General features: G+C 41.7%; 2 protein-coding genes and 2 pseudogenes across 2 annotated transcripts; 1 reads left to right on the plus strand and 3 right to left on the minus strand.

Annotated features, from left to right (window-relative positions):
- Positions 1-6,200: 6,200 nt before the first annotated feature.
- Positions 6,201-7,295, minus strand: LOC127683621 (TD and POZ domain-containing protein 2-like; annotated as a pseudogene).
- A 6,041-nt stretch (positions 7,296-13,336) lies between these two features.
- LOC127682233 (TD and POZ domain-containing protein 1-like) lies at positions 13,337-14,401 on the plus strand. Its single transcript, XM_052178618.1, has one exon. It carries the CDS (start codon positions 13,337-13,339, stop codon positions 14,399-14,401), a length of 1,065 nt encoding a protein of 354 aa, XP_052034578.1.
- A 12,614-nt stretch (positions 14,402-27,015) lies between these two features.
- LOC127683622 (TD and POZ domain-containing protein 1-like) lies at positions 27,016-28,101 on the minus strand. The gene has a single exon (XM_052180932.1). It carries the CDS (start codon positions 28,099-28,101, stop codon positions 27,016-27,018), a length of 1,086 nt encoding a protein of 361 aa, XP_052036892.1.
- Positions 28,102-62,946: 34,845 nt separating this feature from the next.
- LOC127683623 (TD and POZ domain-containing protein 2-like) lies at positions 62,947-64,027 on the minus strand (annotated as a pseudogene).
- Positions 64,028-72,089: the final 8,062 nt, after the last annotated feature.

Below are 72,089 nucleotides of genomic sequence, written 5' to 3' on the forward strand. Positions count from 1 at the left end.
ACAGAGATTAACACCCAGACATTATGCAGAGAGAGACAGAGACATTGGAGAGACAGAGACAGAGAAAGATCTTCATACACACAACTGTAAATGAGATGTTTCCCTTAAATCCATGCCCTCATAGTTCAGAGAGCCCTAAGGAAGACGATCAGAAGCAGGGAGGGAGACACAGGGAATGGAGGTTCTCAGGAAGACAACGCCCTTTGAATCCCCTTTAACTCAAAGACACTGAGGCAGCAGTCCCATGGCCTCCATGGATCTGTACCAGCTGTCCTTTTCTGATGACAGACAGAAATGTAGAGGATCCATGTGGGAAAGGACGTGGGAAAGAACAAGAAGAATTGAGGGAAACACTACTCACTCAGATTATACAGTATTAATAAAGAATTCATGCTTAATTAAAGAAGGAGGAGGAGGAGCAGATGCCTGGGGAGAAAATATAGTAGTTTTCCAAAACTTTCAGAATGAGATAAGAAGTGTTTCTAATTAGAGCTCCTCTGGTTATGTTTTAGTGCAATGCCATTAGGGACATTAAATTCAGTGGTAACCAAATATCAGGAAGAGAGAATAAAATAAAATACATAAATGTACCCTTTTTGCTCATATTCTTGGTGTCTTAGTCAGGGTTTCTATTCCTGCACAAACATTATGACCAAGAAGCAAGTTTGGAAGGAAAGGGTTTATTCAGCTTACGCTGCTGCATTGCTGTTCATCACAAAAGGAAGTCAGGGCTGGAACTCAAACAGGTCAGGAAGTAGGAGCTGATGCAGAGGCCATGAATAGATGTTCCTTACTGGCTTGCTCCCCCTGGCTTGCTCAGCCTGCTCTCTTATTGAACCCAAGAATACCAGCCCAGTGGTGGTACCACCCACAAGGGGCCCTCCCCACTTGATCACTAATTGAGAAAATGCCCCACAGCTGGATCTCATGGAGGCACTTCCCCAACTGAAGCTCCTTTCTCTGTGATAACTCCAGTCTGTGTCAAGTTGACACACAAAACCAGCCAGTACACTTGGCTGGTTCTTCCAATTCTGAGAAAAACCTTATCTACCTCCTGTGGATCTCTATTGCCTCAATCAATGTTTTAGAAAAATGGCTTACTTCATGTTTAGAGTGTTGTTTCTGCATGCCTATCTGCATGTGTGCTACCCACAGAATCCAGAGGAGGGCACTAGATCCCATGAAACTGACAGCTAGACTTTTGTGAGTTGCCCATTGCTACTAGGAATGAAACCTGGTTCTATTGACTGGCAGCCAGAGCACCAAGTGCTCAGTCATCTCCTCAGGCCCTGTCCCATTTGATTCTGATTACACACCTGTGGTTGTCCTCAGCATGAGGTCGAGTTGAAGGGAAACTTGACAAGTGAATTCTGAGGAATCTGGGATACAGAGCTAACAGAACACAATCTCTTCTTTCAGGTTCATCCTCTCAGCATCAGTCTTTGGAATGAGGAATTCAGCCTCTGTCCCTATAGTTTCTCCATCTTCCCACACAGTTGTGTCCACACCATTCCCTGACTATTACTAATATTGAGAAGTTTGGGAGTCCATGAAAATATTTTATTGTCTCCTCTATTGGAAATTTTTGCAGGTTTTTGTATCTGCTGACTAGCTCTATCTTGTGTTATTGGAATTAAGAAAAAATACCATTCTGGCATAATAAATTACATTATACTGTGTAATTTAAAACCATGGAATTTATTCCTACAGTGTGAAGGTCAGGAAGGATCAACACATGCATTTCTTCATAAATGATACCTGCTCTAGGGATATAATGGTAGAAGAGCCAATTGGCAAGGACCTCCTCACTTCCTTTATACTCTTTTACTCTTTATATGGTAGAAGCTCGACAGTCAAGGCAGGCCTCAAAGCCATGGTTAAGCAGGACTTTCTCAATCTCCAAATCCTTGCTCGATCAGAAACATGTTGGGATTCCTGGATTGAATTTTTGTATGAGAGTACTTTCCTATACCTAAGGATTAGCATATCACAAAATCACCTTACAGAGGCCCTGCTTTTCTTTCTTTTTTATTGAAAATGAGTTTTCCACACAAAATATTCAGATTACAATTTGCCTTTCCCCATCTCCTTCCAGTCCCTCCCCATCTCACTACTCACTGTACTGCTCAGGTCTCACTCCTTCCAGTTAGATGACAAGCAGAAAAACAAAACCAGGATGAAAAACAAAGAAAACACACATGAAACTTACATGCACTTACACACAAATGCATAAAGTCAATAAAACACAAAATCATGAACCAAAACATAAAAGCAAAAGTGTAGAAAAATGACTAAACAAAGCATATGAGAGAAATTAAAAAGTACAATTCAGCATTTGTGTAGGCCATCAACTCCTTGAGAGTTGGCCTACTCTTAAATATTCTTTGTATAACCAGAGTAAATCTGCTGGAAAAATAATTTTTCATTTCCAGGCAGTTATGAGTTAGAGAGAACATCTCACTCAGGGATAGGAGATAGTATAAAATTCCCCGATTCAGCTCCGGCACCTCCGCTAGACCCATGCAGAGACATATGTCTACCCTCATGTTAATACAAATAACAATATTTGACTTCTTCCTTTCTAATTTGTATACCCTTGATATGCTTCAGTGGTCTTATTGCTCAAAGACATCAAGTGCCCTATTTAATAGGTATATATACAGAGGAGACCACCTTACCTTGTCTGGATTTTAGTGGAATTTTTCAAGTTTCTCTCCATTTAAGTTGATGTTGGTTGGCTATGGGCTTCTCTAAACTGCCTTTTTTATATTCAGTTACATCCCTGTCTCTTGGGACTTTTGTCAAGAAGGATGTTGGATTTTGTCAAAGGCTTTTTCTGCATCTAATGTGATGATTGTGAGGCTGCTGTCTCTCAGTTTGTTCACCTGGTAGATTGAAGATCTAGTGCAGAAGTTCCTGTGCCAGCTGTACCAGCTACTCCTATACCAAGCAAGGTGGAGAACACCACAACAGGTGCAGCAACCCTTTTCACCTGGTGACCTACAGAGTCTAATTCATTGGGAATGCTTTCCCCTGTGTGGGAGGTTATTGGGGTAACTACTGTGCCAGGATACAAATATCAGATGATACATTTACAACTAGGGAATGTCTGCAAGGGGTAAGTCCTGATGCACAAGCCCACCTATCATCCTCTGGAAGCAAGAGGCACTCATATTCTTAATTGGTAGGAGTTACAATGAAATTGCAGAGATGTGAACGTTCTGAGGATAACTGATTCCCAATACAGAGGCTTTCTTCTGTTACTGAAGGGTGAGCTTACCTCTCTCTGAATGCTGCCATGTACACTGAGTACTTTCTGTAGTCTGTGAATAGTTTCCAGGGAGAGCTGTTCTATCATAGTAGGTGGGCTAGGCATTTAAGCATAACCAACAGTCCTATGTCAAATCAGGACAGGAGGAGTCAATCATCTGGAACAAGCTTTCATAAATGCAGGGGTCATGATTGTGGAGTGGGTTGTTGAGACAGGAAGCGAGTAAACTTAGTGACACTTATGTTAGGGTAGGTGTGGTCATAGGCAGAGGCTAGGGCCTGAAGTCCAGCCTTGCAAGGACTTTATTGGGCCCAATAGCCAGCCAGAACCTGTCTAACAACTTGTTGGATAGAGAAGAGAGTATTTCTATTGCTTACCCTGGAATCTGTATGCATACGTAACTCCTTTTTTTGTACATGCTCTACATCCCCAAATATAGCCTGAATCCCATCCAGTGGCCTGTTTTCTTCTTTCAGTGAAGCTGAGTGTCAGGTGGCTATAAGGTGAATATGCATGAGAGAAGCGTGAAGGTTTTTCTTCTTTTTTTCTTTTCTTTCATTGGATATTTTCTTTACTTACATTTCAAATGTTATCCACTTTCCAGTCTCCCCTCTGAAAACCCCCTATTCCATTCCCCTCCCCCTACCTCTATGAGAGTGCTCCCCTACCCATGCACCTACTCCTGCCTTCCTGACCAGGCATTCCCCTCTACTGGAGCATAAAACCCCCACAAGACCAAGAGCCACTTCTCCCAATGATTTCCAACAAGGCCATTCTAAGCTACATATGCAGCCAGAGCCATGGGTCCCTCCATTTGTATTCTTTTGTTGGTAGCCCAACTAGCTTGATGAAATCAGATTTTAGTGAGAGTCCCAGTAGAACCTGTGCTTTCATAACCCCACTGTGCACAGTAGTAGTCCGAAGCTCCTTCACAGACTCTCTGATGGACCTGATGCTCTGGGTGCATGTAAAAATATTGTTTTGACAGGTATTTTCTCACAGAGGGGTCTAACTGGTGATACAACAAATCTTCCAGGTCAAACTATAAAAATGGGAAGCAAGTTTCAGGTGGGGGCCATGTGGCTGGCCTGATGGATGAGATAGTTTAGTCAAGGTTAACAATTATCCAAGTGAACATAAGAGCCTGATGAAGACGGTCTGTGATGGTTGTAAGATGTCAGCATAAAGGGAGCAGAATTAGGAATATTGAAGTAACAACTTCAGCAGATCAGCTGAGCGTGGCATGACTTTCCATTGTTCTAGTGCTAATTCCTTGGGAACTTCCTCTCACTCCAGGCAGGCTGAACATGGGAGCAGTGTATCCATGCCTGGATTCTATTCACTTTAACAGCTGAACAGCTATAGGAAGATGGGTGAGAAGGTCTTGTGATCCACTTGTTTGGTGCTTTACAGGACAGAAAAAAAAAAACCACATCAAATTTCCCACTATAAATCTTGGAATAGGATTGGGGAAATAGTAAGTGGGAAAGCAAAGGACAAGTTTTAATTCTGCCCTTACCCTTCTGTTACCATGGAAAGAGTGACACTTGTGTTAGCAGGGGTGCAAGCTGTACTTAAAGCCTGGGGCAGAGCATAGAGTTGGGTAGGGAGGCTAGAAGGGAAAGATCTGTGGCATCCACAAGATATAAAAAGAATGGTCAGTGAAGATTCCCACAGGTGGTGCAGTACAGAGGTTAATTGAGATTGTGGAATTAGGTGTGGTAGAACTTTAGTACAAGAAGTTCTGTAAGAAGTCTAGCTGGTATGAAGGCAGGCATGGCCTGGAGCCATGCTTCTCAAACTGTGGCTCCCTCATCCTCTGTGGTGGAGTATTGACCATTTCATGGGGGTTGGATATCAGATATCCTCTATATCAGATCTTTATAGTATAATTCATACGGGAGCCACACTACAGTAATGAAGTAGCCAACAAGTTATTTAATGGTTCTGGTTGACCACAACAGGAAGAACGGTATTAAGGGGGCACAACACTGAGAAGATGAGAAACTACTGGCCTAGGGAATATGAATACATAATGAATAAATCTCTTTGAATGTTTTCAAAATTAATAAAAGATTTTTGCATGCTTTGACCAACAAACACTTCTCTCCCAGGAGGAGGAGACTTCCTCCACACTGGTCTAAACTTCTTAGTCATCATAAGAGCATGATGATGGAGCTTTTACCTAATCTGGTAATATAGTCTCCACGAATATCCACACCTGATCAGGGCTGATTGGACTATATGTGACTTCTCTGAACCTAAACATCTCTGGAATCCACAGACTGATTTCAAATGTTTTATTCATATTATATTTTATTGGGTTACGATTTTGTTTACAGAGTTGTTTGTGGCCATGAAGACCAGAGAAGGGCCTCAGATCCTCTGAATGACCAGTTACAGTTGGTTGAAAACTCTCCTGGGTGTGCTGGGAACTGAACCACAGTTCTCTGACAGAGCAGTAATTCCTTTTGCAGCTGAGTTCCCACAAACTGAACCTTTAAAAAGTCTTCATTGTCATTTAAGTCTCAGATAAATAAATATTCATGTTTGATATCTCCCTTTCTTTGGGCCCTGGTCATTTGTTCTGTTTGGATCAGTCCATACAGTTTCCCCCAATGAAATTCCTTTGGGCTGTGCTTATTTATGGTCAGCACCTAACTTGAATCCCAGTTTCCATCATGTCAGACAAAAACAAACAAGAACTTCAACAGGGCAGATATCATCTAGATTGTGTGAGACTCCTGTTCTGCCATTCACACCTGCAATTTTAACATAGTAGAGCTGTTTTAAATCCTGAGCCACCATGCTGCTTTCTTGAAGATGCAGTGTAAATGCTCCAGCAATACTGTACTCTAACCAGAAGTAATTGGTAACTATATTGGGTGCTGCCATTGGAAGACAGGTGATGGTCATATCTGACTAGCTCCTAAAATCTCTTTATGCCTTTGAGTGAGGGCTCAAAGAAAACATTCTGTGCAGAATCCAGGGAGTGGAAGGCTTCAGCCGCCAAATAGGGATGTGACTCCAACATTGCCTTCCACTATGAGTTCTCAGAGACTTCAGAGAAATGAAGTGCAATGAAATCCAGGGCCTGAGTCTTCAGCCACTGTGTGCTGTGGAGGTCAGCCAGGATGAGAGTGTCTGCAGCTTTCTCCACAGAGAGTATCCTGAAGAGGGCATCCTCACACATGACCTTCAAGTCCTCCAGGCCATACTTGTCAGCAGCTGCCAGCACACCAGTGGCCATGGAGTTGCTGTTGAGGTGTGGTGTTTTTCCCCTGAGTAGATGAAGTACATCATCTGGAAGACCTGAGGGTCCAGTCATGGATCTCAACAATGTTCTTTAGGCTCTCCTGCATTTCATGTTCAAACATGGCTCTGAAAACTGGAGAACAAGCTGCTAGGATGGCGTGGTGAGCCCTGAATACATGGCCACCTACCAATAGGGTTCAGTCTTTGAAGAGAGATTTCTCCCACAGCTTTGCTAGGTCATCTCTCAACATCTGTCTTGGCTCCTTGATTGCAGGTGTCATGATCTGTCCAGGCATGCAAAGATGGCTCCTATTATGCTCACCTTGCAGCAGAGGCTGAGCTGGTCTTCAGGGACAAGCCATTGCTGATGGGAGAGGAGGAAACCTAGAAGGATGAACTTTTTGAATCCCCACTTTTTGTATTGCTGAAAGCTTACGACATTGGGGTTCTTCATACTTTGGCATTTCTCTCCTTGGGAATTTATGATCCAGAATTTGAACTTTGCCCAAACTGGGCTCTCTGGACAGCTGAGCAACCCCAGGTAAACTGACAGGTAATCTTTGCTTTCTTCATCAACCCCGTTTGGGTGTACTCTCAAACACCATGCTATTTCTTCATTGGCCTCTAATGAGAACACTGGGCTTGAAATCCTTTTCTGAATTCCCCGCATGCAAAATGAGAAGTTGCTTATAGTCCACTCATAGCAGATTTTTTTTTTTACACTGATCTGTGTGGAGCCCCAGCTCTTTGTCTCCATGTCCCCTGACATTTCTGCTGGAGGTAGTTTGAAGGTTAATCTTGACCTGAGAGAACACCAGAGGTTATTTACTCTTCATCCTATTGAACACGATTATAGGTATACTTTGGATTTTAGTTTCAATTTCCCTAAGTTCTCTCTCTCTCTCTCTCTCTCTCTCTCTCTCTCTCTCTCTCTCTCTCTCTCTCTCTCCCTCTCTCTCTCTGTCTATCTCTCTGTCTCTCTCTCTCTCTCTCTCTCTCTCTCTCCCTCTCCGTCTCCCTCTCCGTCTCCCTTTTCCTCTCTCTCCCTCTCTCTCCCTCTCTCCCTCTCTTTTCCTCTCTCTCTCCCTTTCCCTTTACCTCCCTCTCTCTCCCTCTCTCTCCCTCTCTTTGCCTATCTCCCTACCCCTCTCCCTCTCCCTCCATCTCTCCCTCTTTCCCTCTTCCCCCCCTCTCTCTTTCCCCCAAACACTGGAATTTCTATGTGTGTGTATGTGTTTGAGTTTCGTGACTCTTAGGTCAGTGGCCACTAGTTGGGCTATTCTATCCACCTCTGGATAGGAAAGTCTGTAAAACTTTATATATTCTCATCTCAAGTGTGTTGTATTTTCAGGGTCCTATAGAGAATGTACAGAATGAATTCCTTTATGTAAATAGACAGAGAATATAGAAGAATAACATACAGGCTGAGGTCTAGCTAATATAACAATGACTACAGTCAGTATTTACTTATTCCACAAGGTGTGAAGTCTCAGGTGTTCTTCAGTATATACTGGAATTCTTAAGAAGAAGGGTCTAATGCCAGTGAAGGAATGGGCTTGCTATTTAGATGAGAGCAGGAAGCCAAAGAAAAAAGCTTCCTTCTTCTTTATGCTTATTGTGGGCCTCCAGTAGAAGGTGTGGCCTAGTTAAGGGAGTGTCTTCTAGTCTGAAGATCTGGATTAAAGGTGTGTGTTTTTCTGCCTCAAGACTCAGATTAAAGGTGTATGTTTTTCTCAGATTAAATGTGTATGTTTTTTCTGACAAGAAGAATCTGCATTTGAACTGAATCTACCTACTTCAACCTAAGAAAAAAAATTCGCAGGGCACTGGGGGCACACGCCTTTAATCCCAATATTTGGGAGGCAGAGGCAGGCAGATTTCTGAGTTCAAGGCCAGCCTTGTCTACAAAGTGAGTTCCAGGACAGCCATGGCTACACAGAGAAACACTGTCTTGAAAAAAAGCAAAAGAAAAAAATTTAAAAGGCATGCCTTCCACTTTAGTATGTCCACAAGTAGTGCAGACTAGAACAATAACCATCAACAATATACTTTGCTTACTAGGGACAATCTTGCATAAATAAAGAGATGATGTAAATCTCTGCACAGATACGATTTACCCATGCACTGGTCTTACAAATGCTATCATAAACATGATCAGGGAAGGGGTGCTTTCCTTAACTGCTCAGGAGTCTGAGTGTTCACAAAATGTAAAGCATGTGGAAGAGCTCCTGTATGGTGGGCAGGATCAGAGCCCCAAACCTCTGAAGATGGCTCTATTCTTTCCTGTGTTTTATTCCATTTACACTTTGTACTTCCCCTCAGGGTCTTCAGGGCCCCCTTACCTCCTTCCTCTGAAACTATCTGTTTTAGGCATCTCCTACATTCTTCTGATTTTTCCTTGACTGCCAACAGACTTTTTGATGGGTCTGGAGTCTGTTGCTTCTGGCCACTTAACTTTTTTCTCTTTTGTAGTCCTCTTTTATTAAATACTCTCTCTGCCACTATCACTAAATCTCTCAAACACCTTTCCCTAACCTCTAGACCCTCTGCAGGTTTTTTTAAATATGCTGCCTAATTAATAAAAGCTAGATCAAAAGCTGTCTTTGCTTCTGCTTTCTGTGGGGGTGTGTTTTAATTACAAATTCCACATTATTCATTGATACAATTTAGCTAACAAGAATAGTTATCCAGCATCAGAAACTTGAACACCAAAAACTAAGACTAGAGAACACAGATATTCCTGATGTATGGTCAGATTTTTGAAATTCAGACTCCATTTTTAAAAAATCTGTTCAAATTAATATCCTGGCACCTAGCATTAGTTTCCAAGATGCCCCTCAACAAAACCTGAGCCTAGCTTCACTCTCTAAGCCAATCTCTAATAAGACCAGCATCTTCAATTGGCACCCTCAACAAGACCAGGTTATTCCAACAACACACCTGCAACCCCAGATTACAAAACCACCACCTGCCTAATGACCATCAATGCAGAGGGGAACAGAAGTTAAGTTTATGTTAGCCAGGTGGTGGTGGAGCATGCCTTTAACCACAGCATTTGTGAGAAGGAGACAAGCAGATTTCTGAGTTCGAGGCCAGCCTGGTCTACAAACTGAGTTCCAGGACATCCAGGACTACACAGAGAAACCCTGTCTGGAGGAACAGGGAGAGAGAAGAAGGCTTATGGGGCTTGCAGGGAGTGGGGACCCAGAAAAGGGGAAATCATTTGAAATGTAAATAAAGAATACATCGAATAAAAAAGAAAGAAAGAAAAAAATAAGTGCCCAAAAGATCAACTCTGAAGCTAAAGTCAGAGGTGTCCTTCTGAAAATGATATTCAAGAGACAGAAGCAGAAGAACCTAAACTGAAGTGGTACCCTAGGATACACACTAGGGCTGTTCTGGGAAAATAAGTTTATTTTAATTGATGTCATTCTTCATAACTAAGTTAATATCTAAAACAAACACAAAAACATTAAATGAAAAAAAATGACACAGGTTGAGCTATTATTAAAAAAAAAAAAAAAAAAAAAAAAAAAAAAAAAAAAAACAGTTGAGCTATCTGTACCATGGAGCTGGGGATGCTCCACAGCCATCTGTGCACAGGTCCCACCAGAAGAGAGCTGGGCTCCCGGGAGTGCTGGCACAGGCTTACAGGCCCACAGGAAGTACAAGCTCCAGGTAGGAACACAGAAACAACAGAACCATGTAACACCAAAAATAACAAGATGGTGAAAGTCAAGCCCAAGAACCCTACCAACGAAAACCAAGGCTACTTAGCATCATCAGAAGCCAGTTCTCCCAGCACAGCAAGTTCTGGATAACCAAATATACCACAGATCAAGATTTGAATTTAAAATCACATTGCATGATGCTGATAGAGGACTTCAAGACCAACTCACTGATAAGTGGATATTAGCCTAGAAGCTCAGAATACCCAAAATACAATTCAAAGACCACATGAAGCTCAAGAAGAAAGAAGACCAAAGTGTTGCTACATTGATTCTTCTTAGAAGGGGTACAAAATACCCATGGGAAGAAATACAAAGTGTGGAGCAGAGAGTAAAAGAATGGATATCCATAGACTTCCCCACCTGTGGCAGGGGCATCCCATCTGCAGTTAACAAACCCAGACACTATTGTGGATGCCAATAAGTGCTTGCTGACAGGAGCCAGATATAACTCTCTTCTGAGAGGCTTTGCCAGTGCCTGACAAATACAGAGGGGGATGCACACACATCCCAACATTGAAATGAGCAAAGGGTTTCAATGGAGGAACTAGCTAAAGGACCCAAGGTGTTGAAAGTGTTTGCAACCCCATAGGATGAACAAAAATACGAACCAACCAGTAAGCCCAGAGTTCTCAGGGACTTAAGCACAAATGAGAGAGTACACATGGAAGAAACGATGACTCCAGACACATGGGTAACAGAGGACAGCCTGAACAGACATCAATGAGAGGAGAGACCCTTGGACCCTTGAAGGCTCATTGCCTCAGAGTACCCCTACCAGGTCAGGGAAGCTGGAGTGGGTGGGTTAGTGAGCAGAGGGAGGGGATGGGATAGAGGTTTTCAGAGGGGCATTGAGCAAAGAGGACATTTGAAATGTAAATAAAGAAGATATTTAAGTAAAATTGAAAAAAAATAATGGCAAAAAAGCCAGAACACAAAACCTGGGCTCACTCACTCTGCTGCAATCCACGCTGGAAGCCAATGTTTTGACATGGTTCACCTGACAATCTACTCCATCTACCAGCTTCTGGAGGTCATGGAGGAGCCACTCCTATGATGTTTCAGAAAGCAGAATCCTTGAACCAGAACATTGATTACTTGCAGTGAAAATTTGCATGTAATGCTGTTTGGGCAGAACACACACACACAGACACACATACGCTACTAATGCTATGTTTTCCATGCAGACAGGAGGCTAGCATGGCTGTCCTCTCAGAGGCTCTACCAACAGCTAACTGAAATGCAGTTACAGCTAAGCATTGGATTGTAGTAGGGGAACCCTATGGATGAGTTAGGCGAAGGATTAAAGGAAATAAAGGAGATGGCAACTCTAAAAAAAATGACCAGTATCACCTAATCTGGACTTTCAGGGGCCACCAGAGACTAAGCCACCAACCAGTGAGCATACATGAACTTGTCTGATGCCCCAAGAACAAATGAAGTACAGGCATACCTTGTCTGGCCTCAGTGGAAGAGGATGTGCCTAATCCTATAGAGACTTAATGCCCCAGGGAGGGGGAATGCATGGGGAGCACCCTCTCAGAGGCCAAGGAGATGGGGGAGGGCTGAAAAACTGTGAGGGGAGCACTGCAGTGAGGCAGAATTTCAGATGAAAATTAATAAAATAAAAATTGAAAAAAGGAGAATCCAGCCAGGCAGTGGTGCCACACACCTTTAATCCCAGCATTTGGGAGGCAGAGACAGGCAGATTTCAGAGTTTGAGGCCAGCCTGGTCTACAAAGTGAGTTCCAGGACAGCCAGGGCTACACAGAGAAACCCTGTCTCAAAAAACCAGATAAACACACACACACACACACACACACACACACACAGAGAGAGAGAGAGAGAGAGAGAGAGAGAGAGAGAGAGAGACAGAGACAGAGACAGAGACAGAGACAGAGAGACAGAGAGAGAGACAGAGAGACAGAGAGACAGAGAGAAACAGAAAGAGAAGCATTTAGGATATTCCAGAACCATTGTTCTAATTGGCTCTGAAGAAGGATTTCCTCGGAGGGAAGTACAAGACTACCACCGACCAAATTGGGAGGAGTGATCACAAGGTCTGTGCTTCTGATTGGAATAACACACAGGAAAGAAGAAAGCCATCTTCAGAGTTTTGGGGCTCTGATTCCTGACCACCATACAGGAGCTCTTCTACATGCCCTCCATTTGGTGAACACTCAGACTCTTGACCAGTTAAGGAAAACATCCCTTCCCTGATCAGGTTTATGGCAGAAATCAGTGTAAAAACCAGCACAGGAGTAAATAATAGCTTTGCAGATATTGACATGATACCTTCATTTATGGAAGTCTGAAGTATCAGTAAGCAAAGTACCCTGGTGATGGCTCTTCTTGTCTAGACTACCTGTGGACTCATGTAACATATAAAATGGAGGGATCATCTTTTAAAAGCTTGTTTTGCTTAAATTGAAATAGATAGATCCAGTTCAAACACAGATTCTTAGGGTTGAAAATCACACACCTTTAATCTGAGTCTTCAGGCAGTAAAACAAACACCTTTAATCCAGAAGCTGAGACTGAAGACACATCCTTAATAGGGCCACGCCTTCTACTGGAGGCCTATATAAGCATATGAAGAAGTAGACTTTGTGTCTTTGCCTGCCTGCTCTCATCTTACTAGCGAGCCCATTTCTTCACTGGCATTAGACTCTACTTCAGAATACCAGCATATACTGAAGAAAACCTGAGACTTCAAACCTCGTGGACTAAGTAAGTACTGACTGTAGTCATTGTTATATTAGTTGAATTTATGTTGTTCTCATATATCCTCTTTCTATTTATATAAAGGAATTAATTCTGTATGTTCAATAAACACACACAGATATATACTCAGAGAGAGAGAGAAAGAGAGAGAGAAGACAGAGAGGGGGGAAGAGAGACACAGAGAACCAGAGACAGTTACACAGAGACAGAGAGAAAAACAGCAGAGAGAAAGAATTTAGGAGAAATCTAAAATAAAATCTAAAGAGTATATATAATTGTATGTATCAGGATGAAGAATCAATAAATGCTAGTTCTTCTTTTCAGATCAATGTTAACCTCCAAACTACCGCCAACAGAAATGTCAGGGGACATGGAAGCCAAGGGCTCCACACAGATCAGTGTAAAAAACATCTGCTATGAGTGGACCATTAGCAACTTCTCATTTTGCATGGATGGAATTCAGAAAGAGATTAGAAGCCCAGAGTTCTCATTAGAGGACAATGAGGAAGTGGCATGGTGTTTGAGAGTATACCCAAATGGAGTTGATAAAGAAAGCAAAGATTACCTGTCAGTTGACCTGGGATTGCTCAGCTGTCCCGTGTGCCCAGTTTGGGCAAAGTTTGAGTTCTGGATCATAAATTCCCAAGGAGAGAAATGTCAAAGTAGGAAGAACCCCAGTGTTGTAAGCTTTTGGCAATACCAACACAGGGGATTCAAAGAGTTCATCCTTCGAGATTTCCTCCTCTCCCATCAGCATTTACTTCTCCCTGAAGACCAGCTCACCATCTGCTGCAAGGTGAGCATAGCGGGAGCCATCTTCAGCATGCCTGGACAGAACATGACACCTGCAATCAAGGATCCAAGGCATGTGTTGGCAGATGACCTAGGGAAGCTTTGGGAGAATTCCATCTTCACAGACTGCTCCCTATTGGTGGGTGGCCATGAATTCAGGGCTCACAAGGCCATCCTAGCAGCTCGCTCTCCAGTTTTCAGAGCCATGTTTGAACATGAAATGCAGGAGAGACTAAAAAACCTCGTTGAGATTCATGACTTGGATCCCCAAGTCTTCCAGGAGATGATGGGCTTCATCTACACATGGAAGGCACCAAACCTCAAGAGCTACTCCATGGCCTCTGGTCTGCTGGCAGCTGCTGACAGGTATGGCCTGGATGGCTTGAAGGCCATGTGTGAGGATGCCCTCTGCAGGATCCTCTCTGTGGAGAATGCTGCAAACACTCTCATCCTGGCTGACCTCCACAGCACACAGTGGCTGAAGACTCAGGCCCTGGATTTCATTACAGATTTTGCCTATGAGGTCTCTAAGACCTCAGGGTGGAAGTCATTGGTGGAGTCACATCCCCCCTTGGTGGCTGAAGCCTTCTGCTCCCTGGCTTCTGCACAGTGTCCTTCTTTGGAGCCATGATTTAAATGCCTAAAGTGATCTCAGAAGATGGACAGCTGTGACCTGTACCTCTTCTGCAACAGCAACAACCAGCTTTTTTACCAATGACTTCTGCTTAGACAATGGTGTTGAGGGAGCATTTGCACTTTATCAGGGGAATGGCAGCATGGTGGCTCAGGATTTAAAACACCTGCAATATATTATACATACTGAAATGGTAGGTGTGCAATAGGCAGCACTGCAGTCTGGGACACTCTACATGACATCTATGATGTTAATGTTCCTGTTTGAATTTGTCTGATTTTTGGAAACTGAGATTCAATTTAGAGTGGGTCCTAGGCAGAGAACAACTGTGTTTCTTTGGAGAAACACTTCTGCCTTGGACTAAACAGAAGAGATGACTGTGGCCATTGGCAAGGAGAAATCAACCATGATTGCTTCCTCATCAGAGAAGGAAAGACAATGAAGAGTTTCTGTTTAAACATTCAAGGTTCAGGGAACTCGGCTTCAAAAGCAATTACTGCTCTCTCAGAGAACTCTAGCTAAGTTCACAGCACACATAGGAGAGTTTTCCACAACCTGAAACTGGTGAATCAGAGGATCTGAGGCCCTCCTCTTGTCTCCATGGCCACAAAGAACTCTGTAGACAAAACCTTAACCAAATAAAATACAAGATGAAAAAAACTTTTGAAATCAGTCTGTGGTTTCCAGAGATGTTTATTTCAGAGAAGTAACATGTAGTCCAAGCAGCCTAGCTCAGCTGTGGATGTTTGAACAGAGCCCTCACTCTCCTACCAATATTAGAAACCCTTGGTCTTTTTCCTTGGAATTTAATGTTGGAAAATGAGAACTCCACCCTCATGCTCTTTTTTTTGTTTTTCATGTACTTCTTCAATTTTACCAGAAAATATAACTCCACTTTCAATCAACATAGAAATATTTTTTATTCGAAATATTTTTTATTTACATTTCAAATGAATTCCTCTTTTCTATCCCCCCACTCCCTGAAAGTCCCATAAGCCCCCTTCTCTTCCCCCTGTCCTCCCACCCACCCCTTCCCACTTCCCCGGTCTGGTTTTGCCAAATAGTGCTTCATTGAGTCTTTCCAAACCAAGGGGCCACTCCTCCTTTATTCTTGTACCTCATTTGATGTGTGGATTATGTTTTGGGTATTCCAATTTTCTAGGTTAATATCCACTTATTAGTGAGTGCATACCATGATTCACCTTTTGAGTCTGGCTTACCTCACTTAGTATGATGTTCTCTAGCTCCATCCAGGAATGGGCATGCTATTGAGATGTGAGCAGGAAGCTAAAGAAAAAAGCTTCCTTCTTCTTAATGCTTATTGTGGGGCTCCAGTAGAAGGTGTGGCCTAGTTAAGGGAGTGTCTTCTAGTCTGAAGATCTGGATTAAGGGTATGTGTTTTTCTGCCTCAAGACTCAGACTAAAGGTATATGTTTTTCTCAGATTAAATGTATATGTTTTTCGACCAGAAGAATCTGTATTAGAACTGGATCTATATACTTCAACTTAAGAAAAAAATTAGCTGGGCACTGCTGGCACATGCCTTTAATCCCAGCACTTAGGAGGCAGAGGCAGGCAGATTTCTGAGTTCGAGGCCAGCCTGGTTTACAAAGTGAGTTCCAGGACAGCCAGGGCTACACAGAGAAACCCTGTCTTGAAAAAAGCCAAAAAAAAAAAAAAAAAAAAAAGGAAAAGGCATGCCTTCTACTTTTGGATGTCCACAATAAGTGCAGACTAGAAGAATAACCATCACCAAATAATATACTTTGCTTATTTGGGACAATCTTGCATAAATAAAGAGATCATGTAAATCTCTGCACAGATACTATTTACACATGCACTGGTCTTACAGATTGCTACCATAAACATGATCAGGGAAGGGGTGCTTTCCTTAACTGCTCAGGAATCTGAGTGTTCACAAAATGTAAGGCATTTGGAAGAGCTCCTGTATGGTGGGCAGGATCAGAGCCCCAAACCTCTGAAGATGGCTCTATACTTTCCTGTGTTTTATTCCATTTAGACTTTGTACTTCCCCTCAGGGTCTTCAGGGCCCCCTTACCTCCTTCCTCTGAAACTATCTGTTTTAGGCACCTCCTGCAGTCTTCTGGTTTTTCCTTGACTGCCAACAGACTTTTTGATGAGTCTGGAGTCTGTTGCTTCTGGCCACTTAACTTTTTTCTCTTTTGTAGTCTTCTTTTATTAAATACTCTCTCTGCCACTATCACTAAATCTCTCAAACACATTTCCCTAACCTCTAAACCCTCTGCAGGTTTGTTTTTAATATGCTGCCTAATTAATAAAAGCTAGATCAACAGCTGTCTTTGCTTCTGCTTTCTGTGGGGTGTGTATTAATTACAAAATCCACATTATTCATTGATACAATTTAGCTAACAAGAATAGTTATCCAGGATCAGAAACTTGAACACCAAAAAGTAAGACTAGAGAATGCAGATATTCCTGATGCATGGTCAAATCTTTGAAGTTCAGACTCCATTTTTAAAAATCTGTTCAAATTAACATCCTGGCACCTAGCATTAGTTTCCAAGTTGCCCCTCAACAAAACCTAAGCCTAGCTTCACTCTCTAAGCCAATCTCCAATAAGACCAGCATCTTCAATTTACACCCTCAACAAGACCAGGTTATTCCACCAACACACCTGTACCCCCAGATTACAAAACCACCCCCTGCCTAATGACCACCAATGCAGAGGGGAACAGAAGTTAAGTTTATGTTAGCCAGGTGGTGGTGGAGCACGCCTTTAATCCCAGCACTTGTGAGGAGGAGGCAAGCGGATTTCTGAGTTTGAGGCCAGCCTGGTCTACAAAGTGAGTTCCAGGACATCCAGGACTACGCAGAGAAACCCTGTCTTGGAGGAACAGGGAGAGGGAATAGGGCTTATAAGACTTGCGGGGAGTGTGGACCCAGAAAAGGGGAAATAATTTGAAATGTAAATAAAGAATACATCAAATAAAAAAAGAAAGAAAAAATAACTCCCCAAAAGATCAACTCTGAAGCTAAAGAGGTGCCCTGAAAATGATATTCAAGAGACAGAGGCAGAAGAACCTAAACTGAAGTGGTACCCTAGGATACACAGTGGGGCTGTTCTGGGAAAATAAGTTTATTTGAATTGATGTCATTCTTCATAAATAAATTAATATCTAAAACAAACAAACAAACACACAAACATTAAATGAAAGAAAAAACAATGACAGAGGTTGAGCAATTATTTAAAAAAAAAAAACAGTTGAGCTATCTGTACCATGGAGCTGGGGCTGCTCCACAGCCCTCTGTGCACAGGTCCCACCAGAAGAGAGCTGGGCTCCCGGAGTTCTGACACAGGCTTACAGGACCACAGGAGGTACAAGCTCCAGTCAGAAACACAGAAACAACAGAACTATGTAACACCAAAAGTAACAAGATAGTGAAAGGCAAGCACAAGAACCCTACCAACAAAAACCAAGGCTACTTAGCATCATCAGAAGCCAGTTCTCCCACCACAGCAAGTTCTGGATAACTGAATATACCACAGAGCAAGATTTGAATTTAAAATCACATTGCGTGAGGCTGATAGAGGACTTCAAGACCAACTCACTGATAAGTGGATATTAGCCTAGAAGCTCAGAATACCCAAGATACAATTCACAGACCACATGAAGCTCAAGAAGAAAGAAGACCAAAGTGTAGATACTTTGATTCTTCTTAGAAGGGGTACAAAATACCCATGGGAAGAAATACAAAGTGTGGAGCAGAGAGTAAAAGAATAGATATCCATAGACTGCCCCACCTGTGGATCCATCCCATATGCAGTTAACAAACCCAGGCACTATTGTGGATGCCAATAAGTGCTTGCTGACAGGAGCCAGATATAACTCTCTTCTGAGAGGCTTTGCCAGTGCCTGACAAATACAGAGGGGGATGCACACAGCTAACCATTGAACTTAGCAAAGGGTTTCAATGGAGGAACTAGAGAAAGGACCCAAGGAGCTGAAGGTGTTTGCAACCCCATAGGATGAGCAACAATATGAACCAACCAGTAAGCCCAGAGTTCTCAGGGACTTAAGCACAAATGAGAGAGTACACATGGAAGAAACGATGACTCCAGACACATGGGTAACAGAGGACAGCCTGAACAGACATCAATGAGAGGAGAGACCCTTGGACCCTTGAAGGCTCATTGCCTCAGGGTACACCTACCAGGTCAGGAAGGCTGGAGTGGGTGGGTTAGTGAGCAGAGGGAGGGGATGGAATAGAGGTTTTCAGAGGGGCATTGAGCAAAGAGGACATTTGAAATGTAAATAAAGAAGATATTTAAGTAAAATTGAAAAAAAAATAAATAATGGCAAAAAGCCAGAACACAAAACCTGGCTCACTCACTCTGCTGCAATCCACGCTGGAAGCCAATGTTTTGAGATGGTTCACCTGACAATCTACTCCATCTACCAGCTTCTGGAGGTCATGGAGGAGCCACTCATATGATGTTTCAGAAAGCAGAATCCTTGAACCAGAACATTGATTACTTGCAGTGAAAATTTGCATGTAATGCTGTTTGGGCCGAACACACACACACACACACACATACGCTACTAATGCTATGTTTTCCATGCAGACAGGAGACTAGCATGGCTGTCCTCTCAGAGGCTCTACCTACCAACAGCTAACTGAAATGCAGTTACAGCTAAGCATTGGATTGTAGTAGGGGAACCCTATGGATGAGTTAGGCGAAGGATTAAAGGAACTAAAGGAGATGGCAACTCTAAAAAAAATGACCAGTATCACCTAATCTGGACTTTCAGGGGCCACCAGAGACTAAGCCACTAACCAGTGAGCATACATGAACTTGTCTGATGCCCCAAGCACAAATGAAGTACAGGCATACCTTGTCTGGCCTCAGTGGAAGAGGATGTGCCTAATCCTATAGAGACTTAATGCCCCAGGGAGGGGGAATGCATGGGGAGCACCCTCTCAGAGGCAAAGGAGATGGGGGACGGCTGAAAAACTGTGAGGGGAGCACTGCAGTGAGGCAGAATTTCAGATGAAAATTAATAAAATAAAAATTGAAAAAAGGAGAATCCAGCCAGGCAGTGGTGCCACACACCTTTAATCCCAGCATTTGGGAGGCAGAGACAGGCAGATTTCAGAGTTTGAGGCCAGCCTGGTCTACAAAGTGAGTTCCAGGACAGCCAGGGCTACACAGAGAAACCCTGTCTCAAAAAACCAGAAAGACACACACACACACACACACACACACAGAGAGAGAGAGAGAGAGAGAGAGAGAGAGAGAGAGAGACAGAGAGACAGAGAGACAGAGAGACAGAGAGACAGAGAGACAGAGAGACAGAGAGACAGAGAGAAACAGAAAGAGAAGCATTTATGATATTCCAGAACCATTGTTCTAATTGGCTCTGAAGAAGGATTTCCTAGGAGGGAAGTACAAGACTACCACCGACCAAATTGGGAGGAGTGATCACAAGGTCTGTGCTTCTGATTGGAATAACACACAGGAAAGAAGAAAGCCATCTTCAGAGTTTTGGGGCTCTGATTCCTGACCACCATACAGGAGCTCTTCTACATGCCCTCCATTTGGTGAACACTCAGACTCTTGACCAGTTAAGGAAAACATCCCTTTCCTGATCAGGTTTATGGCAGAAATCAGTGTAAAAGCCAGCACAGGAGTAAATAATAGCTTTGCAGATATTGACATTATACCTTCATTTATGGAAGTCTGAAGTATCAGTAAGCAAAGTACACTGGTGATGGCTCTTCTTGTCTAGACTACCTGTGGACTCATGTAACATATAAAATGGAGGGATCATCATGGTGGCTCAGGATTTTAAACACCTGCAATATTGTACATATTGAAATGGTAGGTGTGCAATAGGCAGCACTGCAGTCTGGGACACTCTACATGACATCTATGATGTTAATGTTCCTGTTTGAATTTGTCTGATTTTTGGAAACTGAGATTCAATTTAGAGCTGGCCCTAGGCAGAGAACAACTGTGTTTCTTTGGAGAAACACTTCTGCCTTGGACTGAACAGAAGAGATGACTGTGGCCATTGGCAAGGAGAAATCAACCATGATTGCTTCCTCATCAGTGAAGGAAAGACAATGAAGAGTTTCTTTTTAAACATTCAAGGTTCAGGGAACTCGGCTTCAAAAGCAATTACTGCTCTCTCAGAGATCTCTTGCTAAGTTCGCTACACACATAGGAGAGTTTTTCACCACCTGAAACTGTTGAATCAGAGATCTGAGGCCCTCCTCTTGTCTCCATGGCCACAAAGAACTCTGTAGACAAAACCTTAACCAAATAATATACAAGATGAATACAACTTTTGAAATCAGTCTGTGCTTTCCAGAGATGTTTATTTCAGAGAAGTAACATGTAGTCCAAGCAGCCTAGCTCAGCTGTGGATGTTTGAACAGAGCCCTCACTCTCCTACCAATATTAGAAACCCTTGGTCTTTTTCCTTGGAATTTAATGTTGGAAAATGAGAACTCCACCCTCATGCTCTTATGACGACGGAGAAGTCTATGCCATAGTAGAGGGAGTCTAATCCTTCTGGGAGAGATGTGTTTGTGGATCAAGGCATGCAAAATCTATTAAATGTTTTGAAAACATCCAAAGGGATTTATTCATTACAGATTTGCAGGCCTGTATACCTGTTGAGGGAGAACCGGCTGGGGAGGGAGCAGAGGTACGAGTCCTTGGTCCAGTCTGTGGTCTGGAAGCACTGAGAGGCCTGTTACATTGCTCCAACATAGCAGGATTAGATAAGAGGAGATAGCCCATGATTGTAAAGCATTATTACAGAAAAGGAGGTGCCAAGAAAAGAGATCAAAAGGTAAAAAGAGAAAGAGATAAAGAGGTGAGATCCACCCGTGGCCACTTAGAAAAAGAATGGGGGGGGGTAAGGGGGATAAGAGCGTAAGAGAAAAAAGAGGACAAGAGAGCATGGGCAAGAGAGGAAGGAGGAGCCAAGCAGCCCTCTCTATAGTGGGTCAGGGTACCTGGCTGTTGCCAGGTAACTGCGGGGTGGGGCAAACCTGGCTGTACCTAGGTGACTGTGGGTGGGGAATCTAGGCCGTGGTGTGGCCCAGATATAAAATTAATTCAAACAAATCAGTAGCCTTCCTATACTCAAAGGATAAACAGGCAGAGAAAGAACTTAGGGAAGAAGAAATAGAAGAAGACCTCAGAAGATGGAAATATCTCCCATGCTTGTGGATTACCAGGATTAATATAGTAAAAATGGCCATCTTGTCAAAAGCAATCTACAGATTCAATGCAATCCCCATTAAATTCCAACTCAAGTCTTCAAAGAGTGAGAAAGTGCAATTCTCAATCTTATCTGGAATTACAAAAAACCCATGGTGCTTTTTCACAGCTAAAGAACACCAACTAAAACAAACCAGATGATAGATGACCCAGTGACCTGGAGTAAAACACCAGTAAAATACTACTGGTCTTCTTTAAAAGGGGTAAAATATCTTCTAATAATCCTTTAATCTTAATAATCTCCTTAATTAATAGCTTATTCACTCATCAGAGAAGCTTCCTCCTGCAGCAGATTGGAACAAATACAGAGATTAACACCCAGACATTATGCAGAGAGAGACAGAGACATTGGAGAGACAGAGACAGAGAAAGATCTTCATACACACAACTGTAAATGAGATGTTTCCCTTAAATCCATGCCCTCATAGTTCAGAGAGCCCTAAGGAAGACGATCAGAAGCAGGGAGGGAGACACAGGGAATGGAGGTTCTCAGGAAGACAACGCCCTTTGAATCCCCTTTAACTCAAAGACACTGAGGCAGCAGTCCCATGGCCTCCATGGATCTGTACCAGCTGTCCTTTTCTGATGACAGACAGAAATGTAGAGGATCCATGTGGGAAAGGACGTGGGAAAGAACAAGAAGAATTGAGGAAAACACTACTCACTCAGATTATACAGTATTAATAAAGAATTCATGCTTAATTAAAGAAGGAGGAGGAGGAGCAGATGCCTGGGGAGAAAATATAGTAGTTTTCCAAAACTTTCAGAATGAGATAAGAAGTGTTTCTAATTAGAGCTCCTCTGGTTATGTTTTAGTGCAATGCCATTAGGGACATTAAATTCAGTGGTAACCAAATATCAGGAAGAGAGAATAAAATAAAATACATAAATGTACCCTTTTTGCTCATATTCTTGGTGTCTTAGTCAGGGTTTCTATTCCTGCACAAACATTATGACCAAGAAGCAAGTTTGGAAGGAAAGGGTTTATTCAGCTTACGCTGCTGCATTGCTGTTCATCACAAAAGGAAGTCAGGACTGGAACTCAAACAGGTCAGGAAGCAGGAGCTGATGCAGAGGCCATGAATAGATGTTCCTTACTGGCTTGCTCCCCCTGGCTTGCTCAGCCTGCTCTCTTATTGAACCCAAGAATACCAGCCCAGTGGTGGTACCACCCACAAGGGGCCCTCCCCACTTGATCACTAATTGAGAAAATGCCCCACAGCTGGATCTCATGGAGGCACTTCCCCAACTGAAGCTCCTTTCTCTGTGATAACTCCAGTCTGTGTCAAGTTGACACACAAAACCAGCCAGTACACTTGGCTGGTTCTTCCAATTCTGAGAAAAACCTTATCTACCTCCTGTGGATCTCTATTGCCTCAATCAATGTTTTAGAAAAATGGCTTACTTCATGTTTAGAGTGTTGTTTCTGCATGCCTATCTGCATGTGTGCTACCCACAGAATCCAGAGGAGGGCACTAGATCCCATGAAACTGACAGCTAGACTTTTGTGAGTTGCCCATTGCTACTAGGAATGAAACCTGGTTCTATTGACTGGCAGCCAGAGCACCAAGTGCTCAGTCATCTCCTCAGGCCCTGTCCCATTTGATTCTGATTACACACCTGTGGTTGTCCTCAGCATGAGGTCGAGTTGAAGGGAAACTTGACAAGTGAATTCTGAGGAATCTGGGATACAGAGCTAACAGAACACAATCTCTTCTTTCAGGTTCATCCTCTCAGCATCAGTCTTTGGAATGAGGAATTCAGCCTCTGTCCCTATAGTTTCTCCATCTTCCCACACAATTGTGTCCACGCCATTCCCTGACTATTACTAATATTGAGAAGTTTGGGAGTCCATGAAAATATTTTATTGTCTCCTCTATTGGAAATTTTTGCAGGTTTTTGTATCTGCTGACTAGCTCTATCTTGTGTTATTGGAATTAAGAAAAAATACCATTCTGGCATAATAAATTACATTATACTGTGTAATTTATAAACCATGGAATTTATTCCCACAGTGTGAAGGTCAGGAAGGATCAACACATGCATTTCTTCATAAATGATACCTGCTCTAGGGATATAATGGTAGAAGAGCCAATTGGCAAGGACCTACTCACTTCCTTTATACTCTTTTACTCTTATTATGGTAGAAGCTCAACAGTCAAGGCAGGCCTCAAAGTCATGGTTAAACAGGACTTTCTCGATCTCCAAATCCTTGCTCGATCAGAAACATGTAGGGATTCCTGGATTGAATTTTTGTATGAGAGTACTTTCCTATTCCTAAGGATTAGCATATGACCAAATCACCTTACAGAGGCCCTGCTTTTCTTTCGTTTTTATTGAAAATGATTTTTCCACACAAAATATTCAGATTACAATTTGCCTTTCCCCATCTCCTTCCAGTCCCTCCCCATCTCACTACTCACTGTACTGCTCAGGTCTCACTCCTTCCAGTTAGATGACAAGCAGAAAAACAAAACCAGGATGAAAAACAAAGAAAACACACATGAAACATACATGCACTTACACACAAATGCATAAAGTCAATAAAACACAAAATCATGAACCAAAACATAAAAGCAAAAGTGTAGAAAAATGACTAAACAAAGCATATGAGAGAAATTAAAAAGTACAATTCAGCATTTGTGTAGGCCATCAACTCCTTGAGAGTTGGCCTACTCTTAAATATTCTTTGTATAACCAGGGTAAATCTGCTGGAAAAATAATTTTTCATTTCCAGGCAGTTATGAGTTAGAGAGAACATCTCAGTCAGGGATAGGAGATAGTGTAAAATTCCCCGATTCAGCTCTGGCACCTCCTCTAGACCCATGCAGAGACATATATCTACCCTAATGTTAATACAAATAACAATATTTGACTTCTTCCTTTCTAATTTGTATACCCTTGATCTGCTTCAGTGGTCTTATTGATCAAAGACATCAAGTGCCCTATTTAATAGGTATATATACAGAGGAGATCACCTTACCTTGTCTGGATTTTAGTGGAATTTTTCAAGTTTCTCTCCATTTAAGTTGATGTTGGTTGGCTATGGGCTTGCTCTAAACTGCCTTTTTTATATTCAGTTATATCCCTGTCTCTTGGGACTTTTGTCAAGAAGGATGTTGGATTTTGTCAAAGGCTTTTTCTGCATCTAATGTGATGATTGTGAGGCTGCTGTCTCTCAGTTTGTTCACCTGGTAGATTGAAGATCTAGTGCAGAAGTTCCTGTGCCAGCTGTGCCAGCTACTCCTATACAAAGCAGAGTGGAGAACACCACAACAGGTGCAGCAACCCTTTTCACCTGGTGATCTACAGAGTCTAATTCATTGGGAATGCTTTCCCTGTGTGGGAGGTTATTGGGGTAACTACTGTGCCAGGATACAAATATCAGATGATGCATTTACAACTAGGGAATGTCTGCAAGGGGTAAGTCCTGATGCACAAGCCCACCTATCATCCTCTGGAAGCAAGAGGCACTCATATTCTTAATTGGTAGGAGTTACAATGGAATTGCAGAGATGTGAACGTTCTGAGGGTATCTGATTCCCATTACAATGGCTTTCTTCTGTTACTCAAGGGTCAGCTTACCTCACTCTGGATACTGCCATGTGCACTGAGTACTCTCGGTAGTCTGTGAATAGTTTCCAGGAAGAGCTGTTCTATCATAGTAGGTGGGTTAGTCATTTAAGCATAACCAACAGTCCTATGTCAAATCAGGACAGGAGGAGTCAATTATCTGGAACAAGCTTTCATAAATGATTGTGGAGTGGGTTGTTGAGACAGGAAGCCAGTAAACTTAGTGACACTTATGTTAGGGTAGGTGTGGTCATAGGCAGAGGCTAGGGCCTGAAGTCCAGCCTTGCAAGGACTTAATTGGGCCCAATAGCCAGCCCAGAACCTGTCTAACAACTTGTTGGATAGAGAAGAGAGTATTTCTATTGATTACCCCTGGAATCTGTATGCATACGTAACTCCTTTTTTTGTACATGCTCTGCATCCCCAAATATAGCCTGAATCCCATCCAGTGGCCTGTTTTCTTCTTTCGGTGAAGCTGAGTGTCAGGTGGCTATAAGGTGAATATGCATGAGAGAAGCATGGAGGTTTTTCTTCTTTTTTTCTTTTCTTTCGTTGGATATTTTCTTTACTTACATTTCAAATGTTATCCACTTTCCAGTCTCCCCTATGAAAACCCCCTATTCCATTCCCCTCCCCCTGCCTCTATGAGAGTGCTCCCCTACCCATGCACCTACTCCTGCCTTCCTGGAGGAAGCCACACTACAGTTATGAAGTAGCCACAAAGTAATTTAATGCTTCTGGTTGACCACAACAAGAAGAACTATTTTAAGAGGGCACAACATTGAGAAGAGGAGGAACTACTGGCCTACGGTGCATGAATCCATATGAAATGAATCCCTGCAAATGTTTTCAAAATACATAAAAGATTCTTGCATATCTTGACCAACAAACACTTCCCTCCTAGGAGGAGTAGACTTCCTCCACATTGGTCTACTCTTCTTAGTCATCATAAAAGCATGATGATGGAGCTTTTTGCTAATTTAGATGCCAAGAAAAAGACAAAGGATTTCTAATACTGGTAAGAAAGTCTGCACAAATATCTTGAGCTGAGCAGAGCTGATTGGACTATATGTGACTTCTCGGAACATAAACAGCTCTGAAATCCACCGAATGATTTCAACTATTTTATTTTTATTATATTTTATTAGGTTAAGGTTTTGTATACAGAACTGTTTGTGCCCAATGAGACCAGAGAAGTGTCTCAGATCCACTGCATCACCAGTTACAGGTGGCTGAAAAAACTCTCCGGTGTCTGCTGGAATTGAATCAGTTTTCTGAGAGAGCAGTAATTCCTTTTGCAGCTGAGTTCCCACAAACTGAGCCTTTAAAAAGTCTTCATTGTCATTTTAGTCTCAGATAAATAAACATTCATATTTGATTTCTCCCTTTCTCTGGGCCCTGGTCATTTGTTCTGTTTAGATCAGTACATACAGTTTTCCTGGATGAAACTCTGTTGAGCTGTGCTTAGGGTCAGCACCTAACTTGAATCCCAGTTTCCAACGTGTCAGACAAAAAATAAACAAGAACATCAACAGGGCAGATGTCAACTTGATTGACCCAGACTCTTGTGCTGCCCTTCTCACACCTGCCATTTTAACATAGTACAGCTGTTTTAATCTTGAGCCACCATGCTGTCTTGCCACAGATTCTGTATAAATGCTCCCATAATACTGTACTCTAACCAGAAGTCATTGATAGCTACATTGGGTGTTGCCATTGGAAGACAGGTGTTGGACATGTCTGACTAGCTTCTAAAATCTCTTTAGGCGTTTGAGTGAGGGCTCAAAGAAAATATTCTCTGTGCAGAATCCAGGGAGTGGAAGGTTTCAGCTGCCAAGCGGGGATGTGACTCCAACATTGACTTCCACTCCGAGGTCTCAGAGACCTCAGAGGAATGAAGTGCAATGAAATTCAGGGCCTGGGTCTTTAGATTCTTTCTTCTGTGGAGGTCAGCCAGGATGAGAGTGTGTGCAGCATTCTCCACAGAGAGGATCCTGCAGAGGGCATGCTCACACATGACCATCAATTCCTCCAGGCCATACTTGTCAGCTGCTGTCAGCACACCAGTGGCCATAGGGTAGCTGTTGAGGTGTGGTGCCTTCCCTGTGTAGATGAAGTCCATCATCTCCTTGAAGACCTGAGGATCCAGGTCAGGGATCTTCACAACGTTGGTTAGTCTCTCCTGCATTTCATGTTCAAACATGGCTCTGAAAACTGGAGAGCGAGCTGCTAGGATGGCCTTGTGAGCCCTGAATTCATGGTCACCTACCAATAGGGAGCAGTCTGTGAAAAGAGATTTCTCCCACAGCTTTGTTAGGTCATCTATCAACATCTGCCCTGTATTCTTGATTGCAGGTGTTATGTTCTGTCCAGGCATGCTAAAGAAGACTCCCGCTATGCTCACCTTGCAGCAAAGGGTGAGCTGGTCTTGAGGGACAAGCCAATGCTGAAGGGAGAGGAGGAAATCTCGAGAGAGGAACTTTTTGAATCCCAGTGGTTTATTTGGCAGAAAGCAGGCAGCTTTCGTGCTCTTCATACTTTGAAATTTCTCTCCTTGGAAATTTATGATCCAGAACTGGAACTTGGCCCAAACTAGGCTTCCTGGTTGGCTGATCAACACCAGGTGAACTGACAGGAAACCTTTGCTTTCTTCATCAACCCCATTTGTGTGTACTCTCAAACACCATGACACTTCTTCACTGGCCTCTGATGAGAACACTGGGCTTGTAATCTCTTTCTGAATCCCCCACATGTAAGTTGAAAAGTTGCTAATGGTCCACTCATAGCAGAATTTCTGAACCCTGTTCTGTGTGGAGTCCCAGCTCTTGGCTTCCATTTCTCCTGACATTTCTGAAGGAGGTAGAATTTGGAAGTTAAAGGTGATCTGAAAGAAGAACTAGAAGTTACTTATATGTCTTCCTCTTGGATACAATTATAGGTACACTTTCGATTTGAGTTTCAATTTCTCTAAATCTCTCTCTCTCTCTCTCTCTCTCTCTCTCTCTCTCTCTCTCTCTCTCTCTCTCTCCTTCATTGTCTCTCTCTCTTTCTCTCTCCATCTTCATCTCCTCTCTTAGTATCCCTACTTAACTCCCCTCCCAAGGCTGCAAATAAACTCTATTCTATGCTAGTCCTGTCATATGACTGGTACCCCAGGGGCAAGGGAAGCCTTAGCATGGTCCAGCCAGAGTACCCCTCCCACCCTTACCATAGGCATGTCCTGCATTTCTTTTTATAAAACACAGCATTGATGTTGTGACTCAGATTTAGAAACTTACAGGTTAACATCTCCCACTGCCACATGAACTTGCCAGCAACAATATTGCTCTCTAGAGCTATCCATCCAAACATCAGCAAATTGGTTAGCTCCCTCTCCCACACTGGTCAGTGTATACATCCCCTGGTCCCAAGGGAGGGGTGTTGACCTCACAGCCACTTTATGGTGTCCTGGTGGATGGTGACATTTACAGTCTTTAAGACTGGCATCCTTGCTCACTCCTCATTTTAGGACATTTTCCCTTGAGTGAGATTTCCTCTCTCCTCTGCATCATTTCCTTTTCTCACTGTTGTGAAACCCCAGGCCTGTGTGGACCATTCTCCTCACAGCCCACTCAGGTACTGGCCTGAGCTCAGACCACAACGCAAAGCTTGAGGTCTTAGTGAACTGACCCTCTTGTTGTTTAGTTATAAACATTTCCTCAGAATGCTGCTAGCAGAAATTAATAACTGCCGATCTCACCCAGAAAGGGTATATCTTCGTTGACACTCCCATGCTCCCTCCTGAGATGCCACGGACTCTTAAAGGCTTCCAAATTCACAGGCTAAATTTGGCCCCAATATCCACTAAGCAATAACTCTCTATTGCTGTTTGAGGGCACTTAAATTTTTACAATCCTCTCACCAACCATTCAGATAAATGGAAAGATTTCTATGCAGGGCCCCCTCCCACTACCTCCATCTCTTGCAACTTTACTTCTTTGCTCTCCCTCCCACATACAGGCACAGTGAGAAGGCTGCCTTGATTGTGGTATGATAAACACTGAGAAACAGTGTTCCACCTTGATCTATGGCTGCCTCTATTCTCCTATCTCTGTTCCCCCTTGCTTTCTTGCTCCCTGCCTGACCCAACACGATGGGACACAAAACATGCTATGCTAGAGCAGAGTTGCAGGCAGACAGAGGACAGGTGCAGGCCCTGCCTCTTATTCCCTGACCCACCCAACATGCTTGCTTCCTTGCCCTGCCCCACTTGTGCCCTGCTTACACGAGGTTGAGCTGCTGCCTATGCTTCTGTGCTCCTGGGGTCCCCGCACCACCACCACTGTCAGCTCTCTGAATTCTTTCCATTCTGTTCTGCATCAGCTCTAAACCAGGTGTGACAGCTGAGCTGCTCCATGGACAGATCAGACCCACTGCTCTGTACACATCAACAGAGGCTGACTACAATGAAAGGGGAGACCTGCTGTCCACCAGACAAAATGTGTCCATTCATCTCCATATGTATGTCCTTTTACATGTTTTTATCTGCTGATGCACAATTATTTCTGCCATTCCCACATATAACAAACACATTACATTCCTCTAGGCAGAGTTGTAGCTTCAGTGCTACCTTTGTTCTGGGCAGTCTTGTAAGTGTCTGCCATCTTTTTTGTAGGAAAATAAGGTTTTCCTATGCTTTTGCTTCAGCACCATCTTTTTTTTCTTTTTTATCTTTTTTTTATTCGATATATTTTTTAATTTACATTTCAAATGATTTCCCCTTTTCAGGTCCCCCACTCCCCGAAGTCACATAAGCTCCCTTCCATCCCCCTGTTCTCCCATCCACCCCTTCAGCACTACCTTTGTTCTGGGCAGTCTTGTGAGTATCTGCCATCTTTTTTGTAAGCAGATAAGGTTTTCCTATGGTTTTGCTTCAGCACCATCTTAAAAAAGGGAGGTCAGATGAATGGCTGTAGCTTTAGTGCCATCTTAGTTAATGACAGTCCCATGATCACCCAGCATCTTTGTTATGGGCAGTTCCTACCTCACTGCCTCCTCACCTTAGAACATTGTGACAGGGTCTCTGATGTCTATCCTGCCTTGATAAATTATAATGTAAATATTAATTTAAAGATTTAGAATAGCAAACAGGTAAAAGATCACTGCTTTAAGTTAAAGATTGCCTAACTCAGATATGCTTAATAGATACTAGCTCTCATTCTTCTCAGAAAGTGCTCAATGTAACAACAAATGTTTAAGCTTATTAGGACAGAAAGACTCCATAGCATAACAGTTACCACCCCCTCCCCCAACCAAGATCTCTGAAAAGATGTATGCAGTGACAAGACTGCCTAGACTGCATTATGATAAGCACTGAGGTTCTGTGCTCCATTGCCTTGCTGATGCCGGCACTCAGCCTACATTATTGTCAAACTGAGGATAACCAGAAAGTTAAATGTCTCATATTGCCTAGGACAGGGTGGGGCATTTCTCACAAATTTTTGGGTTATTTTTTTTTGAGTCAGGGTTTCTCTGTGTAGTCCTGGCTGTCCTGGAACTCGCTCTGTAGACCAAGCTGGCCTTGAACTCAGAAATCCACCTGCCTCTGCCTCCCAAGTGCTGGGATTAAAGGCGTGCACCACCACTCCCAGCTTTCTCCCACATTTCTACTCCTCAAGAAAAAAGCTTCTTGTCTTCTGGGCCTAATGGCCACATTGACTCTGCCCGAGTTATGATGGAGAACCCAGGTACCTGGGAAAATTGTCTAGGTAGTGGACTATTGAGCAAACTCTGTCATTTTAATTAATGACTTCTAGATTTTAATTTACTGTTCATAAATGTCTAACTACATTGACAGCTAAGCTAACTCTAGAAAACAGAACCCTAATTCTTTACCCCAAATCTAAATCTCCCACTTTATTAGCTCATTAGTCAATTTGTTAACTAATTATGACTACCAGATATCTTATCAAAGACAGACAAGTTTGCCTCACTCACAGGATTCAAGATAAAGTACACACAGTTCAGATATAACCTTTCAGACCTACCCTTCTGTTACTTCCTTTTCTAAGCTCAGTTCCCAGTGACTAAATGCTTCAAATTTATCTTCCCTGTTATGCCACTGTCCTAACATTAATAGTTTTTATAAATTAGCATAACCTTAATAAAACACTCTATTATACAATCCCACTTTTATAATTGTAAGTCCAAATTTGAAGTTTCCTTTGACTGTCTTTAACCTATAGACTTAAAGTGTTTCTCATTCTAAATATTTTAACTCTAAACTCAAGGTGTTTCTCATGCTAAACTATATGATCAATTATCATATTCACAAGGTTGTCAAATTTTCCAGTTAATTGTCTTTTCAATGCATACTTCAAAATGCTTCTCATTATACTACATTTGTATACAGTCAGTCTCCTAGAGAGAAAAAAAGCCCTTCTGGTTCCTGTTCCACAAAAGGTTTCTGTCTTCCCAAAGCTCATCCTGAAGACTTCTCATGCTATTAACTACATTTATCTCTTTTGTAAACTTATAAGCTCCAAGAAACACAATGAGATTGACCTCTCATGGATGAAACAGACTCCATTTCGATAAGTACAACTGCCAATCAATAGCCTAAGTTCCCACTTGTGACCTATTCCAGACCATGGGATTCCTCTCCTCTTCCCTGGGATTGGGACTTTCCTCACACCAACCACCAAGACACAAATGGTTCGACTGGATCTGCTCCTCTTCCTAAAGATGGTTCCACAAACCCTGGATAGCAAGGAAACAGCCAACTTTCTAAGATGGAACCAACTTCCCAATAGAAATTTTCTTTAGTTTCACAAATACACATCCTCCCAAAACAGCAGCAAATAGCTAAAGATCACGGAGTCCCTATCCCTGCTCCACCATCATTTCTGCCTAGTTTTCACCTTTATTTTAAATTAATCCAAAATGAAGGAATGTTAGAATTCTTTCTAGGGTCCACCCAACAGTTTCCTAGCAATAACCAGGTACTGTTGACTCACCATGAAAGGAGATGTTTGCCCCCTACTTCTCTCTGATCATCTTTTAGTCTTTTCCTCTCCCAAACTCTGTAATCACTTTCTCCCTCACTCCTGTTACACCATCCTCCTCATTCTCCATGTGTTACTAGACAGATTCTCCTCTTCTCTCCTCTCCCTCTTCTCTCCCTCTCTCTCTCTCTCTTCTCTCTCTCTCTCTCTCTCTCTCTCTCTCTCTCTCTCTCTCTCTCTCTCTCTCTCTCTCTCTCTTTCTCTCTCCCTCTCTCTCTCTCTTACGCTATCTCTCTGTGTGTCTTTCTCTACCTCTACTTCCTTCTCATCCCTACTCAACTCAATTTCCCATGGTCTAAATAAACTCTATTCCATACAAAAGCTATATTAAACTATATACACATGCTATACATTCTCATTTCAAGTATATTTCATTAGTCAGGGTTCTGTAGAGAACCTGTAGAATGAATTCCTCCACATAAATTGAAAGTGGATATCTGAATATAACATACAGACTGAGGTCCAGCTTTTCAACAATGGGTAAAGCCAGTACTTACTTAGTCCACAAGGTTTGAAGTCTCAGGTTTACTTCAGTATATGCTGGAATTCTGAAGTAGGGTCTAATGCCACTGAAGGAATGGGCTTGCTAGTAAGATGAGAGCAGGCAGGCAAAGACACAAAGCTTCCTTCCTCATTTGCTTATATAGGCCTCCAGTAGAAGGCATGGCCCCATTAAGGGTGGGTCTTCTAGTCTCAAATTCTGGATTAAAGGTGTTTGTTTTCCTCCCTGAAGACTCAGATTAAAGGTATGTGATTTTCTAACTTAATAGTCTGTGTTTGAATTGGACTATCTGTTTCAATTTAAGCAAAAAAAAAATGTTTTTAAAGACACACCCTCCAATTTTGGATGTTACTTAAGTCCACAGGTAGTCTAGACAAGAATAGGCATCACCTTTGCTTACTGGAATCAGTCTTCCCTAAATGAAGGTAACATGTCAATCTCTGCACAGATATTATTTATACTTGTGCTGGTCTAACACTGATTTTGCCATAAGCATGATTAAGGATGGGGTGTTTTCCTTAACTGGTCATCTGTCTTGTGGTTCACCAAATGTAGGGCATGTGGAAGAGCTCCTTTATGGAGTGCAGGAAGCAGAGCTACAAACCTCTGAAGGGTTACAGCATATATTCAACACATATCAAAGAATAGGGTGTTATTACTGCCCTCATTTAAACTGACAGGTAAAATTCTGCCTGTGACTCTCATCTCTTCAGTTGTCATGTCTTAGAGAGACCCACATCCTAGAGGACATGGAAATAATTACTGTGTTTCAGTCAGCTCCACAGCTCCTAACTCTCCGGTATGTCTTGCTCCAATTTTGCTTATCCCTCAATATTCAATAACTGAATCTATTTTAATTTTTTATTCCCACATTAGACTTATTGAAACTTATTAGTCACTTCTGAACATCAGTGACTCTGTATCTCATGCTTTTGGTGCCTCAATAGGAGGATCCCCTGCTTGACGTCTAACATTTGAAATCTTGTAGATGATCACAGTGCAACAGGCCCTTTGCATGAGAGATGTTCTAAATTGTTTTCTTAGCTCCTAGGAACACGCTTATGTAGGTAGAAGTTGCCTCCTATAGGAGAACTGAGACCCCCTGGGCAGCAACCATAGGCTTTGCTAATGAAATCTCTGTCGCAGAGTGGGACCTCTGTGAGGTATTTTGTTAGGGGGTGGCAGAGAGGTGTGATTTTATGGATGACTTGCCAGAGCCAATAGAATTTTGTACCACACAGAAGGAATATAGCCCTGGAAGCATCCTCATACCAGAGAACACAACTTGTCATTATAAAAAAACAACAGTCAAATGTATGTAGAAAGAGACAGAGTGTGTTGGAAGAGAGGGTGGGGGGGAGAGAAACAGAAATGAGAGAGACAGAGACAAAGACAGAGACAGATAGAGAGACAGAGGCTACACAGACAACCAGTGGTAGCTGTCACATGTCCAGAAAGATGAGAATCTGGGGATGTATTTAACGCTTTCTGGACACTGGTGTCTAAACAGAAGATGCTTTCTCATACCATACTTACCTTCAGGGATGACAGTGCAGGCACCTTTCAAATAATTCAAATAATTTCCTATAAAAGTAACTTTTATTTGCACATATTAATTGTTGTCTCTGAGGCTTTCTGCCTTGATCTGCTCATCTAAGACTAGTCCTGGAAGGTTCTAGCTTCCCTCAAATCAAATCTCGGTTTAGAATGCTCTCAGCTTCTGAGACTTACAGCTGAATAAGCTCACCACTTTCTAGTTCTCTCTGACATCTGGCAGTCTGCTTTAATTTGTTCTGGCTCAAAAGTCTGCTCCACTGTAACTGACTCAGTCTGGCTCTTCTCATCTTCTCCTGAATTGCTCACGTGGTCTCGTACTAACTTTCACAATCACTTCTAATCTTCAAGGTCCTCTCACTCTCTGGTTCATTCTATCTTTACCTGTTTCTTCTCTCTTTCTCTCTGCAGTGATCTCTTTCCTTTCTACTCTCTTCTAGTAACGGTTGGGCATATCCTTTTCTGTCTAATCTTTCTTTAATTTTTTAGTTTCTCTGAACATTGGTGCTTCTTTCTATAAACTAACTTTACCTTAAGTGTTTGGAATTAAAGGTGTGTACTAAGTGAATGTCTGTATTCCACCCAGAAGGATTAAAGGTGTGTGCCAAGGCTGAGGCACTCCACAACTAAAAACAGTTTTCTTCCAAGCATAACACAATTTTGGGGTTCACAATTTGATCAAATATGCTGTGACAGTTTTCTTTTAGTATGGAGGTGTCAGGCACTACTATGTGTTTTGGGAACACATTGATTAAGGTAAATCTTGGGAATCTGGATCTCAGGTTGAACACCCTCTGGAATTCCTTGACCACTGCCCTCTTCCTTGCCTGAGAAGCTCAGAGAACCTAGTGTCTCAAATTGTAGTCTCTGAAACTTCTGTGGATTTGATCTTGGGACAGCATAAAAAGGGTTGGTGGGCACTCCCTGGAAGAAGAAGAAGTTTTGTTCAAGGTTGCCTAATAAACTGCTTGGAGGAAGAAAACTCCCCGGTGTCCTGTTATCTCTTGCTGGACATGGGGGGTCAGTATTTACTTATTCTGAAAGGTATGAAGTCTCAGGTGTTCTTCACTATATACTGGAGGTCTTAAGAAGAAGGGTCTAATGCCAATGAAGGAATGGGCATGCTATTGAGATGAGAGCAGGAAGCCAAAGTAAAAAAGCTTCCTTCTTCTTTATGCTTATAGTGGGCCTGCAGTAGAAGGTGTGGCCTAGTTAAGGGAGTGTCTTCTAGTCTGAAGATATGGATTAAAGGTATGTGTTTTTCTGCCTCAAGACTCAGATTAAAGGTGTATGTTTTTCTCAGATTAAATGTGTATGTCCCCCCCCCCACCAGAAGAATCTGCATTTTAACTGAATCTACCTACTTCAACTTAAGAAAAATATTTAGCCATGCACTGGTGCCACACGCCTTTAATCCCAATACTGCAGAGGCAGGCGGATTTCAGAGTTCAAGGCCACCACCCCCTGTGTAATGACCACCAAAGCAGAGGGGAACAGAAGTTAACTATGTTAGACACTTGGTGGTGGAGCACGCCTTTAATCCCAGCAATTGTGAGGTGGAGGCAGGCAGATTTCTGAGTTTGAGGCCATCCTGGTCTACAAAGTGAGTTCCAGGACATCCAGGGCTACACAGAGAAACCCTGTCTCAGAGGAAAAACAAAAACAAAAAACAAAAAAAAGTTTATGTTATGACACCCAGCACCAGCCAATTATGTTAAAGGACACAGTAGCTTTACAATTAGATGTTTTCTCATTTACTCCCTGCTTGCTGCTTAGTATATGGCCTTGCCACATAGATATCCAGGGCTCCCCAAACACTGAAATCACCTTACATGGATATGGTGTGGCAGGAGCTAACTCAAATAAAATAAAGATCCTTCTTAAGTTGCAACAGAGCACCTCTCCCTATTTTAGGAGATCACTAAAATTTCCCTGGCACTACATTCCAACACTATGGACTATGATCAAATACACCTTGGTTTTACTTTTAACTGGAAATGCTTTGTATGTGTTGGGGTTTGCATCCTGAATGACTTCTATCACGGAATGTCTGGAAATGCCTCACACACGTTCTGGACACTGAATCAACTGATCATGACTGAATTCTATGTGTCCAAACAGAAGTCATCCTAACTATTTTCTTTTCTTTTACAGCTTTATTTATTTATTATATGTAAGTACACTGTAGTTGTCCTCAGACACACCAGAAGAGGGTGTCAGACCTTACTATGAATGGTTGTGAGCCACCATGTGGTTGCTGGGAATTGAACTCAGGAACTCAGGAAGAGAGATCGGTGCTCATAACCAGTGAGCCATCTCTCCAGCCCTTGACCATTTTATTGAATAGAAGACAGCGTAGGTGGATGTCTCAGATTTTTTTGGAACGACGATTGAAAGCTTCCTGTTCTGTCCAGAAATGCTGAAGGAGCCTTGTACCATGCTCACCTTGCAGCAGAGGGTGGGCTGGTCTGCAGGGAGAAGCCAATGCACATGGGAGAGCAGAAAAGCTCACAAGCTGAGCTTTTTAAATCCCCTTATGGGTTTTGCAGAAACGTAATTTTTGTTATATTCAGTTATTGATGTAGATGATGTTTACCTTCAATTCTTAGAAATATCCCTGTCTTATACTCTGTGGTGCTGAGAAAGGAGACCTGAGCTCCCTTGTACACTGATACAATAAATTATGAGTAACATCAGTCTCAAAAACACAATGTTAGATGCTCTGCATCCTTCTTGGACCAAGTTTTCTGAAGGAAAATCTGATAAATACTTAAGAAAGGAAGAAAGGGCCTGTGTCAGTAATGAGGGTACAAAGTGTGGAAACGTTTAGCTGAATGCTTGGGAACTTGCCTAGTATGTTTAGGTCCCTAATTCTATATCCTGCCAAACACACAGATGCAGCTTCCCACAGGTGACTGCTTGTATATGTGGACTGGCTCCTGAAAGAAGAAAACTACCTGGAGACTGAGCACAGGATGGCAGAGGCACACTGAACACTGCATTGCTTGATCTCTGAGGCATTCCTTAAAGGAATCACTGAGTCAGGGTGTGTGGTTCTCAGGAATAATCTTATCTGGGAGGCGATCCAGAGCAGTTAACTGGTGACACTTGGGAGAATGGCAGAGTTCTCATTGCGGTTTTGACTATCAGAAAAGGACCCAATAATAGTCCCATTATAAAAGAGCTTAATAATCACTGATATAATTTTAGGAAATCTAATAAGATCATCATTAAGCCTTAAGTCATCTATTTGTCTATTTAGCATTGCTATAAAATAGTATAATTTCATAGACCTGCAGAGATATGCTCCAAAGGGGTGTGCTATTACTTAGTGATTATAGATATAGATATAGATATAGATATAGATATAGATATAGATATAGATATAGATATAGATATAGATATAGATATAGATATAGATATAGATAAAGATATAGATGGAGATGGAGATGGAGATGGAGATGGAGATGGAGATAGAGATAGAGATAGAGATAGAGATAGAGATCACTAAGTGATATATATAGATATAGATATTTAATAATAATAGGAAGAGCATATTAATAACAGGAATCTTCCCTAAAATGAATCCCTTACAGCCTTTCTAAAGAAGGGTGAACCAGTCACAGATTATATAATACTCTGAAGCAGGCCATCTTAGCATAATGTCCTACTACTTATCAGTATAGCTCTTTCATTTCATTAGTTAGAGTCACCCCAAGATAATTTATGCTGTTTGTGGCTATTGTGAAGGGTGTCATTTCCCTAATTTCTTTCTCAGTCTGCTTGTCCTTTCAGAATACAAAGGCTACTGATTTGCTTCAGTTGATTTTGTAACCAGCCACTTTTCTGAACTTGTTTATCAGCTGTAGGAGTTCTCTGATAGAGTTTTTTGGCTCACTTAAGTATACTATCATATCATCTTCAAATATTGACACTTTGACTTTTTCCATTCCAATTTGTATCCCATTGACCTCCTTATGTTGTCTAATTGCTCTAGCTAGGACTTCAAGTACTATATTGAAAAAATATGGAGAGAGGGGGCAGCCTTGTCTAGTCCCTGATTTTAGTGGGATTGCTTCAAGTTTCTCTCCATTTAGTTTGATGTTGGCTACCGGTTTGCTGTATATTTCTTTTACTATGTGTAGATATGGGCCTTGAAATCCTCTCCTTTCCAAGACTTTTAGCATTAAAGGATGCTGAGTTTTGTCAAGTATTTTTTCAGCATCTAATGAAATGATCATGGGTTTTTGTCTTTGAGTTTGTTTATGTAGTGGTTAAAATGGATGGATTTCCATATATTGAACTATCCCTCCATCTCTGGGATGAAGCCTACTTAATCTTGGAGGATGATCGTTTTGATGTGTTCTTGGATTCAGTGGGCAAGAATTTTATTGAGTATTTTACATCGATATTCATAAGGGAAATTGGCCTGAAATTCTCTTTCTTAGTTGGATCTTTGTGTGGTTTTGGTATCAGCATAATTGTGGCTTCGTAGAAGGAGTTGGGTAGTGTTCCTTCTGTTTCTATTTGGTGGGATACTTTGAAGAGTATTGGTGTTAAGTCTTCTTTCTTTGAAGGTTTGATAGAATTCTGCACTAAAACCATCTGGTCCTGTGCATTTATTGGCCGGAAGACTTTCTATTACCCCTTCTATTTCTTTAGGGGTTATGGGTCTGTTTAGATGATCTATTTGATCCTGATTTAATTTGGTATTTGGTATCTGTCTAAGAAATTGTCCATTTCCCCCAGATTCTCCAGTTGTGTTGAGTACAGGCTTTTGTAGTAGAATCTGATGATTTTTTGAATTTCCTCAGTTTCTGTTGTTATATCTCCCTTTTCATTTCTAATTTTGTTAATTTGGATACTGTTTCTGTGCCCTTTTGTCCCTTCCCCCACAGCATTGAGCTGGACTTCTCAGCCCATTCCATTCAAGCTGTGACATTCCTGGCTGGCAGCCCCCACCCTTCTGCTGGTGTTATCTCTGGCCTTTGTTCCCCTTAGAACAATACAGCTGCTTTCACCTTGACACTTTCACCTTGACAACAAAGGCTGCCTCTGGGCAGTCTCACCTGGAGACCAGCAGAGACCTGTGAGACTTGAAGCAGGCGAACTGCTGAGAAGAAGAGCCAAGGAATTCGCGGCCTTCCCCCTTGATGTGGGGGGGGGGGAGGGTTGTTTTCTAAAGACTATATATATTGGATAAATAATAGTAAAATCAGTCTCAATGGGCAAAGTTTTGTCCTGACTCATTTCTCTTTAGTCCCCTTCCCGTTTATCCCCAGAATTCTCTTCCAGGTCTCCAGTTCACATGCGGCCATGGGCGGCTACATAATGGTGCCTTGAACAGGAACCGACCTGATACAGGAGAATTTCCTGAGGTAACCCTATCTGGCAAAGCTTCGCAGAAAAAATGGAAAGAAGATGGTATCCGCACGGTAAACAACTATAGGAGTTAAATGCTAGCGCTAGTGTAAAATTTTATCCTTTGAAACTATTGTTGTGGGTGCAGAAGGATATGGCTAGGCAAGCAGAATTGTGTTGACCCAGCACAGTAGCTGCTTGGGATAGATAGATAGATAGAGAAAAAATGGGACAGGAAAGTTCGCGTGGAAACTTGCTCCCCGCAGCATCCTAGGGCTGCTTCAGGCAAAAGGGATAGGGTTTAAGGAAGGAAGGTTAGAGGATTTTTGGATCAAATATATTCTTGCTGTCCTTGGTTCCAAGAAAAACGAACGTTAAACGAGAGAACCTGGGAGAGATTTGGGAATTCGCTAAAGGCAGCCAAGGCAGATAATATTACCCTCTGCCTCTGGACACTTATAAAGGATATTATAGATGAAGGAGGCCAGGAGGAATTAGATATGATTCAAGAACTTGAGGAATCTCAAGAAGAAAGCCTGCCAGAGAGGACCTCCGCAAAGAAGGACCCTCCCCACTCTAAGTTACAAAAACGCAGAGATAGTGCTGATGAGCTAATTATAGAAAAGGTAACTCATCCCAAAAAGAGAACAGCTGAATCTCATGGGGAAAAATAGGCCCCTATCGTGCCCTCTGCTCTGCCTATGACTCTGATGGCAGGAGATGAGATCCAGAGAGATATGCAGTTACAAAAATTGGAGTTTGACATTAAGCTGGAGAAATTGACTAATGAATTACAGGAGCTAAAAAGGGTATCAAATAGTAGAGAGAACAATGATCCTGGGACATGCCAATCGCCACTAGAAGGAGCTGTAAGCCAGGCTCGTGGAGAAGGGCAGGATGCATCAGAACTCTTAGCTTTTCCTGTCCTTGAGATCGAAGACCAGGAGAATAGGATTATACAATATCAGACATTGAAATTCAAAGTGATAAAAGAATTAAAGGCAGCTGTAGCTCAGTATGGCCCTACAGCCCCTTTTATACAAGCTTTATTGGATACTGTGATAGAGTCAAATTTAACTCCACAGGATTGGAAAACTTTGTGTAAGGCTATTTTGTCAGGAGGAGATTTCTTGCTTTGGAGTTCTGAATGGCGTGAGGCTAGCAAAAGAACTGCCACCATAAATACTCAGGCAGGCCATCCAGAATGGAATGCTGATATGTTACTGGGAGAAGGCGTATTTGAAGGAAATACTAATCAGATTGGTTTTCCCATCGCAGTGTATGCGCAGATTGAGATGGCTGCCCGCTATGCTTGGAATCTTTTACCATCGAAGGGAGATCATAGTGGAAGCTTAACTGGTGTCAAACAGGCTCCTGATGAGCTTTGTCAGGATTTTGTGGATAGATTATTAAAAACAGCTAATAGAATTTTTGGAAATTCTCAGGCAGAAAATCCATTGATTACTCAGCTAGCTTATGAAAATGTTAATGCAGCCTGCCGGGAGGCCATCAGACCTCACAGGGAACACAGACTTGGCTGGTTATATTCATCTCTGTTCTGAAATTGGTGCCTCATATAATCAGGGTCTAGCAATAGCTGCAGCGTTCCAGGGGACCACCATCCAGGGAATACTTTCGCAGAGACAAGGAAATAAAAGGTGTTTTAAATGTGGCAGTCTGGGTCATTTTAAAGGTGATTGCCCTGATAACAGGGGTGCTATAAGCGGGCAATCAGTTTGCTCCCCAGAAATCTGTCCTAAGTGTGGGGGAGAGACCTTTTATAACAAATGAATCTGGTTGGAGGAAAAACTCCTCAGACTTTGCTTTTTTGTTTTAAAGATTTACAGCAAGCTTTAGCCGCTAAAGGATTGCAAATAGCTCCAGAGAAAGTACAAACCCAGGATCCGTATAATTATCTGGGTTTCAAATTTACAGATCAAGCTGTTTTTTCTCAGAAGATAATTATTTGCAGGGACAATTTAAAAACTTTAAATGATTTTCAGAAGTTATTGGGTGACATTAACAGGCTTCAGCCATATTTAAAGCTTACTACAGGAGAATTACGACCTTTATTTGATATTCTAAAGGGGAATGCTGACCCGACATCCCCTAGATTATTAACTTCAGAAGGACATTTGGCTTTACAGCTAGTGGAGAAGGTTATTGTTACCTCTATAGATTATTCTTTACCTTTGCATCTGCTAATTTTTAATACGACTTATTTGCCTACAGGTTTATTATGGCATAAGGCTCCTCTGATGTGGATTCATTTGAGGGTGTCTTCAAGGCTTAATATCTTGCCATATTATGAGGCAGTAGCCCAAGTAATTGTGCTTGGAAGAAAGCAGGCGCTAACTTATTTCGGCAAAGAACCAGATGTTATTATTCAGCCTTATAATGTAGATCAAGATGCTTGGTTAAAACAGCATAGCACAGATTGGTTGCTTGCTCAAATAGGCTTTGAAGGGACTGTAGATAACCATTATCCTCAAGACAAATTGATAAAGTTTTTAAATATGCATGAGGTTTTATTTCCTAAAATGACATCTTTACAGCCGTTGCATAACGCTCTTTTAATTTTCACAGATGGCTCTTCCAAAGGAAGAGCTAGATATCTTATTAATAATCAACAGGTGGATATAGAGACCCCTGGGCTTTCTGCTCAGTTATCAGAACTGACAGTGGTGTTGTGTGTCTTTCAATCTGTAAATAGTACTTTTAATCTCTTTACTGACAGTGCTTACGTTGCATTTTATGTACCACAATTAGAGACCTGCGGCACATTTAATTTTAATACACCAGCAGGATCCTTTTTTTCCAGAATTGCAAAGTATCATTCTTGCTAGGAAAACTCCCTTTTACATTGGCCATATAAGAGCTCACTCCGGTCTTCCTGGAGCCTTAGCTGAAGGCAATCAGTGCATTGACAGAGCTCTAATAGGAGAGGCTTTAGTTTTAGAACTTGTAGAAATGGCTAGACGTGATCATGATAAATTTCATCTTTCTAGACATACATTAAGACTCTGTCATAAGATCACAAAGGAGCAAGCAAGAATGATTGTAAAACAATGCCCTAATTGCCTTACTTTAGCACCAGTGCCTCACTTAGGGGTTAATCCACAAGGCCTTATACCTAATCAAATTTGGCAAACGGATGTAACTCACTATGCAGAATTTGGAAAATTAAAAGTTATACATGTTTGCACTGATACTTGCTCAGGACTTCTTTTTGCCTCTCTACATTTGGAAGAAGCCTCTAAAATAGTAATTGATCACTGTTTACAAGTTTTAACACCATGGGATTACCCAAGGTCATTAAGACAGACAATGGGCCAGCCTATTCTGGTAAGAACTTCATCTCATTTTGTAAAAAAATTGGAATTAAACATAAAACTAGAATTCCTTATAACCCAATTGGTCAAGGAATCGTCGAGCATGCTCATCGCACCCTTAAAAACTGGCTTTTTTTCTTTTCATTTACATTTCAAATGATTTCCCCTTTTCTAGCCCCCAACTGCCCGAAAGTTCCGTAAGCCCCCTTCTCTCCCTCCGATGTCCTCCCACCCACCCCTTCCCACTTCCCTGTTCTGGTTTTGCCGAATACTGCTTCACTGAGTCTTTCCAGAACAAGGGGCCACTCCTCCTTTCTTCTTGTACCTCATTTGATGTGTGGATTATGTTTTGGGTATTCCAGTTTTCTAGGTTAATATCCACTTATTAGTGAGTGCATACCATGATTCACCTTTTGAGTCTGGGTTACCACACTTAGTATGATGTTCTCTAGCTCCATCCATTTGGGCCTTTGTTCCCCTAGAACAATGCAGCTGCTTTCACCTTGACAACCAAGGCTGCCTCAGGGCAGTCTCACCTGGAGACGAGCAGAGACCTGCGAGACTTGAAAATTTTCTTCCAGGTCTCCAGTTCACATGTGGCCACGGGCTTCTACACCCTTTGGTTAGTCTGGCTAAGGGTTTATCTATCTTGTTGATTTTTTTCAAAGAACCAGATCCTGGTTTTGTTGATTCTTTGTATGGTACACTTTGTTTCTACTTGATTGATTTCAGCCCTGAGTTTGATGATTTCCTGACTTCTTCTCAACCTGGGTGAATTAGCTTCTTTTTGTTCCAGGGCTTTCAATTGTTCTGTTAAGCTTCTAGTGTATTCTCTCTCCAATTTCTTTTTGGAGGCACTCAAAGGTATGAGTTTTCCTCTTAGTACTGCTTTCATGTGTCCCATAGATTTGTGTATGATGTGCCTTCATTTTCATTAAATTCTAAGAAATTTTTGAATTCTTTCTTTATTTCTTCCTTGACCAAGGTATCACTGAATAGACTATTGTTCAGTTTCCATGTGTATGTGGGCTTTCTGTTGTTTTTATTGTTATTAAAGACCACTTACACCATAGGGATCTGATAGGAGGCATGGGATTATTTTGATCTTCTAATATTTGTTGAGGTCTGTCTTGTGACCAACTATATGATCGATTTTGGAGAAGGTACCATGAGGTGCTAAGAAAATGGTATATTCTTTTACTTTGGGATGACAAGTTCTATATATATATGTGTGTGTGTGTGTGTGTGTGTGTGTGTGTGTGTTAAATCCAGTTGGTCCAAAGCTTCAATTAATTTCACTGACTCCCTGTTTAGTTTCTGTTTTCTTGATCGGTCCATTAAGGAGAGTGGGGTGTTGAAGTCACCCACGATTATTGTGTTAGGTGCAATGTGTGCTTTGAGCTTTAGTAAAGGTTCTTTTATGAATGAGGGTGCCCTTGCATTTGGAGCATTGATGTTCAGGATTGAGAGTTCTTCTTGTTGTCAAAGAGTTTTCCTTTGACAAGCAAGAAATGTCCTTCTGTGTCTCTTTTTATTGAAAGTCAATTTTATCTGATATTAGAATGGCAACTCCTGCTTGTTTCCTGAGACTATTTGCTTGTAGAATTGTCTTCAAGCCTTTTACTCTAAGGCAGTTTTAGTCTTTGACACTGAGGTGTGTTTCCTGTATGCAGTGAAATGTAGGGTCCTGTTTATGTATCCAGTCTGTTAGTCTATGTCTTTTTATTGGGGAATTGAGTCCATTGAAGAGATATTAAGGAGTAGTGGCTATTGCTTCTTATCATTTTTGATGTTAATTTTATACTCGTGTGGTTATCTTCTTTTGGGTTTGATGAAAGAAGTTTAATATCCTGCTTTTTCCAGGGTATAGTTTCCCTCGTTGTAATGCGGTTTTCCCCCTCTTATCCTTTGTAGGGCTGGGTTTGTGGAAAAATATTGTGTAAATTTGGTTTTGGCATGGAATATCTTGGTTTCTCCATCTATGGTGATTGAGAGTTTCGCTGGGTATTTTAGTCTTGGCTGGCATTTGTGTTCTCTTAGTGTCTGCATGAGCTCCATCCAGGATCTTCTAGCTTTCATGGTCTCTGGTGAGAAGTCTGGTGTAATTCTGATAGGTCTTCCTTTATATGTTACTTGCCCTTTTTCTCTTACTGCCCTAAGTATTCTTTCTTTGTTTAGTACATTTTGGGGTTTTGATTATTATGTGACAGGAGGTGTTTCTTTTCTGGTCCAGTCTGTTTGGAGTTCTGTAGGCTTCTTGTCTATTCATGGGCATCTCTCTCTCTTTAGGTTAGGGAAGTTTTCTTCCATAATTTTGTTGAAGATACTTGCTGGCCTTTTCAGTTGTAAATCTTCACTTTCATCAATGCATATAATCTTTAGGTTTGGCTTTCTCCTTGATATGATAGTATAATTAAGTGACCCCCAAAAAAAACTCCACCTGAGAACACCTACAGCTGATAAACAACTTTAGCAAAGTGGCCAGATGTAAAATTAATTCAAACAAATCAGTAGCCTTCCTATACTCAAAGGATAAACAGGCTGAGAAAGAAATTATGGAAGAAGAAATAGAAGAAGACCTCAGAAGATGAAAATATCTCCCATGCTTGTGGATTAGCAGGATTAATAAAGTAAAAATGGCCGTCTTGTCAAAAGCAATCTACAGATTCAATGCAATCCCCATCAAAATTCTAACTCAATTCTTCAAAGAGTGAGAAAGTGCAATTCTCAAACTCATCTGGAATTACAAAAAAACCCATGGTGCCTTTTCACAGCTAAAGAACACCAACTAAAACAAACCAGATGTTAGATAACCCAGTGACCTGGAGTAAAACACCAGTAAAATACTACTAGTCTTTTTTGTAAAAATGTAAAATAAAATAACACCTAATAATCCTTTTAGCCTACTAATCTCCTTAATTAATACCTTATTCACTCATCAGAGAAGCTTCCTCCTGCAGCAGATTGGAGCAAATACAGAGATTAACACCCAGACATTATGCAGAGCGAGACAGAGACAGAGACATTGGAGAGACAGAGACAGAGAGAGAAAGATCTTCATACACACAACTGTAAATGAGATGTTTCCCTTAAATCCATGCCTTCATAGTTCAGAGAGCCCTAAGGAAGACATTCAGAAGCAGGGAGGGAGACACAGGGAATGGAGGTCCTCAGGAAGACAATGCCCTTTGAATCCCCTTTAAATTGCATACACTGAGGCAGCAGTCCCAGGGCCCATGGATCTGTACCAGCTGTCCTAATCTGATGACAGACAGAAAGGGAGAGGATCTATATGGGAAAGGACATGGGAAAGAACTAGAAGAATTGAGGAAAACACTATTCACTCAGATTATACAGTATTAAACGAATTCATGCTTAATTAAAGAAGGGGGAGGAGGAGCAGATGCCTGGGGAGAAAATATAGTAGTTTTCCAGAACTTTCAGAATGAGATAAGAAGTATTTCTAAGTAAAGCCCCTCTGGTTATATTTTAGTGCAATGCCATTAGGGATATTAAATTCAGTGGTAACCATATATCAGGAAGAGAGAGTAAAATAAAATACATAAACTTGCTCTTTCATATTCTTGGTATCTTAGTCAGGGTTTCCATTCCTGCACAAACACCATGACCAAGAAGCAAGTTGGGAAGGAAATGGTTTATTCAGCTTACACTTCTGCATTGCTGTTCATCACAAAAGGAAGTCAGGATTGGAACTCAAGCAGGGTTGGAAACAGTAGCTGATGCAGAGGCCATGAAGAGATGTTCCTTACTGGCTTGCTCCCCCTGGCTTGCTCAGCCTGATCTCTTATAGAACCCAAGAACACCAGGCCAGAGGTGGTACCACACTCAAGGGGCCCTCCCCACTTGATTACTAATTGAGAAAATGCCCCACAGCTGGATCTCATGGAGGCACTTCCCCAACTGAAGCTCCTTTCTCTGTGATAACTCCAGCCTGTGTCAAGTTGACACACAAAACCAGCCAGTACACTTGGCTGGTTCTCCCAATTCTGAGAAAAACCTTATCTCCCTCCTGTGGATCTCTATTGCCTCAATCAATGTTTTAGAAAAATGGTTTACTTCATGTTTAGAGTGTTGTTTCTGCATGCCTACCTGCATGTGTGCTACCCACAGAATCCAGAAGAGGGCACTAGATCCCATGAGGCTGGCACCTAGACTTTTGTGAGTTGCCCATTGCTACTAGGAATGAAACCTGGTTCTATTGATTGGCAGCAAGAGCACTAAGTGCTCGGTCATCTCTTCAGGCCCTGTCCCATTTGATTCTGATTACACACCTGTGGTCGTCCTCAGCATGAGGTCAAGTTGAAGGGAAACTTGACAAGTGAATTCTGAGGAATATGGGATACAGAGCTAACAGAGCACAATCTCTTCTTTCAGGTTCATCCTCTCAGCATCAGTCTTTGGAATGAGGAATTCAGCCTCTGTCCCTATAGTTTCTCCATCTTCCAACACAGTTGTGTCACGCCATTCCCTGACTATTACTAATATTGAAGACTTTGGGAGTCCATGAAAATATTTTATTATCCTCTATTGGAAATTTTTGCAGGTTTTTGTATCTGCTGACTAGCTCTATCTTGTGTTATTGGAATTAAGAAAAAATACCATTCTGGCATACTAAATTATATTATACTGTGTAATTTACAAACCATGGAATTTATTCCCACAGTGTGAAGGTCAGGAAGGATCAACACATGCATTTCTTCATAAATGACACCTTCTCCAGGGATATAATGGTAGAAGAGCCAATTGGCAAGGACCTCCTCACTTCCTTTATACTCTTTGACTCTTTATATGGTAATAGCTCAACAGTCAATACAGGCCTCAAAGCCATGATTAAGCATGAATTTCTCGATCTCCAAATCCTTGCTCGATCTGAAACATGTTGGGATTCCTGGATTGAATTTTGGATGAGAGTACTTTCCTATTCCTATGGATTAGCATATGACAAAATCACCTTACAGAGTCCCTGCATTTCTTTTTTTTTTATTGAAAATTATTTCTCCACACAAAATATTCAGATTACAATTTGCCTTTCCCCATCTACTTCCAGTCCCTCCCCATCTCGCTACTCACTGTACTGCTCAGGTCTCACTCCTTCCAGTTAGATGACAAGCAGAAAAACAAAACCAGGATGAAAAACAAAGAAAAGACACATGAAACATACATGCACTTACACACAAATGCATAAAGTCAATAAAACACAAAATCATGAACCAAAACATAAAAGCAAAAGTGTAGAAAAATGACTAAACAAAGCATATGAGAGAAATTAAAAAGTACAATTCAGCATTTGTGTAGGCCATCAATTCCTTGATATTGGGCCTACTCTTAAATATTCGTTGTAAAATATAAATGCCAACTCATCAGAAAAGGAAAAGACAATGAAGATGTTCTTTTAAAGATTCAGTTTGCAGAAACTCAGCTGCAAAAGCTATCACTTTTTCTCTCAGAGAACTCTAGTTCAGTTCCCAGCACACACAGAATTTTCCACTACCGGTAACTGGTGACCCAGAGAATCTGAAGCCCTCCTCTGATCTCCATGGCCACAAACAACTCTGTAGACAAAACCTCAACCAACTAAAATATAATATGAATAAAACTTTTGAAATCAGACTAGATTTCAAAAACGTTTATGTTCAGATAAATAACATGTAGTCCAATCAGCTGAGCTCAGCTGTGGATGTTTGGACAGACCCCTCACTGCCCTATCAGTATTAGAAACCTTTGGTCTATTTTCTTAGAATTTAATCTTGGCAAATGAGAACCCCATCATCATGCTCTCTTGATGCCAGGGAAGAGTAGGCCAAAGTAGAGGACATCTACTCCTTCTGGGAGAACAGTGTTTGTGGGTCAAGGCATGCAAAAATCTTTTATGTGTTTTGAAAACATTCAAAGGGATGAATTCATTATGAATTCATAGTCTCTAGGCCAGTGGTTGTCAAACTTCCTAATCTTGTGCCCCCTTAATACAGTTCTTCAAGTTGTGGTCAACCAAAACCATTAAAGTGCTTTGTGGCTACTTCATAATTGTAATGTTGCTACTTTTATGAACCATACTGTAATTATCTGATACACAGGATATCTGATATTAAACCCATGTGAATGTGTCATTAGAATGCCAAAGGGATGGGGACCAACAGGTTGAGAACCATGTCTCTAGGCCATGCCTACCAGAAAACAAGGTAGATTTCCTATAGATCTTCTTTCAGTTGGCCCAGACCCAATTCCACAATATCAACCCCATCTCTAGCACAACACCTGCGGGAGTCTTCACTGCCCATTCTTCCCATATCCTGTGGATCACACAGATCTTCCCCTCTAACCTCCCTCTCCCCACTCTCTGCTCTGTCCTGTCTGAAGGCCCCAAGCCAGGCTTGTGTTCCTGCTAACAAAAGTGCCCATCTTTCCATGGTAACAGAAGGCTAAAGGCAGATCCACACCTCTCTTTGCTCCCCCACTTACAATTTCCCCATTCTCATTCCCAGCTCTATAGCAGGAAATCTGCTGTTTTTTTCTTTTGGGTAAAGCACCAACCCCAGTTGATCACAAAGAACTTATCCCCCAATCTTCCTTCCCCCAACTCAGCCCATCATCTCAGCCTCCAACCCCAGCAGACAATCACTAAGAACACAGCAAAAGAACAGGGCAGGGAAACAGGTATGGAAACTGAAGAATTCATGACTCCCTCCTCCATGCCAAATTCAATTCCCCAGTCTCATCTATAGAGATATATCATAAGACCAGCTGTGGGCTGGAGAGATGGCTCAGCAATTAGGAGCACTTACTGCTCTTCCAAAGGTCCTGAGTTCTAATCCCAGAAACCATATCGTGGTGGCTCACAACCATCTGTGGTGGGATCAGATGCCCTCTTCTGAGGTGTCTAAAAACAGCTACAGTGTATTTACATATAATAAATAAATAAATCTTTAAAAAAAAAGCAAGACCAGCTGTAGCCTTCCTTTCTACCTGCCTACATTTCCTGAGAGTCCCAGAGACAATTCCTTTTTAAGCCCCCTCCCCTTAACTCCTTGTTGAATTCTAGCCCCTAACTCCAACATGCACTCTCTGATAACTCACTGACCAATGCTGACAAGGAAGCATGAAACTGTCTGTAGATCTTCCCCCTCTCTTTCACTTCTTGTAGAACCACACCTACCAGTCTAATCCTCAACTCCATAGCAAACCTTTGGGGTGACCTACTTTCACTGTCTCTCCCAATTCCAAGAAGACAAAATAAGCAGATTCTGGTGCAATCTCTTCCCTCCTATGAACCCCTTCCGACCTCTAACCTATCGCCATTCCTAAGTGTTAGCTCCCTGTATACAGAAACCTTAAACAACCAAAACTATAAGGTCCAAAGAAAAATTCCTGCCTGACATCAGTGATGGCTGTTCTCAATTGTAAACTTGACTATATCTGTAATGAACTGCAACCCAGAAGTTTTATAAAAGTCTTGTAAGTGTAAAGAAAGGATTAGGTCCTGGCCTAGTAGTACAGGCCTTTAATCCCAGCATTCAGTAAATAAAGGCATTCAGATCTTTGAGTTCAAGGTCGGTTTACAGAACTAATTCTAAAACAGACAAGTCTAGGCAGTGAAAGATATAATAGAACCAAGAGGACTTGTTCTAATCCCAGCAAGCAGCCGCAGTGGGCAGTTTGGGGCACGTGTCTCTAGGTTAGAGTCTCTTTTTGATCAAGATGTACAGCTGTTGGCTCTTCCAGCACCAATCCTGCCTACAGGATGATATACTTCCCACATTGATGAAAATGGACAGAACCACCAAAATTGTAAGCCAGCCCCAACTAAAGGTGCTTTGTAAAGGGCAAACTCAAGTTTGACTTTGTAAGAATTGTTTTGGTCATGAAGTCTCTTCACAGGCATAACACCCTAACTAAGAAAATGTACAGCAATTACGCTCTTCAAAAATACAGAGAGAAGAGAGCTGTGGAAGGAGAGAAGCCCCAAGACCATACTCCCTGCCTGCCAGGACAGAAAAGGGTCACTAGGTACTATATAACCCTGAGCTTTAGATTTCTGGTGGTGCAAACCGCCAGGGGTCTGCCTGCACTCAGGAACTGAGCACATAGGCGGTTCATCTGCAAGTCAGTCCATCGCCGGACCTGTGTCCTATGTGAGAATCAACACAGGGAGTGACCCCCACCACACCATCTTTCTCCACAATAGAGCAGATAGAGAAGGCCTGGTTGACCTTGACAACATAAGTATAACATTGCTTGAGGCAATACTGAGAAGGGCTCCAAAGGCACAAAAGAGGAAGGCAGCATATCAGTAATCTGAGCCAGAGGAAACCAAGTCATCCAGTGTTGCAGAGATAACCTTAAAGATCCACAGTAAGTTGAAGCACCAGCCAGGGACAATAAGACCATCTAACACCTGGGAGAACTAGGTGGCTAAAAGCAAAGGCAAACGTACGAACATTACGAACAGAAACCAAGGCATTATGGCAGCATCCTAACCCAATTCTCCAACAATAGCAAGTCCTGCATACCCCAACACACAAGAAAAACAAGATTTGGATTTAAAATCACTGGTCATGATGCTGGTACAGGAACACATGAAGGACATACTTGAAATTCAGGAGAAAATGGATCAAAAATTAGAAGCCCTTACAAGGGAAACACAAAAATCATTGAAAGAAATTCAGGAGAATACAAAAGCCAATAAGGAGGAAACGCAAAAATCACTTAAATACAGGAGAACTTTGATCAACAGGCAGAAGTCATGAAAGAGGAAACACAAAAACCTCTTAAAGAATTAAAGAAAACACAAACAAGCAAATGGCGGAACTGAGCAAAAACTTCCAGGATCTAAAAACAGAAGTAGAAACAACTAAGAAAGCACAAAGGGAGACAACTTTGGAGATAGAAAACCTTAGGAAGAAATCAGGGACCATAGACGCAAATATCAACAACAGAATACAAGAGATAGAAGAAAGAATCTCATATGCCGAAGATACCATAGAAACCATGGACTCAACAGTTAAAGAAAATGCAAAATGCAAAAAGCTCATAACCCAAAACATCCAGGAAATCCAGGACACAATGAGAAAGCCAAATCTAAGGATTATAGGCATTGATGAGAGTGAAGATTTACAACTTAAAGGGCCAGCAAATATCTTCAACAAAATAATGGAAGAAAACTTCCCTAACCTAAAGAGAGAGATGCCCATGAATATACAAGAAGCCTACAGAACTCCAAACATTCTTAGGCAAATGGATGGAGCTAGAGAACATCATACTAAGTGAGGTAACGCAGACTCAAAAGATGAATCATGGTATGCACTCACTAATAAGTGGATATTAACCTAGAAACCTGGATTACCCAAAACATAATCTACACATCCAATGGGGTACAAGAAGAAAGGAAGAGTAGCCCCTTGTTCTGGAAAGAATCAATGAAGCAGTATTCAGCAAACCAGAACGGGGAAGTGGGAAGGGGTGGGTGGGAGGACAGGGGGAGAGAAGGGGGTTTACGGGAGTTTTTGGGAGTGGGGGGGCTAGGAAAGGGGAAATCATTTGAAATGTAAATAAAAAATATACCGAATTAAAAAAAATTTAAAAAAAAGAAGATTAAAGAAACAACTGAAAGCCCAAAAACAAGAAGAAGCTAATTCACCCAGGAGGAGAAGAAGACAGGAAATCATCAAACTCAGGGCTGAAATCAATCAAGTAGAAACCAAGAGAACCATACAAAGAATCAACAAAACCAAAAGCTGGTTCTTTAAAAAATCAACAAGATAGATAAACCCTTAGCCAGACTAACCAAAGGGCACAGAGAAAGTATCCAAATTAACAAAATTAGAAATGAAAATGGAAATATTACAACAGAAACCGAGGAAATTCAAAAAATCATCAGATCCTACTACAAAAATCTGTACTCAACACAACTGGAGAATCTGGAGTAAATGGACATTTTCTTAGACAGATACCAATTACCAAAATTAATCCAGGATCAAATAGACCATCTAAACAGACCCATAACCCCTAAAGAAATAGTAGGGGTCATAGATAGGCTTCTGACCAAAAAAAGCACAGGACCAGATGGTTTCAGTGCACAATTCTATCATACCTTCAAAGAAGACTTAACATCAATACTCTTCAAACTTTTCTACCAAATAGAAACAGAAGGAACACTACCCAAGTCCTTCTTCGAAGCCACTATTACGCTGATACCAAAACCACATAAAGACCCAACTAGGAAAGAGAATTTCAGGCCAATTTCCCTTATGAATATCGATGCAAAAATACTAAATAAAATTCTTGCCCACCAAATCCAAGAACACATCAAAATGATCATCCACCATGATCAAGAAGGCTTCATCCAAGGGATGCAGGGATGGTTGAATATAAGGAAATCCATAAATGCTATCCACTACATAAACAAACTCAAAGGAAAAAACCACATGATCATTTCATTAGATGCTGAAAAAGCATTTGACAAAATTCAGCATCCTTTCATGCTAAAAGTCTTGGAAAGGACAGGAATTCAAGGCCCATATCAAAAGATAGTAAAAGCAATATACAGCAAACTGGTAGCCAACATCAAACTAAATGGAGTGAAACTTGAAGCAATCCCACTAAAATCAGTGACTAGACAAGGCTCTCCATATCTTTTCAATACAGTTCTTGATGTCTTAGCTAGAGAAATTAGACAACATAAGGAAGTCAAAGGGATACAAATTGGAAAGGAAGAAGTCAAACTATCACTATTTGCAGATGATATGATAGTATACATAAGTGACCCTAAAAAACTCTACTAGAGAACTCCTACGGCTGATAAACAACTTCAGCAAAGTGGCTGGCTACAAAATCAATGCAAGCAAATCAGTAGCCTTTATATATTCAAAGGATAAACAGACTGAGAAAGAAATTAGGAAAATGACTCCTTTCACAATAGCTAAAAACAGCATAAAGTATCTTGGGGTGACTCTAACCAAACAAGTAAAAGACCTATATGACAAGAACTTCAGATCTCTGAAGAAGGAAATCGAAGAAGATCTCAGAAAATGGAAAAATCTTCCATGCTCATGGATTGGCGGGATTAATATACTTAAAATGGCCATCTTTCCAAAGGCAACCTATAGATTCAATGCTATCCCCATAAAAATCCCAACCCAGTTCTTCATAGAGCTGTACAGATCAATTCTCAAATTCATCTGGAATAACAAAAACCCAGGATAGCTAAAACTATTCTCAATAGTAAAAGAATTTCAGGGGGATTCAGTACCCAAGACTTTAAACTTTACTAAAGAGAAATAGTGATAAAAACTGCATGGTATTGGTACAATATCATGCATGTGGATCAATGGAATAGGATTCAAGACCCAGAAATGAACCAACACACCTATGGTCACTTGATCTTCGACAAAGGAGCTGAAAGCATCCAGTGGAAAAAAGATAGTCTTTTCAAAAAAACGGTGCAGATGGAGGTCAGCATGCAGAAGAATGTGAATCGATCCATTCTTATCTCCTGGTACTAAGCTCAACTCCAAATGGATGAAGGACCTCTACATAAAACCTGACACATTGAAACTAATAGAAAAGAAACTGAGGAAGGCCCTGGAGGACATGGGCACAGGAAAAAAGTTCTTGAATAGAAAACCAATAGCTAATGCTCTAAGATCAAGAATTGACAAATTGGACCTCATAAAACTACAAAGTTTCTATAAGGCAAAGAACACTGTCAAAAGGACAAAATGTCAACCAACAGATTGGGAAAGGGTCTTCACCAACCCTAAATCCAACAGAGGGCTAATATCTAATATATACAAAGAACTCAAGAAGGTAGAACCCAGAGAACCAAATAACCCCATTAAAAAGTGGGGTACGGAGCTAAACAAAGAATTTTCACATGGAGAATTTTGGAGAGCTGAGAAACACCTTAAGAAATGTTCAACATCATTAATCATTAGGGAAATGCAAATCAAAACAACCCTGAGATTTCACATCACACCAGTCAGAATGGCTAAAGTCAAAAACTCTGGAGACAGCAGGTGTTGGTGAGGATGTGGAGAAAGAGGAACACTCCTCCACTGCTGGTAGGATTGCAAGATGGTGCAACCACTTTGGAAATCAGTCTGGCGGTTCCTCAGAAAACTGGGCATGACACTTCCTCAGGACCCTGTTATAACACTCCTGGTCATTTATCCAGAGGATTCTTCAGCAAGCAATAAGGACACATGCTCTACTATGTTCATAGCAGCCCTATTTGTAGTAGCCAGAAGCTGGAAAGAACCCAGGTGTCCTTCGGCAGAGGAATGGATAAAAAAATGTGGTATATTTACACAATGGAGTACTATTCAGCCATTAGAAACAATGAATTCATGAAATTCTTAGACAAATGGATGGAGCTAGAGAACATCATACTGAGTGAGGTAACCCAGTCTCAGAAGATCAATCATGGTATGCACTCACTGATAAGTGGATATTAGCCTAGAAACTTTGAATACCCAAGACATAATCCACAAATTAAATGATGTCCAAAAAGAATGGAGAGGCCCCTGGTTCTGGAAAGACTCAGTGCAAGAGTATAGGGGAATTCCAGAACTGGGAACTGGAAAGGGGTAGATGGAGGAACAGGGGAAGGGAAGAGGGCTTATGGGACTTGAGGGGAGTGGGGACCCAGAAAATGGGAAATCATTTGAAATGTAAATAAAAAATATATCAATAAAAAAAAAGAATTTTCACCTGAGGAATAGCGAATGGATGAGAAGAACCTAAAGAAATGTTCAAAATCCTTTGTCCTTCTGCACAGTGTCCTTTCTTGAAGCCGTCATTCAAATGCCTAAAGTGATTTCAGGAGCTCGACAGGTGTGACCTGCACCTCTTTTGCAACAGCAACAACCAGTTTTGTCACTAATGACTTCTGGTTAGACAACGGTATTGAGGGAGCATTTGCACTTTATCAGGGGAACGGCAGCATGGTGGCTCAGGATTTAAAACACCTGCAATATGTTATACATATTGAAATGGTAGGTGAGCAATAGGCATCACTGCAGTCTGGGACACTTTACCTGACATCTATGCTGTTAATGTTCCTCTTTGAATTTTGTCTAGTTTTTTGGAAACTGTGATTCAATTTAGAGCTGGCCCTAGGCAGAGAACAACTGAGTTTCTTTGGAGAAATGTTTCTGCCTTGAACTGAACAGAACAGATGACTGTGGCCATTGGCAAGGAGAAATCAACCATGATTGTTTCCACATCAGAGAAGGAAAGACAAGGAAGAGTTTCTTTTTCTTTGGTCCAGTCTGTGTTCTGGAAGCACTGAGAAGCCTGTTTCATTGCTCCAACCTGGCATGATTAGATAAGAGGAGATAGCCCATGATTTTAAAGCTTTATTATGAAAAAGTAGTGGCTTCTTCCTTTCCAATTTGTATCCCTTTGACTTCCTAATGTTGTCTAATTGCTCAAGCTAGAATTTCAAGTATTATATTGAAAAGATATGGAGACAGATGGCAGCCTTGTCTAGTCCCTGATTTTAGTAGGATTGCTTCAATTTCTCTCCATTTAGTTTGATGTTGGCTATTGGTTTGCTCTATATTGCTTTGAGAATGTTTGGTGATGGGCCTTGAATTCCTGACCTTTCCAAGACTTTTAGCATGAAAGGATGCTCAATGTTGTCAAATGCTTTTGCAGCATCTAATGAAGTGATATTGTGGGTTTTATTCTTTGAGTTTGTTTAGGGAGTGGATTGCATTGATGGATTTCCTTATATTGAACCATCCCTGCACCCCTGGGATGAATCATAGTGGATGATTGTTTTGATGTTTTCTTGATCTTAGTTGGCAATTCTTTTATTAAGTATTTTTTCATCGATATTCATAAAGGAAATTGGCCTTAAGTTCTCTATCTTTGTTGGCTCTAGCTCCTAATTTTTCTTCCTAGAGATCCTTGATTAGGAGGTTGTTATTACTGAAGTTTTTATATCCTGGCAGGTGGGACAATGTGAGATTACCTGATCGATCAAGAATCCTAACTGAAATATTTTGTATCTTACCCCTATTAGCAATTACTTAAGTTTTTGCTGACACAGGTGCAAAACTTGATGAATCTGATAGCCGAATTTCATACCAAACTTCTTAGATAGGACCTTAAAGCCCTCAGAGGTTAGAAACCATTTCTTCTGTAAAATGTTTTGATTTTCTTCTGATCATGTTAGTCTTCAGTAGTATACTCAGGAATGGTTGAGAGTTCAGGGGGTCGCAAGGCTATCAGGATGCTGGTAGTAAATGCTTGGGTGGCCTCTTTTTTGCTTTATTAGCTTGTCTGTTTCCTCAGGCTAATTCACATGATCCTTTTGGATGCCCAGGGTAATGAATTATGGCCACTTAGAAAGGAAGTCATAACGCCTACAGCAAAGCAAATATTACTTCCTTATTTTGATGGTCTTTCCTTGAGCAGGCAACAATCAACCATCTTCAATCTTGATATATGAATCTATGTGCATGAGCCTTGGCAAAGTCATATCTCCTGTCAATACAAATGTTGGCTATAGCCACATCTGCCAACTGCAAAGCCTGAATTAGACCTGTCAACTCAGCCTTTTGGGCTCACGTGCCTGGCAGAAGAGCGGATGCTCAAAAATCACAGTCCAAGTCCACCACTCCTGACCCTGTGTACCTGATTCTGTTCTGGATGAAGCTGCTCCCATCTATGAAGTCAATGTGCTCTGCATCTGGCCAGGGTATGTCAATCAAGTCTGGTCTGATGTTCTGGACATGCCCCAAAGATATAGAGCAATCATGCTGTACATTTGAGGATAGGTCAGGTAGCAGGGGGACAGGGTTAAGGGCAGATGATGGGTTTATCTAATGTGAGGGAATTCAAAAGTAACACCTGGAAGTACATCAATCTGGCATTGGATAGCCATTGGCTAAGTGGATTCTTGAGGGTCCACTCGATAGCATGGGGATTGGGGCATGAAAACAAGTGCCTGTCACATTGTTTTCTTGTCAGGGTCCTTATCTAGCAGGGCAGTAGTAGCTATGGTCCAGAGAAAGGCTGGCAATCTTTGGGTCACCAAGTCAGCTTCTTGTTTTGTTTTGTGTTGTTTTGTTTTGTTTTGTTTTGTTTTGTTTTGTTTTGTTTTGTTTTTTGAGTCAGGGTTTCTCTGTGTAGCCCTGGCTGTCCTGGACCTCACTCTGTAGACCAGGCTGGCATCAAATTCAGAAATCTGCTTGCCTCTGCCTCACAAATGCTGGGATTAAAGGTGAGTGCTACCACTGTCAAGCAAGCTCAGGTTCTTAATTAAAACCGCACTGATTTTCTATGGGCCCAAAGTTTTGGTGAGCACCCCTTTGACTATTCCCTTTCTTTCATCTATATACAGGTGGGAGGACTTGGGCATGTCCATAATGGCCAGAGCCTGTGCCTCCAAGAAGACTTTTTTAAAGGTCTTAAAAGCTACATCTATCTCAGGGGTCTATTCTATCTTCTTGCCCCTGGCAGCCTCATATGGTGGCTTGGCTATTCCAGTGAACCCTGAACCCTAGAGTTAAACCTGATAGACCCCAGAAATTCCCATACATGCCTCCCAGATGATGGAACTGGAATGCAAAGAATGGTTTACATCCAGGCAACTCACAGTATGTTTTGCCCAACTTTGTATATGTACCATAGTTAGGTGACCTCAAATTGACCAAGCTGGGTGTCCTTAGCAGACACTCAGTTGCCTGGCTGACTCATCTCATGTAGCAGGTCTCATGTGGACAATTCAGGAGTGATATTTGGTAATCCCCATTCTGGCTTCTATGGACATTGGGTTTTGTCTGATTCAGAATGGAGCAGCTTCAGCCTTCAATTGGAGTAGAACTGAGGTCCTAAGATGGGCAAGTCCTATTGGGTCCCTTTTATGCCCAGACTTCAAAGACTTCTTCCAGGAACCTCTGCGGGTAAGAAGAAGCTTAGAGATACAGCTGGTTGAGGAAGCAATTCGTACTCTTCCTCCAGGACCAAGTGAAAACAAGGATTGATCCATTCTTACACAGCACTTTCATGCCCTCAGGGTCAAACTTTATTTGGGCTCCCATCTGATGAGTAAATGTCTTCCCATAAGGAAGTATGGGCTCTAGGGATGAATATGAATGAATGGGTTACCTGTTCCACTCCCAAGTCCATCTTTCTTTGGCTAGTCCATGGACAGGTCTTGCTGTCCATTTTCTCTGTACCAATGTTGTTTTATTTGAAAATGGCCTCAGTGCTTCTTCCAAATGAAATGTTGTACCCCTGTGCCCACAAAAAGTATATGGCTTTGCGCTCCTCCATTAAAGTTACCCACAGTTTTTGTAGGGGGGTTGAACGCCAGGGCTCTCAGTCATATAGTCTTCCTATATGAACTTAAAGGAAGTTGCTTACCAGAAAATCTATCCATGCATGGAATTTCCTGAATGATGTCAGGGGCAGTTTGTTTAGCAAAAAAACGATGTTTACCACTAGCAATTTTCCCTTGTTTCTGGGTCAAAGAATGTGTAGGTCATACAGGCTTTTAAAAAGTCTTTATAGATATTTTCTAGTCTTTCATTATTTCCCTGCATCATCTGGCTTACCTCAAATAAATTTATGGGCCAACTACCTGGAAACTTCTCTGAGAGACCCCCCATTAGAATCTGGTGGTAGCATACAAAATGGATTTCTCTCAATCCTCACACTATATATGCTTTCATGCATTTACTTCAGGGATTTCTTCGTTGTCTCCTTAATGAACTCTATCACATTTATGCAGATTGTTATAAGGTGTTTCCTCATGCTTCAGACATGTAGCAATTTTCAGGCACTGCTGGGTTAGGATACCTGGGCTCTAGTGTAGACATAATGCCCTAGGTGTTATTGATTGTGTTGTCTATGCTAGCATCTAAGACTCTGGGATTGCAATGGTTAAAGATTTAGATCCTAATTTCTACATTTGTCTGTGTTGTATAGCAGTTCTATTCCTTGTATTCTGTTCTTCTCTGGAGTTTTGAAGAGTATGATTACTGTATGCTGTATTAGTTAAGTGTTTTTTGGTTTTTTTGCTTGTTTGTTTGTTTGTTTGTTTGTTTGTTTTGCTGTGAAGAGACACCATGACCAAAGTAACTCTTATAAAGGCAAACATTTAGTTGGGGCAGCCTGGGCATTTTGAGGTTCAGTCCATTATCCTTATAATGGAAAATATGTCATCATTCATGCAGGCTTGGTGCTGGAAGAGCCAACATCTCTATATCTTGGTAAAAGGCAAATCTAACATACATTCTAGTAGCCCGTTCTGCACACTGCTGCTGCTTGATGGGACTGGAACATGCCCCCTTGGTTTTGTTACATCTTTCACTGCTTAGGCTTGGCTGGCTTAGAAATTGTTCTATAAACTGACCTTGACATCAAAGACCTGCATACCTATATTTCCTGAAAGCTGGCATGAAAGCCCTGTATTACTAGGCCTGGACCTGATCTTCTCTACATTTTTACAAGATATTTATAAATTCTGGATTATAGTTCATCCAAACATAGTCAAGTTGACAGATGAGAAGAGCCATCACTGCGGTCAGGCAGGAACTTTTCATTAAACCTAATAGTTTTGGCTACTGGTGGTTTGATGATCCTGTGTACGGGAAGCTGACACTTAGGAATGGGGGTACATTAGGGCTCTCAAGGGGTTCACAGGAGGAAGGAAATTACACCAGAATCTGATTTTATTGTCTCCTTGGAATTCAAGGAGACATGAAAAGTGGTCAGGATTGGTATAGACTTGTATTTTAGAAAGGTAGGTGTAGTTCTACAAGAACTGAAGGATTACCAGGCAGTGGTAGTGCATGCCTTAAATCCCAACACTTGGGAGGCATGGGCAGGTGTATTTCTGAGTTTGAAGCCAGCTTGGTCTACAGAGTGAGTTCCAGGACAGCCAGGGCTATACAGAGAAACCCTGTCTGGGGGTGGGGGAGGAAGAACTGAAGGATTGAGGAATATCTACAGGCATCTTCCATGTTTCCCTGTCAGGATTGGTCAGTGAGGTAACATGGATTTAATGATGGAATTAGGGCCTACCGTACAGCCTGGAAGTACTGCGAGGGAACTTAAAAAGGAATTGTCCCTGGGACCCAAAGGAGATGTAAGAAGGCAGAAAGGATGGCTGAAGCTGATGTAATGAACTAACTCTATAGATCAGATTAGGGGATTGAATTTGTCATGGAGGGGGAGCTCTGACTTCTTCAGTTTCCAAAACTGTTTCCCTGCCCTGTTCTTTTGCTATGCTCTTAGTGAATGCCTGCAGACTGAGATGACGGATAGAGTTGTAGGTAGGAAGATGGGGGATAAGTTCTTTGTGATCCACTTGGTTTGGTGCTTTACAGGACAGAAAAAAACACATCAAATTTCCCACTATAGAGCTTGGAATAGGATTGGGGAAATAGTACGTGGACAGCAAAGGACAAGTTTTGATTCTGCCCTTACCATTCTCTTACCATGGAAAGAGTGACACTTCTGTTAGCAGGGGTGCAGCTGGATTTAAAACCTGGGGCAGAGCCTAGAGTTGTGAAGGGAGGCTAGAAGGGAAAGATCTGTGGCATCCACAAGATATAAAAAGAATGGGAAATGAAGACTTCCAAAGGTGGTGGGGTACAGAGGTTAATTGAGATTGTGGAATTAGGTGTGGTGGAACTTTAGTACAAGAAGTTCTGTAAGAAGTCTAGCTGGTATGAAGGCAGGCATGGCCTGGAGCCATGCTTCCAAAACTGTGGCTCCCTCATCCTGTCTGGTAGAGTATTGACCATTTCATGGGGGTTGGATATCAGATATCCTCTATATCAGATCTTTATAGTATAATTCATAACAGGAGCCACACTACGGTAATGAAGTAGCCAACAAGTAATTTAATGGTTCTGGTTGACCACAACAGGAAGAACTGTATTAAGGGGGCACAACATTGAGAAGATGAGAAACAACTGGCCTAGGGAGTATGAATACATAATGAATCAATCTCTTCGAATGTTTTCAAAATACATAAAAGATTTTTGCATGCTTTGACCAACAAACACTTCTCTCCCAGGAGGAGTAGACTTCCCCCACATTAGTCTACACTTCTCAGTCATCATAAGAGCATGATGATGGAGCTTTTGGCTAATGTAGATGCCAAGAAAAAAGACAAAGTGTTTGTAATACTGGTAAGATAGTCTCCACAAATATCCACAGCTGATCAGGGCTGATTGGACTATATGTGACTTCTCTGAACATAAACATCTCTGGAATCCACAGACTGATTTCAAATATTTTATTCATATTATATTTTATTGGGTTACGATTTTGTCTACAGAGCTGTTTGTGGCCATGAAGAACAGAGATGGGCCTCAGATCCTCTGGATGACCAGTTATAGGTGGTTGAAAACTCTCCTGGGTGTGCTGGGAACTGAACCACAGTTCTCTGACAGAGCAGTAATTCCTTTGGCAGCTGAGTTCCCACAAACTGAGCCTTAAAAAAGTCTTCATTGTCATTTAAGTCTTAGATAAATAAATATTTATGTTTGATTTCTCCCTTTCTTTGGGCCCTGGTCATTTGTTCTGTTTAGATCAGTACATACAGTTTTCCCCAATGAAATTCCTTTGGGCTGTGCTCATGGTCAGCACCTAACTTGAATCCCAGTTTCCATCATGTCAGACAAAAACAAACAAGAACATCAACAGGGCAGATATCATCTAGATTGTCTGAGACTCCTGTTCTGCCATTCACACCTGCAATTTTAACATAGCAGAGCTGTTTTAAATCCTGAGCCACCATGCTGCTTTCTTGCAGATGCAGTGTAAATGCTCCAGCAATACTGTACTCTAACCAGAAGTCATTGGTAACTAAATTGGGTGCTGCCATTGGAAGACAGGAGTTGGTCATATCTGACCAGCTCCTAAAATCTCTTTATGCCTTTGAGTGAGGGCTCAAAGAAAATACTCTGTGCAGAATCCAGGGAGTGGAAGGCTTCAGCTGCCAAGTAGGGATGAGACTCCAACATTGCCTTCTACCTCAAGGTCTCACAGACTTCATAGGTATGAAGTGCAATGAAATCCAGGGCCTGAGTCTTCAGTCACTGTGTGCTGTGGAGATCGGCCACAATGAGAGTGTCTACAGCTTTCTCCACAGACGGGATCCTGAAGAGGGCATCCTCACACATGGCCTTCAAGTCCTCCAGGCCATACTTTTCAGCTGCTGCCAGCACACCAGTGGCCATGGAGTTGCTGTTGAGGTGTGGTGTTTTTCCCCTGAGTAGATGAAGCACATCATCTGGAAGACCTGAGGATCCAGGTCATGGATCTCAACGAGGTTCTTTAGGCTCTCCTGCATTTCTTGTTCAAACATGGCTCTGAAAACTGGAGAGCGAGCTGCTAGGATGGCCTTGTGAGCCCTGAATACATGGCCACCTACCAATAGGGAACAGTCTGTGAAGAGAGATTTCTCCCACAGCTTTGCTAGGTCATCTGTAAACATCTATCTTGAATCCTTGATTACAGGTGTCATCTTCTGTCCAGGCATGCTAAAGATGGCTTCTACTAGGCTCATGCTGCAGCAGAGGCTGAGTTGATCTTCAGCGACAAGCCATTGCTGATGGGAGAGGAAGACACCTCGAAGGATGTACTTTTTGAATCCCCGGTCTTCATATTGCTGAAAACTTACGACATTGGGGTTTTTCATACTTTGACATTTCTCTCCTTGAGAATTTGTGATCCAGAATTTGAACTTTGCCCAAACTGGGCTCTCTGGACAGCTAAGGAACCCCAGGTAAACTGACAGGTAATCTTTGCTTTCTTCATCAACCCCATTTGTGTTCACTGTCAAACACCATGCCACTTCCACATTGGCCTCTAATGAGAACACTAGGCTTGAAATCCTTTTCTGAATTCCCCCCGTGCAAAATGAGAAGTTGCTAATGGTCCACTCATAGCAGATTTTTTAATGCTGATCTGTGCGGAGCCCCGGCCCTTTGCGTCCATGTCCACTGACGTTTCTGCTGGAGGTAGTTTGAAGGTTAATGTTGACCTGAAAAGAACACCAGAAGTTATTTACTCTTCATTCTTTTGAACACAATTATAGGTACACTTTACATTTTAGTTTCAATTTCTCTGTCGCCTCCACCTTCGCCAGCAAAGAGGACGCAACACCAAGGAGTTTCTTCCTTTAATGGTTTATTTGGGAAACCTTGAATTAAGCTTATTTGTTCTTTTGGTGGGCCCGGGCTCTCTCCCAGCCTGACCTTATGAAGCCTAGATAGCCTCATCTGCTCAGGTAGATAACCAGCTGTTTTCTCATAGGTGAACTCAGTGAGTTCTTCATTAGCATGTAAGTGAGATAAGGAATACAGCACACTGTGCATATATTCATGTGATTTACTACCAGGGAGCTGCATATCGAGGTCTCCTGGCATTGAGAGCCAGGTGGGGATGGCTCCTGGTATGGAGAGTTCTTGGCATTGAGTTCTGAGGATGGCTCCTGGCAACTCTCCCTTCTCTGTATAGAGAGCAGAGGTCAGACAGCCATTGATGGCAAGCAGATAAGGCATCAAAATAATGGGACAGCGCCTGTCTTGGAAATCGACCCAGTCATCCATCATCCCGTTCCCGTTCAGTCGTCTCTGCCAGCCTCCAGAAACACCTGTCTTAGGTGGGAGTGGCCCTGGGAATTTGCCAGTCATTGGCTAACTGCTCAGCAAGTTAATTGTTATTGATGCCTTTAGCGTGTGGGGCTCCTTCTGGAGTGCCGGCTGGAATGGCCGTGACAAGGATGCTCTTTCTGTTAAGGCACTAGAGTGTGCTGTTTGGGCTGTTTTGTCCTGGGGGGTTTAGGTAGCCATCTCTCAATCTTCCATAGCCAAACAATGGTAATGTACCTGAATAGATTTGACTGCCAAGTCATCTATCCGCTTCTTAATTAGGGCTGTAAGATGTTTAAAAGCACATGGCCCAAAAGTAAATAACAATAACAGACCTACAAAGGGTCCTAGGACACTGGATAAAAGTGTAGTGGAGAGGTGGAACTTTCTTTCTGTTCTCTTTCTCTCTTACGTTTTTCTAGGCCTTGTCTGATTATTTTCATGCTGTCTTTTACAACTCCTGTCTTACTAACATAAAAACAACACTCTTCTTTTAAAGCTGCACAAAGTCCATCCTGTTGGAGGAACAGGAGATCAAGTCCTCGCCTATTTTGGAAGACAATCTCCGGTAGGGAGTCAATGGAGTTGGAGAGATCAATAATCTCCTGCTGAAGGTGTTGGACGTCTTGATCGGTGGTAGCACTGAGCTCCGTGTACCTAGAGTTGGAAAGAACAAGGGAAGAAATACCTGTCCCTGCTCCTACAGCTCCAAGGCCAAGTAGGACAAAGAGAGTAACAGCAGAGATAGGTTCTCTTCGAGGGCGGCTCAAAGAAGTGGAGCCTCCAGTGGATGTGGATTGATCCCACAAGTGAAAAAATTCTTCAGAGCGATAATAAACTAAATGAGGGAACATCTTAATAAGGATGCAAAGCTCAGGGTTCTCCCCATTCTTTCAATTTTGAAAAACTGAGGCAGAGAGGCAAGGTATAAGGCCATCAAGGCACGCACACCAAGTTCCCTCTGCGGGGAGAATAAAATAATTGCCAGGAGAGGGAATAGAGGTTTCATTACACAAGTGAGCATAAAGTGAGGGGACATTTGTTCCACTAGGGATCACACAAAGTCCCAGGCCAGATATCTGGGTTAATGAAAGACCTGGCCAAGCACCCTTTTGCCAACAGCAGCGCCATGGATCATCAGCATGGGGGGATCACCAAGAACAGCAATTCCTTCATAAAAAGGTGGTTGGGAATAGTAGCACAACCAGCAATCTTCAACAAGTTCAAGGGAAGTTTCATTTAAAGTGAGAAAAGTCTGATTAACTAAAGAAAGTACAAGATTTTTAGTGGGAGCTGGCTGTACAGGCAGTGTAGTAGCTGATGGCTTAGCTGGTGGCTGGAAGGGAAATACAGAAGGTAGGGAAGTGTCTTTAATAGAAGGAGTACGGGTGCTGTCCTGATCAATTCCTTTAGGAGGAATAGGATGAGGTACCAACACAGAATTAGGTCCCATTGGGACTGGCTGAGCATGATATAAAGGCTCTTTAAGGAGCTTAATGGAGAAAATAATACCTGCATCAAAGCCAAGTACATAGAGGCGAAGACCCCATTCATAGCCTATTTGCCAGTGTAAATTGGGAGACTTTGCATGGGTGGTGAATGTAATTCGTAAAGGTGTGCACCATCCCTTTGTAGAAGAATTAGAGGCCTTGTGGACTCATCATCTGTTAGAAAACTAGCTGAGGGTGTAACATTGTGTTTTACTTAGATGTAATCCCACAGAAGTCCAGAGGCTCTCCCAAAGGCCCCAAACAACCAAAGTAAATCCTGTGGATGTCTTAAAGAAAATAAATGGCAGACCACATTCTATCTGGTCTACACTTGAAATCTGTAAAATTTAAATATATGGCCTTTTGACACTCTGAAGGGGGGCAATCAGCAGTTGCCAATATCTCCCCTTTAATCTGTTTATAATTTGTCCAATTTTTAGCTAAATAAATTTGCCATGAAAAGAGGGATGTTGAGTCTGTAGATGTCCGTGGTGTCAGCATTAGTAAGAGGCATCCAAAGGTGTTGAGGACTGTGGCCATTTTCAGTGATTATAATCAGCATCATTCTTTGTCTCAGCATTAGCATACTTTGGCAGCTAGCATGTTCCTTCAGCATCCTGCAGAAAAAACACAAAAATGCCCTCTCTCTACACTCAAAGAGTTCCCTGGCATTAACATTTCAAAATTTTTGTGGTATATAGAGATGTGATTCTTTTTTTTTTATAAAAATATTGTTGTAAAGTTCTATGGGCTGGTTCCATAATATCTTGTCTTTGAGCATTATGAGGAATCTCAGTAATATGACCAACATCAAATTGTTAAAACATCTCAAATGATTGACTATAATAATCAGTTATAATATTTGTCTTAATCTGATTTGGAACATCCAATATAGAAAAATGACATATGTGATGACTAATTTTATTTGTTGTTGTTGTTTCTTTTGTTAAAACATTTATGACTAGAAAGCTTGAGAAGCTGTTAATAATCATATGCATATTTTTAATTAATTCTTTTGAATTGTATTTGTATAGATAATTGTAAAAGTTAAGAATTGGTAGCATTAAAGAAGAAACAATTTTAAGCAATTGTAAGGCATGAGCCATATATATTATTAATATAAAAATTAAAAGTTTGATTTTAAACATTTTAAAAAGAGGAGCTACAGCACCCAAATCAATTATCTGTGCTGAAGCAAGGGGACACTCAAAAGAATAAACATGTGATTTAATTATATGAGCTTTACTCCCACAGTAGATGCATTTTTATAGGATGTATGTATAAATCTATAAAAATATAAAAACATGTATGGAGGCGAAATTTTTTAATAATTTATCTTTTGAGTAACAATTATTAATTTTGTCAAAAAAGGCTTGCCATGTCATACATTAACTATCACTAATAATTAATTTGATTGCTGTTTAAAATAGGGAACAAACATTTCATCATGTTCTTAAAACATTCTTTTTTAAAAATATTTCTATGATTTTATTTTGTAACACTTTATTATTACAACAAATCTTCATTGGAGGATGTCAAAACCTTATTTGGAGAGATTTTACGTTAATGTTCTCTTTGTCAAGGAATGGAAGTAAACATATATCATAAACTGTTAACAAATACTTACGGTAGCTTTCTCCAAGTTATGTCTGTCAATATTTATTTTGCATTTACCTTGAGAACATCAGAGGCTTAAATCTTTTTATGGCAAACTTAGAGCAGTGTCTTAGCCAAATAATTTATCTTAACATTTTTTTAAATTATTTACTTAAAAAATTTAAAAGCCCATTGTTAAGATCATGCCATTTCTTGAGGAAGAACTTTCTAATGAAATACTTTTTACTGTTTTTTTTAAGTTAGCTTATGTTTAACCTTTCACAGATATAAGTTTGGACTTTATTTTGAACCACATCTATATGAATCTGTTAAAAATGTTCTTTTGGCCAGAACTCTCTAGGTGAGGCCTGCAAGATAAGGCTAGACCTACACCCATCAGGCTTGCAAGGAGTAGCCCATTGTATGAAGGTCAAATAACAAAAGGAACCTGTAATATCAAAGCATAACTACAATTTTTTGAAAGCAAAACCCAGTTTTAAACAATCTTTTCTCCTTAAAAATAATGGCAAACGCATTACTTTCATATTACAAAGTTTGTCTATCAGCTTGTGTGTTTGAGTGTATGACAGTGTAACTTATTGAAGAGACATTATTTTAAATCTTATTTTTTATAAGTCTGAGTTCTAGGATAAGAATCACATAAAACATTATGCCAAATTAGAAATATCTTAGAGACCTGTTTTTCTTGGGTTGTGTCATGCCACGTGTTGCTTAAGATAGCTTTAACCCTAAATTATCAGTTTTAAATTTACCTTTTGTTACCATCATTATTTTTAAAATCATGTCCAATAACTTTTGAGCCAATACTCTATAGTCAAGGCATGTAAAACATTTATACCTTTAAGAACAATTAGAAATAAAGATGGCGGCGGCGGCGGAGGCAGCAGTGCAGCAGTGGCTCATCCAGCTGAAGGGCCATCAGCAGTGGAACCAAGGCGACACAGGGTCCAGTTAGGCCCTGCGCCCACGACCACTAACCTTCGCTGACCAGCTGGGCGGCAAGCAGCTGCGGTTCTGCGGAGCCTTTCGCTGCACAGAAGCCACTTCAGAACTCGGCTTCCCACCAGTCAGGAGAGACTCACCTCCATCTTGATTTCGGACTGCAGAGATCGGACAGACTGAGGTACACAAACATAATCCGAGGCCAATACCTCAGGGGTCTGAGCCCGACAGGCGTTGGCCTGCACCCAGGCCCTGGGCTGTTCGGGTAGCCATCGGGGTGCCAACCCAGCCAGGAGGTTTTTTTGCCCTGGCCAGCGCACGCGCCGCCATTTTGCCTACAGGACCCAGAGTGCTCGGGAGGGCAGAGACGGCTAACAAGCATAGCCTGAGGCTAACAAAACGGGGGTCTAGGCCCCAAAAGGCACAGGACTGACCCCAAGAACTGGGCGGCTTGGTGGGCCATCTGTGTGTCAACCCGCCCAGGAGATTGTTAGCACAGCAGACTCTCCCGGTGCTTTCGGACGCGCACGCCGGCCATCGGTCACCTGGCGGACCCAATTAACAGTCATAGCCCTAGAGGAACTTTGCTCGGACCTTAGCCTCCCAGGCTTTTGCCTGGACTCAGGAACTGGGCGGCCAGGCTAACCTTGTGTGCGCCAGCCTGGTTGGGGAATCGGCTGCCCAGTGGAGTGAGCAGAACACAGGGGAGGTCACAGCAGCATACACCTTCGGAGCTCCCTGGGGGTGCACACGGGCTCCATCTGGTCCACAGACACAATCTGGGGCAAGACCTCAGGCGGAAGCCCTCAGCTCAACTCTCTCCGCTTCAGATCAGCCTGGGCGGGCCGCACCACATCTCCAGGTCCCTCAAGAGGCTAGCGGGGGCTTCCGGGTGGCCAGCTGAGAGAAGTCTGTGTGCTGGGGTAAATCCGGCAGGCCCCAGCGGGAGCCTTCAGGTGCCTGCTTCGGGATCTGAACAGCCTGGACAGCAGCACCCGGTCTACAGGCAGTGCAGGGTGTAAGCTGTGCACCAGAGGCCAACGGGGAAGGGGCAGCTTGCACTGGTTAGTCCAGCACTGACAAGACCAAGTAACACCAGTGAGAGCTAGATGGCAAAAGGCAAACGCAGGAACGTCACTAACAGAAATCAAGGCAATATGGCAACATCTGAACCAAATTCTCCTCTACCAGCATGTCCTGGATACCCCATCACACCAGTAAAACAAGATTTGGATTTAAAATCACTGGTCATGATGCTGATACAGGAACACATGAAGGACATACTTAAAGAAATTCAGGAGAAAATGGATCAAAAGTTAGAAGCCCTTGCAAGGGAAACACAAAAATCATTGAAAGAAATCCAGGAGAATACAAAAGCCAACAAGGAGGAAATGCAAAAAACACTTAAAGAAATACAGGAGAACTTCGGTCAACAGGCTGAGGTCATGAAAGACGAAACACAAAAATCTCTTAAAGAAATACAGGAGAACTTTGGTCAACAGGCTGAGGTCATAAAAGAGGAAACACAAAAATCTCTTAAAGAATTACAGGAAAGCACAAACAAGCAAGTGAAGGAGCTAAGCAAAACCATCCAGGATCTAAAATCAGAAGTAGAAACAACTAAGAAAACTCAAAGGGAGACAACTTTGGAGATAGAAAGCCTTGGGAAGAAATCAGGGGACAGAGATGCAAATATCAACAACAGAATACAAGAAATAGAAGAAAGAATCTCAGATGCTGAAGATTCCATAGAAACCATGGACTCAACAGTTAAAGAAAATGCAAAATGCAAAAAGCTTGTAACCCAAAATATCCAGGAAATCCAGGACACAATGAGAAGACCAAACCTAAGGATTATAGGCATAGATGAGAGTGAAGATTTACAAATTAAAGGGCCAGCAAATATCTTCAATAAAATTATGGAAGAAAACTTCCCCAACCTAAAGAGAGAGATGCCCATGAATATACAAGAAGCCTACAGAACTCCAAACAGACTGGACCAGAACAGAAATACTTCCCGTCACATAATAATCAAAACACCAAATGTTCTAAACAAAGAAAGAATATTAAAGGCAGTAAGAGAAAAAGGCCAAGTAACATATAAAGGAAGACCTATCAGAATCACAGCAGACTTTTCACCTGAGACTATGAAGGCTAGAAGGTCCTGGGCAGATCTTATGCAGACTCTAAGAGAACACAAATGCCAACCAAAACTACTATATCCAGCAAAACTCTCAATCACCATAGATGGAGAAACTAAGATATTTCACGACAAAACCAAGTTTACCCAATATCTATCCACAAACCCAGCCCTAAAAAGGATAATAGGAGGACAACACCAATACAAGGAGGGAAACTTCACCCTGGAAAAAGCAAGATAGTAACCTTTCATCAAACCCAAAAGAAGTTAAGCAATCAAATTTAAAAAATAACGTCAAAAATGATAGGAAGTAACAATCACTATTCCTTAATATCTCTTAACATCAACGGACTTAATGCCCCAATAAAAAGACACAGACTAACTGACTGGATATGTAAACAGGACCCTACATTTTGCTGCTTACAGGAAACACACCTCAGGGTCAAAGACAAACACTACCTTAGAGTAAAAGGCTGGAAGACAATTTTACAAGCAAATGGTCTCAGGAAACAAGCTGGAGTAGCCATTTTAATATCAGATAAAATTGACTTTCAACCCAAAGTCATCAAAAGAGACTCTGAGGGACACTTCTTGCTGGTCAAAGGAAAAATACAACAAGAAGAACTCTCAATCCTGAACATCTATGCTCCAAATGCAAGGGCACCCTCTTTCATAAAAGAAACTTTATTAAAACTCAAAGCACACATTGCACCTAACACAATGATTGTGGGTGACTTCAACACTGCACTTTCCTCAATGGACCGATCAGGAAAACAGAAACTAAACAAAGACACAATGAAACTAATTGAAGCTTTGGACCAATTAGATTTAACAGATATATATAGAACATTCTATCCTAAAACAAAAGAATATACCTTTTTTTCAGCACCTCGTGGTACCTTCTCCAAAATCGACCATATAATTGGTCACAAGATAGACCTCAACAAATATAAGAAGATCGAACTAATCCCATGCCTCCTATCTGATCACTATGGAGTAAAAGTGGTCTTCAATAGCAACAGAAACAATAGAAAACCCACATACACGTGGAAATTGAACATACTCTACTCAATGATAACTTGGTCAAGGAAGAAATAAAGAAAGAAATTAAAGACTTTTTAGAACACAATGAAAATGAAAACACAACATACCCAAATCTATGGGACACAATGAAAGCAGTGCTAAGAGGAAAACTCATAGCCCTGAGTGCCTCCAAA

Source organism: Apodemus sylvaticus, chromosome 4 (genome assembly GCF_947179515.1).
Source record: "Apodemus sylvaticus chromosome 4, mApoSyl1.1, whole genome shotgun sequence".
NCBI lineage: Eukaryota > Metazoa > Chordata > Mammalia > Rodentia > Muridae > Apodemus > Apodemus sylvaticus.

Coding starts and splice junctions, on each gene's coding strand:
- LOC127682233 (XM_052178618.1), top strand. CDS start 13,337: ATGTCAGGGGACATGGAAGCCAAGGGCTCCACACAGATCAGTGTAAAA.
- LOC127683622 (XM_052180932.1), bottom strand. CDS start 28,101: ATGTCAGGAGAAATGGAAGCCAAGAGCTGGGACTCCACACAGAACAGG.